This window comes from Anguilla anguilla, chromosome 3 (assembly GCF_013347855.1).
Source record: "Anguilla anguilla isolate fAngAng1 chromosome 3, fAngAng1.pri, whole genome shotgun sequence".
Lineage (NCBI taxonomy): Eukaryota > Metazoa > Chordata > Actinopteri > Anguilliformes > Anguillidae > Anguilla > Anguilla anguilla.
The window spans coordinates 70,125,718-70,194,747 of NC_049203.1; the positions used below are offsets into that span (position 1 = coordinate 70,125,718).

At 48.3% G+C, this 69,030-nt stretch overlaps 6 protein-coding genes across 18 annotated transcripts in view; 4 read left to right on the forward strand and 2 right to left on the reverse strand.

The window, feature by feature from the left end:
* The window catches only part of LOC118222195 (NF-kappa-B inhibitor zeta-like), an 8,179-nt gene extending 5,017 nt beyond the window's left edge, over nt 1-3,162 (forward strand). Inside the window, exons 9-12 of the mRNA XM_035407580.1 lie at nt 1-87; nt 199-309; nt 468-635; nt 1,879-3,162. The exon at nt 1-87 is cut by the window's left edge and continues 80 nt beyond it. Coding sequence (XP_035263471.1) covers nt 1-87; nt 199-309; nt 468-635; nt 1,879-1,932 — 420 coding nt within the window. The 3' untranslated portion in view covers nt 1,933-3,162. The remainder of the gene's footprint in view (nt 88-198; nt 310-467; nt 636-1,878) is intronic.
* A 9,018-nt stretch (nt 3,163-12,180) lies between these two features.
* hikeshi (heat shock protein nuclear import factor hikeshi) lies at nt 12,181-16,663 on the forward strand. Of its 2 annotated transcripts, none has more exons than XM_035407862.1 (5): nt 12,181-12,416; nt 12,980-13,217; nt 14,794-14,942; nt 15,171-15,289; nt 15,580-16,663. In XM_035407862.1, the coding sequence occupies exons 1-5, from the start codon at nt 12,387-12,389 to the stop codon at nt 15,632-15,634; spliced, it is 591 nt and encodes a 196-aa protein (XP_035263753.1). In that variant the 5' UTR covers nt 12,181-12,386; the 3' UTR covers nt 15,635-16,663. The 2 variants fall into 2 exon arrangements, with proteins under 2 accessions (XP_035263753.1, XP_035263754.1); XM_035407863.1 differs by lacking the exon at nt 12,181-12,416 and adding an exon at nt 12,430-12,842.
* Nucleotides 16,664-18,159: 1,496 nt separating this feature from the next.
* On the reverse strand, nt 18,160-24,811 carry LOC118222882 (lipolysis-stimulated lipoprotein receptor-like). Its single transcript, XM_035408793.1, has 9 exons — nt 24,680-24,811; nt 22,560-22,892; nt 22,350-22,469; nt 21,901-21,957; nt 21,438-21,584; nt 21,210-21,329; nt 20,531-20,708; nt 19,670-20,153; nt 18,160-19,095 (listed from the first exon to the last, which is right to left on the reverse strand). The coding sequence occupies exons 1-9, from the start codon at nt 24,690-24,692 to the stop codon at nt 19,060-19,062; spliced, it is 1,488 nt and encodes a 495-aa protein (XP_035264684.1). The 5' UTR covers nt 24,693-24,811; the 3' UTR covers nt 18,160-19,059.
* A 2,043-nt stretch (nt 24,812-26,854) lies between these two features.
* On the reverse strand, nt 26,855-38,597 carry gpa33a (glycoprotein A33 (transmembrane), paralog a). Of its 3 annotated transcripts, none has more exons than XM_035411713.1 (7): nt 38,570-38,597; nt 35,955-36,121; nt 35,211-35,430; nt 32,147-32,311; nt 31,485-31,601; nt 30,273-30,402; nt 26,855-29,872 (listed from the first exon to the last, which is right to left on the reverse strand). In XM_035411713.1, exons 1-7 carry the CDS (start codon nt 38,580-38,582, stop codon nt 29,407-29,409), a joined length of 1,278 nt encoding a protein of 425 aa, XP_035267604.1. In that variant the 5' UTR covers nt 38,583-38,597; the 3' UTR covers nt 26,855-29,406. The 3 variants fall into 3 exon arrangements, with proteins under 3 accessions (XP_035267604.1, XP_035267605.1, XP_035267603.1); XM_035411714.1 differs by lacking the exon at nt 38,570-38,597 and adding an exon at nt 38,073-38,304; XM_035411712.1 differs by lacking the exon at nt 38,570-38,597 and adding an exon at nt 37,926-38,065.
* A 1,927-nt stretch (nt 38,598-40,524) lies between these two features.
* On the forward strand, nt 40,525-49,182 carry dusp27 (dual specificity phosphatase 27). The gene is made up of 6 exons (XM_035408532.1): nt 40,525-40,602; nt 42,469-42,610; nt 42,946-43,040; nt 43,760-43,967; nt 44,875-45,092; nt 45,953-49,182. Exons 2-6 carry the CDS (start codon nt 42,498-42,500, stop codon nt 48,679-48,681), a joined length of 3,363 nt encoding a protein of 1,120 aa, XP_035264423.1. The 5' UTR covers nt 40,525-40,602; nt 42,469-42,497; the 3' UTR covers nt 48,682-49,182.
* A 2,117-nt stretch (nt 49,183-51,299) lies between these two features.
* On the forward strand, nt 51,300-64,447 carry LOC118223530 (POU domain, class 2, transcription factor 1-like). Of its 10 annotated transcripts, none has more exons than XM_035410187.1 (14): nt 51,300-51,607; nt 56,135-56,200; nt 56,883-56,974; nt 57,511-57,711; nt 58,037-58,157; nt 58,271-58,362; nt 58,718-58,891; nt 59,022-59,163; nt 59,980-60,119; nt 61,130-61,294; nt 62,121-62,226; nt 62,339-62,588; nt 62,896-62,984; nt 63,268-64,447. In XM_035410187.1, exons 1-14 carry the CDS (start codon nt 51,562-51,564, stop codon nt 63,552-63,554), a joined length of 1,971 nt encoding a protein of 656 aa, XP_035266078.1. In that variant the 5' UTR covers nt 51,300-51,561; the 3' UTR covers nt 63,555-64,447. The 10 variants fall into 10 exon arrangements, with proteins under 10 accessions (XP_035266078.1, XP_035266084.1, XP_035266075.1 ...); XM_035410193.1 differs by having other exon boundaries at nt 63,271-64,447; XM_035410184.1 differs by having other exon boundaries at nt 51,301-51,607; nt 61,127-61,294.
* Nucleotides 64,448-69,030: the final 4,583 nt, after the last annotated feature.

The following is a 69,030-nucleotide window of genomic DNA, read 5'->3' on the forward strand; positions in this document are numbered from 1 at the left end:
CAGACACAGGCCCTGTTGCAGAGGAGGAAAGCGCTGGGGGAGTGTGTGAGCACGCTCCTGCTCATGGGCGCCTCCTACAGGACCAAGGTGAGCCTGCGGGGGATTGTTATGGCACCAAGTACGTATTACGAAGTACACAAATACACTGCCCTGAACGTGAATCTCACTATGGAGGGATTGTTTCCTTGTTTCCCTTAGGACCATAAAAGCGGTCGCACCGCGCTGCACATGGCTGCAGAGGAAGCTAACGTGGAGCTCTTACGTCTCTTCTTGGACCAGCCCGATTCGCTGGCCGCTGTGAACGCCAAGGTAAGCCACCCTGGTCGCCATGACCCGTGATGCTCTCTGTGAAATTTGTTTTTAAAATGCTGTTCTGCCTTGGAATGTGCCCCAGGTGAGAACAGGAAAGGGCACTGCTGTTTTACCGCCCTGCATTAAACCCCCCTGCCCCCCCCCCCCCCCCACAGGCGTACAGCGGGAACACGGCCTTGCACCTGGTCAGCGCTCTGCAGGGGCGTGTCACGCAGGTGGACGCTGTGAAACTGCTCATGAGACGGGGGGCCGACCCCAGCATCAAGAACCTGGAGAACGAGCAGCCGGCACAGCTGGTGCCCGAGGGACCTGCCGGGGACCAGGTGAGTCTCGCCCTGCTCGGCCCATAACCTGCTCTACGCCCAACATTACCCAGACCCATGACCTGCTCTACGCCCAACATTACCCAGGTCCATGACCTGCTCTACGCCCAACATTACCCAGGCCCATGACCTGCTCTACGCCCAAAATTACCCAGGCCCATAACCTGCTCTACGCCCAACATTACCCAGGTCCATGACCTGCTCTACGCCAAACATTACCCAGGTCCATGACCTGCTCTATGCCCAACATTACCCAGGTCCATGACCTGCTCTATGCCCAACATTACCCAGGTCCATGACCTGCTCTACGCCCAAAATTACCCAGGCCCATAACCTGCTCTACGCCCAACATTACCCAGGTCCATGACCTGCTCTACGCCAAACATTACCCAGGTCCATGACCTGCTCTATGCCCAACATTACCCAGGTCCATGACCTGCTCTATGCCCAACATTACCCAGGTCCATGACCTGCTCTACGCCCAACATTACCCAGGTCCATGACCTGCTCTATGCCCAACATTACCCAGGTCCATGACCTGCTCTACACCCAACATTACCCAGGTCCATGACCTGCTCTACGCCCAACATTACCCAGGTCCATGACCTGCTCTACGCCCAACATTACCCAGGTCCATGACCTGCTCTACGCCCAACATTACCCAGGTCCATGACCTGCTCTACGCCCAACATTACCCAGGTCCATGACCTGCTCTACGCCCAACATTACCCAGGTCCATGACCTGCTCTACGCCCAACATTACCCAGGTCCATGACCTGCTCTACGCCCAACATTACCCAGGAGAAATGCTGGGAATGCGGGAAAGTGGCATGTCTCTTGTGTTTCTGTCGCTCACTCAGTGTAACTGTCTGTGACTCACATGCTATAGGTTTATATGACTCACTTGATGTAACTCTCTGTGACTCACTTTCTGTAACTCTATGACTCACTTGCTGTTACTCTGTTACTCACTTGATATAACTCTCTGTGACTCACTTGCGGTAACTCTGTTAGTCACTTGGTGTAACTGTGACTCACTTGATATAGCTCTCTGTGACTCACTTGCTGTAACTCTGTTACTCACTTGGTATAACTGTGACTCACTTAATGTAACTCTCTGTGACTCACTCGCTGTAACTCTCTGAGACTCATTCGGTGTAACTCTCTGTGACTCACTTGCTGTAACTCTCTGTGACTCACTTGCTGTAACTCTGTGACTCACTGGACTTGTCTGTGGCTGCAGGTGCGGCGGATCCTGAAGGGAAGAGGAGGGCCGGCCCGCTCCAGCCTGTTTTAAGACCCGTCCTTTTAGAACCACTGCCAGTTAGGCAGTCAGACATGTTGTAAATGCTTGTTTGCTGGTATAAAGCAAATGTCCGTTGTTTCTATGAAACAGAATATCAACGTTCACTACAGAGTAGTGGAACTTATGGGGGGGGGGGGGTTGCCAGGGTTATGTTAGGACATTATTTTCACATGATTCACTGATCGATACCTTTGGTTTAATGATTGTAAAATATTAACTCACTTCTGTAAAATAATTAACCGATGAGTTTTACTGCTACATTCACATTCAGCCTAGACTTTGACCATTGAGGCTTGTTTGAGCTGTGCTTCTGGAGCTGATTCAGCCACGGTCAGAGGTAATTGTACAGGTGGCTGTATCATATTTGGTAAAGCAGTTAATAGGTATTTGTGATGAGCATCTAGTAAGTATCAATATGAAAACTTAAGTTGTTTGCATGTGTTTAGACGTCTGTGGAACTCTGCAGAACAGGAACCGTGGAACTCTGTGCAAACATAGATTGTGGCGTCATTGTTGTTGGAAAGTTAATCCAGCTGTGACCTTGCCCTGCAGATAAAGACTTTTTCAGCCAATCACAGTGCAGTTTCCCCGCCAAACCCAGCTCACACTGCTTGTTGCTCGGAGCTGTCACAGCGTTCAGGTTTTTGATTAACCGCGGATGAGGAAGTAAAATGTGTTGTTCTGAAAAGGGTGGTTTGGAGAATGTATTGTGGGCACTGGTAAGGTTGGGGGAGGAGGTGCTGAAGAGCCATGTCTCTAACCTGTAGAAGCACTTCAGCTTCAAGGACAGGTATTAGGAAGGCATGTTATCACGAAGACCTTTCTCTTGTCATGATAGCACCAAGAAAGTACTAGAAGAAATTAATTTCATACTGTTTATATAATGTGTACTCATATTTTGCTCTTTAAGCTTCATTGCAGTTGTGAATTTGTTTGGATCTGTTTAGCTATAGCCATGTACAGTATGTCAGGTAAAGTGTGGGGAGAGTTTGTTTTGCTTGGGCAGTAGGAAGCAACATTGGCCTCGCTGAGAATGTGCTGCTCAGTGGAAACTCTGCAGACCGACGATTCTCTGCCCTCTCTAGATGGAGGTCGTAGCTATAAAGGCTGGGATTGGTTTTATCTTCACTTATAGCAGTTAATTGTATGATTATGATTTTGAAATGTGTGCTTACTTCTTGTGAAACAAAATTAAATAAATAAAACAAAGCTATGTGGGAAGTTGTGTGTGTTTCTCATGTCTGTTTCTGTTTATGGCTGTCTCCAGCTGTTTGGTTTACTCTGAAAAGGACTCACCGATTCACATGGCAGTTCTGTAAAGGTTGAGTCTCTCCTGTGCTGTGATTCTACAAACTGGGGTGTGACCCTACACACTGGGGTGTGACCCTATGCACACTGGGTGTGACCCAACCACACACACTGGGATGTGACCCTATGCACCAAGGCCGTAGCCATGGAGTCAACATTGGGGGGGACCAAATCGGTCGGGGGGTCGGGGGGTCTGGGGGTCCCGCCCCCCCCCCCCCAGAAAAAATTCAAAATTTGAAAACTAATTTCCTGCCATTCTAAAATATTTAAAAATTCACTAACACATGGGATGAACTTTTTATTTATTTACAATAATGTCTAATAGTGTATTATAGTATAGTATTACATTGCTCTGTTTTTTCTTTTTTTACCTTTTCTTGTTTCATTGTATGTAATGGCAGAGATTAGGGATTAATAAAGTACAAGCATAACCATAATCATATAAACAGAAATCTATGCATTGTTATATGAAGACAAGTCCAGATGTTGTGGCCAAGGTTAGCAAATTGTTGTTTTCATTTACATATTTGCAAGTAAACTTGGGTGGGCAGCGGGCGTTTGCTGTGCTCTGCTCTCCTCTCATTTTCTCCTCTCGTCCTATCTTCTCCTCTCCAGCCCTCTCTCCTCCTCTCCTCTGGTCCTATATTCTCCTCTCCTCTCCAGTCATGTATTTTTTATACAACGACTGGACTGAATACTCGATTCTGATTGGTCCAAGGGTGGGCATTATTTCTCAGTAAAGGTACACCTCGGCCTTTTAACAGTTCTAAAATGAATGACCAACAAAATCCAGCATTCTAAAGCAGTTAAAACAGCAACATCATTCTTTCGCTTTTGAATTGTTGTTAAAATGTCCAATTTCAAAGTTGAATTTAGGGTTGCCAACCATCCTGCAAAATACAAAATCGTCCCTTATTTGAACAATAGAATAGGCGTTCTGTATTTAACTCATGGCTACGGGACGCATTTTCTTCTGTATCTTTGTTAACGATTGCGTTTATAGTAACCGCTATTTTGAATATAATTCATTAGTTAGCTAGCTAGCTAGCTAGACGTTATGTTTACGTTATGTCTACACTGCATGACCGCACCAGTTTAAAAAGCAAGACAGAGCTAGGGAGATTAATTTGATTGAGTTATGGTTTCATTCAATTTTCTTAAATAATGTAATGACAAAAAATGGTGCTAATTGGATGGTATAAAATGAGAAGGGACTATTTTTTCTTGATAGAATCATTGTTTTCATAGAATTAATGACCAGAGGTTTTTGCGTAACAACGATGCAAATAGAACTACAAACCAGAGTTTTTGCGTAACAACGGTCCAAATAGAACTACCAACCAGAGTTTTGCTTGACAATGGTAAAGTAATAAGCAAAACGGCCACGAAAGAATATTTCAATTTCAGGTGATTAAGTCAATAAAAATCAATAAATATTAAAGTAACCATATAGTAATTGTTGGTAACCCGTTGTATAAATGGAATAAACCATGACGGACTGTCCCGTTATTGGAAAATAATGTACGACGGGATTAACGGACGGGATTAAACATTAACAGATCCTAACTTTACGCAAAGCTAGCGAGTGGGATATAGGCTACTCAGAATGTATGGGCTGTTTGCTAGCTAATGTATGGAATCCATGCTAGCTAGCTAACGTTCTCACAGGAATTTAGCATAACATTGCGAGACGATAACCATTGATAAAATTATCATGTTCATAACACTTTACAAAAACTATCACAATCGACAGTGATATAGCCTACGTAACACTCATATTACATTCTAGTTTTCCACTTTTTAATACATTTGAAAGTAATGAAATAGAGAGACAGCACAGTGTTTGACATCAATGTACCTACCCACAGCAGTCGAGCAACGGCTTCTGCTTGGGTACGGCAACACCACTTGGACAAACCACACGCAGAACTGCAGTACACCATAATACTAGAATCGGTAGTAATAACAATGGCAATTTAAGTTTAGTTATGATTCCCGGGTAGGACGCTGCTATTGTACCGTTGAGCAAAGGTACTTAACCTGCATTGCTTCAGTATATATCCAGCTGTGTAAATGGATGCAGTGTAAATGCTGTGTAAAATGTTGTGTAAGTCGCTCTGGATAAGAGTGTCTGTGAAATGCCTGTAGTGTAATGTAATGTCTCTCGGGATTCTCACGTAACCCTGGGAATCCCACACTGCCGAGCCTCTCTGGGGAGGAAGTGATGATGAAACAGACTGAGAGGCTCCAGGCCTTTTTTTGAAACAAAGAGAGGGAAGTTCTGCGCCGGAGACTTCTGCTTTCTCTCTCGGCCTTCAGTGACGCGACCCTTTTTCACTGCGCTACGTCAGCGGCGGTGTGAAAATTCAGATAAGCCCAGAGGAACTCCGTCAAACCCGGACAGACCCAAACAGACCCGGACAAACCCAGACGAACCCAGGCGAACCCGGACAAACCCAGACGAACCCAGGCGAACCCAGACAGACCCAGGCGAACCCAGACAGACCCAGGCGAACCCAGGCGAAGCCAGACAGACCCAGGCGAACCCAGACAGACCCAGGCGAACCCAGGCAAAGCCAGACAGACCCAGGCGAACCCAGACAGACCCAGGCGAACCCAGGCGAAGCCAGACAGACCCAGGCGAAGCCCGCTTCTCAGGCCAGCCCTCTTAAGAGCCGTGGGATCTGGTCTCTGAAATGAAAGCATGAATTTGTTTGAGAAGTGAGACTGTGGGTGAGAGTGTCACGCCTGAATTCATTGCGTGTTTCTGTGACGCCCCCCCCTCCCCCCCCCCCCCCCCCCCCGTTCACACACCCTCAGCCTCCCCCGAAACCAAGCAGGACTTTTCGATATTTTTAAGTGACATATTTAGAAGAGATTTGCTGACATACTCTAAAGCACTTAGTGTGCTTTGTCATTGCAATCTCATTTTTTGCTGTATTTTATTTGCTCTCTGTTACCAATGTGATAAAACAAGCAACTGTACATTCATTTCATATTTATCATTGTGATGAATGTTTACTTTTTGGCATAGTGACATTTTTTAAATCAGGGATTAAAACTGTCAAAATAGTACATTCTCAACAGTGTTTTTACAGTTATGCAGTTTTCTCAGTTCTTTCAACAAAAATGATCAGCATACATACAAATGTATGCAAATGGTTTCAATAGTACATCTACTGTGTATTGTCGTCTGAGTTATTTGCATGAAAAGATTTCAAATCTGTGTATTTGGGAACATATGCAAGCTACACCCACAGCTGTAGTTCTGTTAGTTCAACAAACAGTTTTTCAATGACTGAATACATTGTCTAAATTAAATAGCTATTTTGAATTTAATGTCAAACAAATATACGCAGCATTCATTATGTGCATCTACATGAATGTGTCTGTGTGTCATAACATAAACATATTTATATTATGTGGGCTGTGTGGCTGTTGAAGGAAATTCAGGGGAAAATTCCTTCCTTAAGCCAGTGGGGTCTTTTGTGCTTTAGTTTCTGCTCACGTCCCAAAACTCATATCCCCCGAGCTTGAGTCACCTCCGCAACATGACTCATACGCTGAAAATTAAACAGCATGCATGGAACAGGAGTTACTATGAAAAGAGAAGAACAGCACGGACATAGCTGAGAGAGAGACAGAGAGAGAGAGAGACAGAGAGAGATAAATAAAATGCTACACAGCTAATCTCACACCTTACACCATGGTGTTAAACCACTCTGTACTCTACACAGCTAATCTCATGCCTTACTCCTTGGTGTTAAACCTCTCTGTACTCTACACAGCTAATCTCATGCCTTACTCCATGGTGTTAAACCTCTCTGTGCTCTACACAGCTAATCTCACCCCTTACTCCATGGTGTTAAACCTCTCTGTACTCTACACAGTTAATTTCACCCCTTACTCCATGGTACACATTATTCTGTACCATTCCCAGCACTCCACACTGCACCCCACCCAGAACCCACACTGCCTGACCACCATGCTGTGGGCTGCTGCTGAGCACATTCTGTTAAAGATTTCAGTTCCACAAAATGGAGAGGTCTGGTGCACAAATTCACAGGAGGTCAGGGGCATGAGGGCAGCGATGAAGTCACAAAGGGGAAACCTCCACTTCCTCCAGAACTGAGCCACTTCCTCTCACACATAAATCATCTCAGTGGGGGGAGGGGGGCTCTGTTCTCACGCGCGCGCACACACACACACACACACACACACTCACATGCACACAAACACACACACACACACACACACACAGACACACACATACTATCTCTCTCTCTCTCTCTCTCACACACACACACACAGAAGCACAGACACACACAGACACACTCACACACACAGACGCAGTCTCATACTCACACACACACTCACGCACACACATGCATACAGGTACACGTATGCTCACTCACTCACTCTCTCACTCACTCACATACTCATCCGCAGACAAATACGTAATCAGATAAACCAGTGTTTCAGTGCCGCTGCATAATATTATGTTTTTTTTTTTTTTTTTAAACCATTTTTTTTTTTTGAAGAGCAGGGAGGCAAACTACTCCCACCCCCCTGGCCAATGCATCCCGATTGTCCCCAATACTCTCCACTTACCATACGAATAAGGATGGAGTAGTACAGTAAACAGTAATAATACAAACAGAAGGAAACAAAACAATGGCTGTAAAATACCGGAATAGCAGGGGGGTATGTCATCAAATGACAAGTAAGAACGAGAGAGAAAAACAACGTAGTGTAAGTGCGTAGTGCTGTCTTCCTTTGTCTGCGTCTGTTCTTTATGAGAATGGGACACAGGGAGCTGGTGACAAAGGCACCTTTTCCAGTAAGAAAGGAAGGCGACTCCCTGCCTGGAGTTCAGAGATACAGGAGAATCAGGCCATAGCAGGGCCTGGAGACAGAATCAGAGTCCAGAGACAGAATCAGGCCTGGAGGTCAGAGACAGAATCAGAGCGTGGCTGAGCCTGGAGGTCAGAGACAGAATCAGAGCATGGCTGAGCCTGGAGGTCAGAGACAGAATCAGAGCGTGGCTGGGCCTGGAGGTCAGAGACAGAATCAGAGCATGGCCGGGCCTGGAGGTCAGAGACAGAATCAGAGCGTGGCTGGGCCTGGAGGTCAGAGACAGAATCAGAGCGTGGCTGGGCCTGGAGGTCAGAGACAGAATCAGAGGTCAGAGACAGAATCACAGTTCAGAGAGAGAATCAGAGCATGGCTGGGCCTGGAGGTCAGAGACAGAATCAGAGCATGGCCGGGCCTGGAGGTCAGAGACAGAATCAGAGCGTGGCTGGGCCTGGAGGTCAGAGACAGAATCAGAGGTCAGAGACAGAATCAGAGCATGGCCGGGCCTGGAGGTCAGAGACAGAATCACAGTTCAGAGAGAGAATCAGAGCATGGCTGGGCCTGGAGGTCAGAGACAGAATCAGAGCATGGCCGGGCCTGGAGGTCAGAGACAGAATCAGAGCATGGCCGGGCCTGGAGGTCAGAGACAGAATCAGAGCATGGCCAGGCAGGGCTCGTTCTGCACAGAGGTCCTCTCCTGTGTGAGTCCCCACCTGGCGGCTGACTCCAGGGGTCATACCAAGGACACGTGGAGACGCTGCAGGTGGGGCAGAGACCTGGGCAGGCCTCAGGAGCTCGGCACAGCCCCTGTGCTCACCTGGACAGGAGAACGGCCACATCAAGCGGTAGGGCTCCTGCGTTTATGATCCTAAGGATTAAAGCTATTTTAGCCACAAACACACTCCACTCTATGAACCTCTGCCTCTCCAACGATATCAATCAAGTGACAAATCAACGGTCGCAATCTGTTAAGACTGCCAAAAATCACATCCGTAGGATTTTGATTAATTGGGAATTTTAAAGAAAGATTTGGGATAGACATTTGCAGACAACCCCTTACGCTGCTACCTCATCCTGCCAAACCTGTTTCCTCTACAGGTGAGTGAATAGCCACGTACCTTCACCCTGGCACACACCCCGCCACCTCCAGCACGCAGTTCTCGAGAATCTCTGGGGAACTAAGGGGCCTAGCCCAAATCATGAAGAACAGCCACAGACCATTATCCCTCCTCCACCAAACTTTACAGTTGGCGCTATTCGGGCCAGGACAGTTGGCACTATGCATTCCGCCAAACCCAGATTCGTCTGTCAGACTGCCAGGTAGTGAAGCGTGATTCATCACTCCAGAGAACACGTTTCCACTGCTGCAGAGTCTAATGGTGGTGTGCTTTACACCACTCCAGCTGATGTTTGGCATTGCGCATGGTGATCTTAGGCTTATGTACAGTTTCTCGGCCATGGAAACCCATTTCATGAAGCTCTAGGCAAACATTTCTTGTGCTGTCATTCTGCCCAGAGATAGTTTGTAACTGTAGTTTGTAATGAGTGTTGCAACCAAGGACAGATTATTTTTTACACGCTACACACTTAAATATGTGGCAGCCCCGTTCTGTGGGCTTGTGTGGCCTTGTGTGGCCGCTTAGCGGCTGAGCTGTTGTTGCTCCTGGACGTTTCCACTTCACAATAACAACATTACATTACATTACATTTACATTACATTACAGGCATTTGGCAGACGCTCTTATCCAGAGCGACGTACAACAAAGTGTATAACCATAACCAGGAACAAGTATGACGAAACCCCTAGAGAGAAGTACCGGTCCAAGTACAGGGAACAACCGCATAGTTCAACCTGGACCCTGGTGGTTAAACTGATTAACACTAACAACGAGAACGGCAACAACGCAATCTATGGAAAAATAAAAATAAATAAAAATACAAGTAGTTGTTAAGACTGGCGCATCAACTAAGTCACCTATTAAACAGCTGCCTAGTTACAACCCTAAGTTTAGTCATTTACAGGGGGGGAAGGGAGGGATGGGGAGAGGTGCAGCCTGAAGAGGTGGGTCTTCAGTCGTCGTTTGAAATGGGTCACAGTCTCAGCTGTTCTGACCTCCACAGGGAGGTCATTCCACCATCGTGGGGCCAGAACAGACAGGAGACGTGTTCTGGAAGTGCAGGTGCGAAGAGGGGGAGGTGCTAGGCGTCCTGAGGTAGCAGAACGGAGGGATCTGGCTGGCATGTAGGGTTTGAACAACACTTACAGTTGACTGGGGCAGCTCTAGCAGGGCATACATTTGACAAACTGACTTGTTGGAAAGGTGTCATCCCATGACAGTGCCACATTGAAAGTCACTGAACTCTTCAGAACGACCCATTCTACTGCTAATGTTTGTCATGGAGATTGCATGCCTGTATGCTTGATTTCATGCACCTGTTAGCAATGGGTGTGGCTGAAATAGTCAAAAACCACTGATTAGAAGGGGTGTCCACATACACTACATTTCAAAAAGTATCTCAACAAAACAATCTCTGATATATATTATGCATTAATATGCTGAATTAGTATTGGGATTATCCAAAAATGTCGTTTAGAAATGTCGTCCATCGTATGCCCGGAATGCATAGAACCTCTTCAGTCTCAGGTGACGTCTAAACTCAAGAAACACTCTACTGCCATCTGCCGGACGCTAAATGTGGCAAACCCTTTTTGTGTTGTGCATATTCACTGCACATGCACAGCACAAAGTGAAAAGGGTGAATGAATTCACTTTGCGAACATAAATATTTTCAACGTAGATATACATGTTATTCACATAAACAAAATATGGCTTCTCTATAAATCTGTAAAAAAAAACAAAAAAAAAAACATAAAAAACAACACAATACCAAATTCTGTCTGTACACAGATGTATGGAGAGTATATACTTTGTAAATGGGAGTAGGTTTTCATGTCGAAATCAATTGTATAGAGATAATATACGCAGCAGTCGACAGCACAGAAAAATGACTCGATTGTTTTGTTTCCGATGTCAAGAAAATGTACGTTCACTGACTTCCTGTCAAGTGAGCGCTAGGGAATTTAAAGACCAGAAGTCTGACAACTGCTTAAAAAACACGACAAAGTAAAAGCCCCATTTTTGGAAATGAACCTGTAAGTATAAAATCATACATACATAGCTATTTATTGCCTTGGTCTATTTGATTGTAATTTAAAGCATTGAGAATCAAAACAAATGACAAGTAGTCAATACATATTTATCAAGTAAACACATGTATTCATAGCTACAGTCCACCTATGTTTCAGTGCCCATATGTTCCAGCTGATTTCCCTAACACGGTGTGCATATTTGTGTTTTGTTGAACATTGCTACAAATGCATTTATTTATTGGTGGTCTTCAATCCCCTGTTTTTTTATTTATTTTTTAAACAAGACACAAAAGAAATATCATGACCAAGCTTTACAAATATAAACATAATTTAAAGCCTAAATCAAATGGACCAAGAGAGATATCAAACACTGAAATTAACCGAAAGTACTAACAAGTTCTTCTAATGTGAAAAAAATCATTAAATATGAATGTGAAAAATACTTACGTCTGTAAAATAAGATTTGAAATAAATGATATGTAGGACTATTTCCATTATCAGTAAAATGACATATTCTTTAACATTTTCTTTAACACTTTTTATAAGTGTTAATGAAATGCTGAGAGGACACATCATGGGCTACATAGTAATACAAAAAAAAGTCATTTATTCTTAAAAACATATATATGTCTATTTCCTCTTGGATGCAAGAAGTGAAAAATATAGGTACTATGGTTTTCTCACACCGAAAGACATGCACATCAGGTAAGGTATACTCCTGCCATTACGTTACAAGCATTACAGGCCATTTCCCTGAGTTTACTGACCAATTCCTGTGGCGAACAGCGCCAGACTGTTTCAACAAAACTTCTCTACCGCAAAAAATCTTGAGCCATTTTCTGGACTCGCAGTGTTCTATAGTATGGTCTTTTATTTTGAAAGTGTTGCTCATGGGTCACACAGGAAGTTGTACAATAAATGTCGCTAGACCCATACTGTAATGTCTATGGTTCTCTGGAAGTTTCTGAGAACTGTTCGTTAGGTTACAAGGAGGGGAATATGGGAATACCACAATAATATTTAAACGGAATAACAGCGCAAGACTTAATATCTGCTCAATACTGTGAAATGCCGAAATATTTAAATTGAATGCACTTCTGTCATTTAAAGAAAGCTTCCCGATAATTCAGAAATGTTCGGATGTTTAGTAGCTGGTAGATTGGTGAGTTCAGTTTTTAAAAAAGAATATCGAGTTTGATTCGCTCGTTTGAAACGTTAGTAAGGCATTGCTTTAATAATATATTTACCGTTACCATCAGTCAGTAGTTTGACTCTGAGCATTGTAGTTGTAACGCTGTCAAAACCAGACTAGGATGTAGTAGCTGCTAGCGGAGAAGCGCTTTTGGGCTGCTTTCTGCTGCTGTTCAGTTCACAGTATTATAGTAATAATAATAATCAATAATATGGCTTTAAATAGCACTTTTTCTCACGCTCGCACTCAAAGCGCTTTACAGTGAAACTCATCCACCACCACCAATGTGTGTCACCCACCTGGGTGATGCACGGCAGACATTCTGGGCTGGAACGCTCTCTTTTCTCCCTCTTCGCCTCAGCTGATGTGAACAGTTTGTAAGCAAATGAAACTCTGGTAACCCCATTATTTATTTAGCCATTATTGGCTAAATTCGCTTAGCACAGCTGTGCATTCAGAAAACGCCACGACGCTGGCTAGCTAGCCAAACATACTGCGAACGGACCGGTCCTGACGCTCGCTGCCTGTTTCAGGTGCAGACGGACGCGCAGCAAGTGGCCAGCGACAAGTTTGTCTTCAACCTGCCCGACTATGAGAATGTTAACCACGTGGTGGTGTTCATGCTCGGCACCGTGCCGTTCCCCGCCGGAATGGGGGGCGCCGTGTACTTCTCCTTCCCAGACGCCTCTGCGGGACAGGTGTGGCAGCTGCTCGGGTTCATTACCAACGAGAAGCCCAGCGCGATCTTCAAGATCTCGGGACTGAAAGCCGGTGAGAGTTTACGGGGGTGTAATCTAAGAGTGTTTGTGTTTCTAAAAGTGTACACACTAGTCCTCTAGGACTGGAGTTGTTCACCCCTTGGGTTTTTTGGTGTGAGGCCAGTGGTGACTGGCCTGTGGTGGTGTATGGTGAGTGCTCATTGGTGGGTGGGCAGTGTGAGGTGAGTGCTCATTGGCAGGTGCAGTGTGTGGTGAGTGCTCATTGGCGGGTGGGCAGTGTGAGGTGAGTGCTCATTGGCAGGTGCACAGTGTGTGGTGAGTGCTCATTGGCGGGTGGGCAGTGTGAGGTGAGTGCTCATTGGCAGGTGCACAGTGTGTGGTGAGTGCTCATTGGCGGGTGGGCAGTGTGAGGTGAGTGCTCATTGGCAGGTGCACAGTGTGTGGTGAGTGCTCATTGGCAGGTGCACAGTGTGTGGTGAGTGCTCATTGGCGGGTGGGCAGTGTGAGGTGAGTGCTCATTGGCAGGTGCAGTGTGTGGTGAGTGCTCATTGGCGGGTGGGCAGTGTGTGGTGAGTGCTCATTGGCGGGTGGGCAGTGTGAGGTGAGTGCTCATTGGCAGGTGCACAGTGTGTGGTGAGTGCTCATTGGCGGGTGGGCAGTGTGAGGTGAGTGCTCATTGGTGGGTGGGCAGTGTGTGGTGAGTGCTCATTGGCCGGTGCACAGTGTGTGGTGAGTGCTCATTGGCAGGTGCACAGTGTGTGGTGAGTGCTCATTGGCGGGTGGGCAGTGTGAGGTGAGTGCTCATTGGCAGGTGCACAGTGTGTGGTGAGTGCTCATTGGTGGGTGGGCAGTGTGAGGTGAGTGCTCATAGGCGGGTGGGCAGTGTGTGGTGAGTGCTCATTGGCGGGTGGGCAGTGTGAGGCGAGTGCTCATAGGCGGGTGCACAGTGTGAGGTGAGTGCTCATTGGCCGGTGCACAGTGTGTGGTGAGTGCTCATTGGTGGGTGGGCAGTGTGAGGTGAGTGCTCATTGGCGGGTGGGCAGTGTGAGGTGAGTGCTCATTGGCAGGTGCACAGTGTGTGGTGAGTGCTCATTGGCAGGTGCACAGTGTGTGGTGAGTGCTCATTGGCGGGTGGGCAGTGTGAGGTGAGTGCTCATTGGCGGGTGGGCAGTGTGAGGTGAGTGCTCATTGGCAGGTGCACAGTGTGTGGTGAGTGCTCATTGGCGGGTGGGCAGTGTGAGGTGAGTGCTCATTGGTGGGTGGGCAGTGTGTGGTGAGTGCTCATTGGCCGGTGCACAGTGTGTGGTGAGTGCTCATTGGCAGGTGCACAGTGTGTGGTGAGTGCTCATTGGCGGGTGGGCAGTGTGAGGTGAGTGCTCATTGGCAGGTGCACAGTGTGTGGTGAGTGCTCATTGGTGGGTGGGCAGTGTGAGGTGAGTGCTCATAGGCGGGTGGGCAGTGTGTGGTGAGTGCTCATTGGCGGGTGGGCAGTGTGAGGCGAGTGCTCATAGGCGGGTGCACAGTGTGAGGTGAGTGCTCATTGGCCGGTGCACAGTGTGTGGTGAGTGCTCATTGGTGGGTGGGCAGTGTGAGGTGAGTGCTCATTGGCTGGTTTTGATGATGGACAGGTGTTGGCGGGGAGCACCCGTTTGGGATGATGGTGCCCCAGGCGGCCTTGATGGCACAAGTGGGCGTGTCCATCGAGGCTCTGGACCAGCTGGCACAGCAGATGCCCGTGTGCAATGCCAACGTGTCCACCGTCGATTCCTTCACACAGGTAACTCTCACCTGGCCAGCACTATCGTCCCTCCCCCGCTCCCTCCTCTCCGTCTGTCTCTACTTTAAACCATTTATTGGGATTCAAGCACAGGATGTTTACGGTCCAATAAATGTTTAAAATAAAAATACTGGGAATAACACGGTTATTGTGCATAATAGCTGTATTAATAATGATGGTTCTTCCACAGTGAAGTGCAGTGTAGTAATAACCCTGTCTGCTCTGCAGTTCACTCAGAAGATGCTGGACAGCCTGTATAATTACTCCTCATCCTACGCTGTGACGCAGGCACAGATGAGCCCCAACCCCACAGAGACCTTCATCCCAGCCAGCTCCATCCTACGCTGGTAGCCATGACAACCCATATCACATTTACACTCCATATTTCACATATTAAATCGTTTTATACATACTCACCTCTTTATACCACATTAACACCCCATATCACTATTTACACCCCAAATGCACTCCTTATGTTACATTTACACCCCTATGTGGCCCCTCATCCTACCCCCTACCCCCCCACCCCCACCCTTCACATGATAATGGAACACTCCCCACACACCTACAGCACCCTTACCTGATAATCCAGGTGTCCGTGAAATGGATTCATTAATATGCCCCGCCCCCTTTACAGGTATGAGAATTTCCAGAGGAGGATGGCACAGAACCCTGGGTTCTGGAAGACGTGAACCTGCAGCTTTTAGAACCGGAGACTGAAGTACGGCCTCCTCCTGCCAAAGGGTGCCACTGCTGTGGAACCAACCGCCTGTCGACCTGCCGGAAGAGCCCAGTGCTCTACCCTCTGCCCCAAAAACTTTCACACTGAAGAGCCCAGTGCTCTACCCTCTGCCCCAAAAACTTTCACACTGCAGAGCCCAGTGCTCTACCCTCTGCCCCAAAAACTTTCACACTGCAGAGCCCAGTGCTCTACCCTCTGCCCCACAAACTTTCACACTGAAGAGCCAAGTCCTCTACCCTCTGCCCCACAAACTTTCACACTGAAGAGTCAAGTTCTCTACCCTCTGCACCATAAATTTTCACACTGAAGAGTCAAGTTCTCTACCCTCTGCACCAAAAACTTTCACACTAAAAAGACAAGTTCTCTACCCTCTGCCCCACAAACTTTCACACTGAAGAGTCAAGTTCTCTACCCTCTGCACCATAAATTTTCACACTGCAGAGCCCAGTGCTCTACCCTCTGCCCCAAAAACTTTCACACTGAAGAGCCAAGTCCTCTACCCTCTGCCCCACAAACTTTCACACTGAAGAGTCAAGTTCTCTACCCTCTGCACCATAAATTTTCACACTGAAGAGTCAAGTTCTCTACCCTCTGCCCCACAAACTTTCACACTGAAGAGTCAAGTTCTCTACCCTCTGCACCATAAATTTTCACACTGCAGAGCCCAGTGCTCTACCCTCTGCCCCAAAAACTTTCACACTGAAGAGCCAAGTCCTCTACCCTCTGCCCCACAAACTTTCACACTGAAGAGTCAAGTTCTCTACCCTCTGCCCCACAAACTTTCACACTGAAGAGTCAAGTTCTCTACCCTCTGCACCATAAATTTTCACACTGCAGAGCCCAGTGCTCTACCCTCTGCCCCACAAACTTTCACACTGAAGAGCCCAGTGCACCACCCTCTGCACCACAGACCTTCACACCAAAACTGCCAAGGAAATTCAGCTTGCACGCAGCTCAAATAAACTGGAGTAAAATGCTGGCTCTTTTCCTTTCCCTTCCTTTCATTTTGCCTTTCAGTGCGTCTGAGGAACGCTCTTAAGTGCTTTGGCAGGGTCTGTTTTTTTTGTGGAATCCTCTGAAATAAATTTAAAAACCAGAACAGAAAGGTAATGAGTACACCGCGCAAACTGAAGGGTTGGGGTCTTTGTCAGAGTGTGGACGGTTATACGCTATGTTTCGCCTCAGTGTTTGTGAGGTAAAGTGTGAATGAAGTCCCAAGCAGTGTCGCAGACCAGCTTTGTGTTTGACCTTTGACCTCTTACTGCCTCCCCTTGGTCTCTCATTCCTGGTGCAAAAGCATCGACTCCCAACACACAGCGCAGCAGCCCCTAAGCCCTGTATCTCAGCTGCAAGTGGATCTGAGACAATAATGACATCATAACTGCGTGAATGCATGCGTGTGTGTGTGTGTGTGTGTGTGTGTGTGTGTGTGCGCGTGAGTGATTGAGTGCTCTTGGGAGAAGGGCTCTCTGTGAGATGACAATAGACACTGTGTTCATGCTCGTACTCAGAAACACTGTCCCAGTGCGGGAGCCAATCAGCCAATCTACCACAAGAACCGTAACTCACTACAAATCTACTGCCAACAGACAACCAAACATTTACCAACCTTGAACCATGAACTGACGACCACACATGACCATAAACAAATGACAGATGTGTCGCACAGAACCATGGGACTAGCTGGAGTAAAACTTGCCATTAGGGTGTCCGGGTGTTAGCACGTTTGCATAGCTGCACTGCTAGTTTCCAACCTAGGCCCTCACTGCCTATAAGACTAGCGATACAATTACATTGCTTTGCAAAACACCAAGGTCCCCAGTCGAGGGAAATAATTAGGCCCATAATTAAGTTCCCGGCGTCTTCAATAGCTGACCTATATACCCACTCAACTTCTGAACACTCCTATGTGTAAAATGCCTGTGTGTAGAATGTGTATTTGGTTACTGTGTGTGTGTGTGCGCATCTGTGTGTGCATGTAGTTTATTCTGAGACAAAGAGAAGCAAATAGGTTTGTACGGCACACTCATAATTATTCAGACACAGCAGATGTTCACATTCGGCAAACCGCAATCATGGACTGTAAGAGAACAAGTTACAAAACAGCAATTGGCCACAAAGATCTGCTTTCTGAAGTAGGAGGTCTAATCAAAGTTTTCATTTCATGGAAGAAATACAGACCTCATGTTCCCAGTGCAGACCTGGCTCAGATTTCCTGAGAGTAAATCATTAGAGTAAATTACACTGTTATCACTGACAGTCAAAGACACAGACAGGTCCTTAGCAGCATAAACATGGACAGAAAAACATTATTTAGAGACATTACATTACATTACATTACAGGCATTTAGCAGACGCTCTTATCCAGAGCGACGTACAACAAGTGCATTAGTTCAAGGTGCAAAAGAAACACACTAGAGTGAAGTAAAGATCGTAGTGCCAGAAGTGACCACATAGATCAGGACTCCAACCCTGTAGGGTAACCTGTTCAGCAAACAAACAAACAATCCTGCCAAGTACAAACTAGCACTGAAATCACATTTGCCTAATCAGAATCAGACAAAAACGATGCAGCATTGCACAGTTAAAGCAACAAAACAGAACCAGCACATGAAGGTATGTTCATATTGGGCAAGCCAGCAATGAGTGTTTAACTTGTTTCCTTGGTCAACATCTACTGTAAAACAATGAGACAACACTGTTAGAATAAACCACAAAGTGTCTTGTTATGTGTACAGCATTTCATTTTCAAACATTTCAAATTAGACATAAAGTGACATGAAATGAGACTTTCAAATGGACTGCATTCATGGCACACTAGTAAGTTATACCTGACAGTTTTTAAATCACCTCAGTTATGATAGAGGCGATGATGAACTCTGAGTTGCTTGATCGATACACAGGCAGCCCCGCCTGTCATCGAGCTTCTGAATCACGGTGATAAATGAGCGGAGCGAACAGAGGGGTTTGCCCACGCGGGTCCTGGACTGTGAAAGAGGGCCAGACTGACCCGTCTTTTGTGTGTGACACAAGTGAACACTGTGCCAGAGCCAGGCGGAGAGAGACTGAGTCAGAACCGTGTCCAAACATTACAATGACATCACTGCCCCACACTGAGTGTGTGTGTGTGTGTGTGTGTAAGAGAGTGTGTGTGAGTGTGTGCGTGTTTGTGTGTGTAAGAGAGTGTGTGTGAGTGTGTGCGTGTTTGTGTGTGTGAGAGAGTGCGTATGTCTGTGTGTGTGAGTGTGAGTGTTGGTGTGCAAGTGTGTGTGTGCGTGTGTACCTGTGTGCGCGTGTGTGTACGTGTTTGTTAGTAGATCATCGCGGGATGCTGTTTCCGTCACACCAGTTACAGTGTCCTTCTCTTCCAGGCGTTCACACGACAAGAGAGTCTCTTTTGAGACAAGTGTTCTGTAAAAATACACCAAGAGCCCCACGTTAGTCAGCTGCTCCATGGCAACCTGTCAATGCTGCAACTTCTGCTATTATTCAGATCTGAAGGACGGAGTGTAGCACAGTGGGTAGGGAACTGGGCTTGTAACCGAAAGGTCGCAGGTTCGATTCCCAGGTAAGGACACTGCCGTTGTACCCTTGAGCAAGGTACTTAACCGGAATTGCTTCAGTATATATCCAGCTGTATAAATGGATACAATGTAAAATGCTATGTAAAAAGTTGTGTAAGTCGCTCTGGATAAGAGCGTCTGCTAAATGCCTGTAATGTAATGTAATCTGCGAGAGAGGGATCACACACTGGCCTAACCTTCAGGAAACCTGTGCACAAAACACTGCAAAATCCCTGCCCCCTACTGTCCTGTGGGTACCTTCGCCTACATACAGGTAACTCACACAGGTAACAAACCTGGTCACAAGTCACACAGGTGATTTACCTAGTTACCCTGCTGCAGAAATAGCTGAGCAGGTCAGTTCTCCCACAGGTGCAGAAGCTCCTCTGCTCTGACACGGATGACGGTGACGTGCTACTCACGGTTTTTTGGTGGCTGCCGTGTTCTCCTCTGTGCGGCTTTGGGGTGCGTGGGGTGCGTGGGGTGCGTGTGGGGTCCTGGGGAGGGCGTGTGTTGCAGTAGGGTTGCAGGGGGACCCCCTGTTTGGGCTGGTTGCTAGGCGATAAGCTGAGGTAGCAGTCGCTGCTCTTCCCAGAGCTGGTCTTGGAGGGCGTGTCCCCCTCTCCCCGGCCGTCGCCCTGGCCCCGCCCCCGGGAGGCATCCGGTGGGGGGGCGCCGCCGTGTCTCTTTTTGGGGGGGTGTGGGGCGCCCCCCGCCTCCCTCTGCTCACGCAACTCCAGCTGAATGCCACCCCGCCCCCTGGCCTCCCCCCGTCGCCCCCGCTGGCTGTAGGACAGGGCGAACTCTTCCAGCTCGTCCAGGGAGCCGGCCCGCCCGCCCCGCCCCTTGCCCCGCCCACTCCCGGGGAACGCCTTCCTCTGCAGGTGCTCCGAGCGTGGATTCCACCTGCAGTCACATGACCACAGACCAGCACTGTTCAACACTGACAGACACACACAGGTTACAGTGCTGATACTGTGAAGCCCTGACACACACACACACACACACACACACACACAGGTTACAGTGCTGATACTGTGAAGCCCTCTCTCTCTCTCTCTCTCACACACACACACACACACACAGGTTACAGTGCTGATTCTGTGAAGCCCTCTCTCTCTCTCTCTCACACACACACACACACACACACTCACACACACACACACACACACACTCACACACACACACACACACACACACACACACACACACACACACACACACACACTCACACACACACATATGTTACAGTGCTGATAATGTGAAGGATCTGGTGCTGGTACCTGATGTGCTCCTCTGCTTGGTCTCTCTGAGGAGGGGGGGTCTGGGAGCACTGCTCCTGAGAGGACAGCGCCACCCACAGGTCAGAGGCAGGAGGCGCTGCTTTCTTCTCGACCAGCTGACAGGACTGAGTGCTGGAGTCTGTGTCAGGGAAGCAACTTAGCTCCGATAGGCTGCTGGCTGTGGAGGCGGGAAAATGTCATGAGGATCGAGTGTACTGCCACAGGTTTCAAAGTGACATCACCATGGAGATCGAGTGTACTGCCACAGGTTTCAAAGTGACATCGCCATGGGGATCGAGTGTACTGCCACAGGTATCAAAGTGACATCCCCATGGAGATTGAGTGTACTGCCACAGGTATCAAAGTGACATTGCCATGGAGATTGAGTGTACTGCCACAGGTACCAAAGTAACATCGCCATGGCAATCAAGTGTACTGCCACAGGTATCAGTGACATCACCATTCAGCCACTCAGGCATTGAAGAAAAGGTCAGCATGGTGCAGTTTTCACAGGGCTGCTGGGTACAGTATGTCAGTGTTCTAGCATTTCTGAAACTCAGTGTCCACTCTCAGACAAACTATGCTCAGGGGCTTCACTCTGAACCACTACAGAAGGTGCTCATTCTCAAACACACGCTCTGTGGATATAGGGAGGGGGGGGTTGCAGAGCACAGCTCACCTCCTGTAACATTCTTCTCCATTTGGGGCTGGAACAGGGAGGGGGGCACGATGGGCAACATGGTGGGGACCCCAGAAATGAAGAAGGGCTCTGGTCCAGCCACCTTCCCTGCCTCATACACTGCAGAGCAAAACACATAGCTGTATTCATAAAGCAACACTGCAGACCACAACACAGCTGTATTCACAAAGCATTAACACCACTGAGCACATTGTGTTGAGTACTCACGGTGCTGAGGGCAGCAGCATCGCTGTCTGCAGCAGCAGCAGGGCAGGTAACAGCAGCAGGAGTGGGGGCAGCACTGGCACCAGCAGATTCCCACCAGCAGGAGGCAGCAGCAACCGCCCAGGATAACCAAGGCCACAAACACCCAGTCTGCAGGAGAGAGCGGAGTGAACAGGCCTCTGTTATTGCTGCCTGCCAAAATGCACTGGCTCCATTACTAATGTCTGACTCTGCGGTACAGTCACCTCATAGCAGGAGTAGGTGTGACTGGATATTGGGTCAAGTGACCACATAGCAAGAGAAGATGTGATTGGATATTGGATACAGTGACCTCATGGCAGGAGGATAGGATTAGATACTGGGCACAGTGACTTCATAGCAGGAGGAGATGTGATTGGAGAGTGGGAGCAACGGGAAAAGCTAGAACAGTGAAAGCCAGGGGAAAGGCTCTGGAGACAGACCGTACCCGGCATGAAGTCCAAGTCAAACCCAGGCAGGAAGTCATCCAGCGCCCCAACCTTACCTGTGGAAAGCACAGGACCCGACACAGGTTCAGGTTATTGCTCAGTGGGGAGAGTGAAGGGGAATTAGTGGACTGGTTGCACAGACTGACCATACTGCATCCAGACAAATCAAAGACTGTGCCCTGGGCCTTCACTTCCTGTGTGGACTCACCCAGCACCAGGAGCTCAACCTGGGCCTTCACTTCCTGTGTGGACTCACCCAGCACCAGGAGCTCAACCTGGGCCTTCACTTCCTGTGTGGACTCACCCAGCACCAGGAGCTCAACCTGGGCCTTCACTTCCTGTGTGGACTCACCCAGCACCCAGAGCTCAACCTGGGCCTTCACTTCCTGTGTGGACTCACCCAGCACCAGGAGCTCAACCTGGGCCTTCACTTCCTGTGTGGACTCACCCAGCACCAGCAGCTCCACCTGGGCCTCGTTCGTGCCCTCCGGATCGTCTGAGATGACCACCTTGCACTGGTACACCCCGCTGTCCCCCCACTGCAGCCGCCCAATCCGGAGGTCCATCTCTGCTCAGGGTGAGGGCACATGGTCAAAGGTCATCTCAGGGTCATATTAATACGCTTTTAATAAGATAATAACAATAATAATAATAATACCGTTGATGATGCTGATGTCCTCCCGGTCTCTGTAGTGCTCGGCGAGCGTTGCGGTGGAGTCTCGTATGGACGCGATGATGCGTACGGTGCGGGCGGCGTCCGAGCAGTCCAGGTGGGAGGAGCCAGCCGGCTCGGCGCGGCGGAACAGCAGCGACTGGGGAAAGCCGAAGGCGTCGGCCGTGCGGCCGCGGCAGTAGGACTTGTACCACCACTGCACCACCGGCGTCTGGGACGAGCGGCTGGAGTACCTGCAGCGGAGCACCACCTCCTCAAACAGCGGGGCGAACATCCTCTCCTCCCCCACCGTTACCTCCACACCCCCACACCTGGAGACTGGGGGGGTGGGGGGGTGAGGGGGGGCACAGAGCAGGGGGGGGGGGGTGGTGATTATATGCCAGAGTTCTGGAGTGGCCCGAAGTCTTACGTAGCAAAGAAATGAACTTCCTTCTGGCAGGTCTCCAGCGGAACACAGGCTCCAACAGGATCCGGCTCCACGAGAGCAAACCGGCGTGCCAATCTGCACAAGACAGCGGCTGCCTTTCCAGGAACAATCAGATCTCAGGGAGCCAAACGTCACCTCTCTCCATAAGGCCCTTTGGAAGCGATTAGCTACGCTTATGTTAGCATGTCAGGTAACTTCAAAATGGTTACAACTGCATTAAAAAACACGTGGCCCTATAAATAGATAAATTCACAATGATCTCATTTTAAGTAGTTTTAGCGTTTTAGTTGTGTTTTATCAAACAATCAATCGATAAATCAAGAAATCAAATTGTATCTATATGGTGAAATTCACAACAAATTTGTCACATAGCAGCTATTTAAAATTAAATTATTTCCAAGTTTTCTCATTTTTCCTTTTCTTTTTGGTCTGTAAATCTTCCAGCTGTACATTCAAGCACCCTTTTGTAATGTGTGCTTTGAATGAGGTAGATGATGTACACTGGAAACACAAATGTTTCTTTGTACTGACAATGAAGCCACTTGAACTGAATTGCTGTGGGGGAGGGAGAGAGAGACGCAGAGACAGATAGAGAGAGGGCGAGGACAGGAAGAGTGGGACCAAAAAAAAAATATATAGAGAAATTGGATAGAGAACAAAAATGCATTGCTGTCTTAAATGCATTGCTGTATAAAAGTTCAGACCCCCACAAGGTTCTCCTAATAACCACGTGTTCCTCATTGTGACAGTCAATGCAACTCGCTCATTGGACCCAAATGCTCTGCACTGCAACACCAGAGTAGCTGCTCACATTGGACTCAAACATTTTGCACGAAAACACCGAACACTGGACCCACAGACTTTACAGAGCAACACCACAGAGCATAACTGCTCACACACTGCACTGGACACACTTTTTGCACTTCAACAGCAGAATAACCTGCCTTTAGGACTCATGCACTCCCCACCATAACGTTGAAAATCACGATGCATGTCCTCACACGTCTATACGACCGTAACACCAGCATACTGTTTGTGAACAGACACACAGGTGTATACACGCACACACGTGTCTCAGGGATGTGTGTGCGTGCGCGCGTCCGTCCGCGTGCACGCGTGTGCACATGCTGACGGAGGACCGAATTTGTGTGCGCCTCAGGCATCGCAAGTACAGCTCAGAAGACGAAGGCGTCCTGCACCGGGCAGTACAAAGTGCCGCACGTTGAGCAAACAAACGCAGATTAAATGACCATCATGCTCAGCGAAAGGAAACGCAGGTGACCACACTGTTAAACCACAGTGTTAAATCAACTCAGAGCACATGCTGAATGCTCATACTCTGGGCCATATGTACACTGTAAGAGTTGATTTGACACCGGGCATTTTACTGTGCAGAAAGTACACAGAGCAACACATCAATGTCCAGAGCAGACCTCAAAACAGAGAGCAGATAAGAAAAAACATACTTTTCTAATTATATTCAGCCTGTGTATTGTTTGATTTTCATTTTTTATTTTACAAGTTTTGAGTGTAAGCTCTACTCTGATATACTTTATTATACTTTTGCTATAACAGTATTACAGGCCATACGCTCACTTTTAGACTCACATAAACTCTGCTAGAGCTGATTTAACACTGACATCTCATTACAGATCAAATCAAGCGCCATTTAACGTACCTGCAAGCCACATTAAAGCTATGAGCCACATCATCAGCCAAGACGTTCCGGATTAATGGCGTTTGCGTCTACAAACGACTGATCCCCCTCCTCCACTCTCCTCACATCACCTCAGTCTGCAGTCCGGTGTCGCCAGCAGGGAATATCTAAGGACTGAGACGCTCCGGAGAGAGAGGGGGTGGGGGGGGGGGGGGTGTACCACTACGGCCACGGGACGGGTCAGCCTCTGAGATAGAAGGAGCCGTAACTGTTGGCTTTGCCTGTGACAAAACGCGTTACAGCTTTAACAGAGTGCGAGTAGGCATAAAATGTGGCAAAAATATAACCCTATGAATTTAGTGGTGGCTGTCCGCATGTAAAGTACACTGAACAGGGGGGGGAATTTGAACTTGGAAAGATTCACGTGTTCACCCCAAGATTGTTATATGTAATGTAATGTGGAAAAAATAGTGGTTTTTTACACACACACACACACACACACACACAAATAGGCATATAGTGCCTAAACTAAAATGTTTGTGATGCAATAATGATGGTCAAACAAAAACATTCATTCTCCTTTATTTATTTTTTCTTTCCCAATCTCTGTACACCTTTTATTTGGATACTGCTTATCCTGGAAATATTTATTATTTAGTTTGACATTTTCATTATGACAATTAATTTTCTTTTTACTTTTTTGGAATAATTATTAATTAGGCCTACACTGCCTACCTGTCTCGTATTTTGAGCTAATACATATGAAAACTTACTTGCCTACTATTGAGTATATAAGTTGTATACAACCCGTAGTCTGCTCAATAATAGTCAGTTCGGCTGACTCGGACACGGCCGTAGTTAGTAGAGAGTTGGAATCGGTGGTTGGGGTGGATTTTCTGTCAACGAGAACTGAAAAACGATGCAAAACAAGCAGCATTCCGGTTTGAATGGTAATCATTAGGGTTCCACAAGTGAGCTATTTTGAATACTTATGTAAATGTAGGCTAAAAGACGTGTTTTCACATTATTTTTTTTTAGAAAACATTCTGGCACAGGTGCATGCTCGTGCCTATTTATCACAGAAATGTCGTTATTTATGAGCCAGGAGTCATTCGTTTAGGAATTTATTTTACTGGATAAACTTGTTCTCGTGAGCGCTGTTTTGTGTAATGCTCGTGTTGTTTTAATATTCACGTAAACAGCAGTAAGTCTGTTCTGCCTCGATCCATGTCCAGCAGACCCAAATTAAATTCCCCGACGGATTAAAACCTGATTGACGCTTGCGGACAGTTGTTCTACTTTGACTTGCATTATAATACGTCGATCATTTAATTTTGCCCACCATCTGTTATGTCTATTATGTCGGGAGGAGGTTGTGGTATTCTTGTCGTAATGTGTCGCCCTCTAGTGCCAGAGTCAAGAACGCCATCTCAGTACAGATGGGTAAGCCTCCGGAGGACTCTCCGGCATTGTGGAGCTGAACGAGGCATGGGGAAAGACTGGCTTTGCAGAGATCAGAGAGGAGGGCGAGTGTTTGAATTCTATAGCCCACTCAGAAAGCAAACGGCTTGGTTTTCGTTCTCATATTTCAGTGTCGGTATTTGACACCGTAATGACGCCTTACGGCAAGCGCAAAACCGCGAAGCAAACCGGTCTGCCCAGTCTCGACTCGCCCGAGGCACAGGTGGAAAGCCGCGACACTGGGCTCATAAACAGAATTTTCTTTATAATGTGATTCATAATCAGGTCTAAACAAGCACTGGTTTCTTAAACAGAATTTTCATTATAATGTGCTTCTCAGAATGTAATCAGGTTTAAGCAAACACTGTCTAAAGTATTTTGCACCCTCAAAAAGGAAATCTGTTATGACTGAGGAAAATAATTGATATAAAATGAAATGTATACATACAATTTGTTTTAACAATCGAAAACTTGATTAACCAGCCTGTTTTTTTCACCATATACAACGCGCACAAAACGGATAATGCTGGTTTACATGATGTAAAATATCCGCTCCCGATATCAGTTTAGCACAGTTGGACTGAACCTGGATCCGTTTTCGAGAGGTTGGCTCAGTTTATCGGTTCATAATTGCTGCTTCAAACCTAAAAAGTACAAGAAAGGCTTTACAACGCTTAACAAAGGGCCATGTGGTTTTAAATATGACACACATACATTAATGCATGAGGCACAAGCTTTAAATGACAAATTCAGATTTTTATTTAAGTTCTTTAAAATGATGTGCTTCTTTGAGCATTCCAAAGCACAGAACTCCACTTTTGAGAAAAGAAGCTCCAAAGTTCCAAAAAGAAATACTACCAAAAATATCAGTTGCACATATTAATACTCAAGTGTGCTTTAAAAATTCATTTACATTAAAGAGGTCTTCATAAATGTTTCAATATTCGATTCAATATTCAAACAAAAACAATGTACTTATACAGTAAAAAAAAAAAAAAAAAAAAAAAGTATGTGATTTACTTGATACAGAAATGTAGTTATGCTAAATCTGGCTACAGATTAAATTTTTTCCTCCCAAAGCTATATTCACTGCCGCACCTTAAAAATGGCCCCATACATAACTTCCTAAAACACACCTGTGATGCAAGAATCCTCACAGTACCAACATACAAATTAAAAACATAAAACCCTTTTCAAATACTCAAAATAATTTGGGCTCTCGGTCCCATCTATGCCCATCTATTCACTCACTCGAGTAACACTACAGTTTCCACAGTGCATGCAGGGAACCCAGGTCAGCCAATCAGGACAGCTGATGAATACCCATGTGGGGAAAGTAGTACATTTCAGCGTACCTGCACAGCGCAATTTAATTTGATATAATTCAAGACGTTAAAGTATGGAATAGTATACGTTAGAATACTATTTTGACTCCACATGGGTAATCAGGACAATCCAAATCCACCAATCAGAACAAAATAAAAATACAACTACCCCAGCAATTCAAAACATTATAGAAATGCAAAATAATTCTGTTGGTAAACAGGCACGCACACACACACACACACACACACTCATTACTTCATTTAGGCACCACGCACAGACGATACTGACACTCGGAAAGCCACAGGAATATGAATGATGTAAATGTGTGTGCTCACAGTCGCCCATGCAAACGGTTCATATGTCCAGCTCTGAAAAGCCGCCATTTGTATTTCTAGGTATAATGCACCATGATGCCAGGTTACGGGATTGAGTATTCAGCCATGAGGGGTGGGGTGCAATCAAAACATTTCTGGCCAGACTGTAAAAGTTAAGCTTTCTTTTGGCTGTAGCTTGAATTAAACTGCGTATGCAAGGCGCCTAATTTACCAGAGCAGGTCAGCTAATCTTCCACACGTTTCATCATAAGCACAGGTAAAGGTAAAGAAGCACAGGTCGAGGTAAAGAAACGATTGCACACCATTACATGCCTGTCAACCACAGACATACTGGCTCTCTGCATCAGGAATTACACAAATGTGTACAAATATGTTTGGTTAATTTATTAAATTCATTAAAAATGTATCAATATGTAAAACAACAAATATTTACATTGCAATTTAAAACAGGATTCATGCACCAACAGAAAACCCACAATGAAACAACCTGCAACCAAAGAAGGGTCACAGGAGATAAAAGGATTGTGCAGCAGATTAAATAATTCAGTTAGTTTTCCCTGATTATTGATTCCCAAACAGGTCTCACCAACACGCAGACCGTTTCCTGTTGCCGTTATAGAACAAGCTGACACTAATGCCATCGCACAGACCAGCACAGAGCGGCTGGTGGCTCCAGAATGGACAGTGCATTAGACACACAGTCACAAAACAAAAACAAAAAAAAAGCACAACAAAATAGGCCCTGACAGCACAGGAACGTCGGCGTTCTGTCGCCCCCTGTCTGTGGGAGGTAGCCACAGCTTAGCGTAGAGGTAGTTTTCCTGTTGGGAGGATGTTGCCACTACGTCGCCTACTGCGGTATCGGATGTGTCGAAATCATCAAGCGAAACGTTCCGTGAGAACAAAGACATATTGCGAAAAAAAAGGTTTTGATTTCAAGAGTTAGCCTTAAGACGTCTGAGTTTGGAACAGAAAGGAAAAAGATTGCAATTTTATTCTATGCCTGTGCAAACCTCTGTCGTTTGATACAGTGGACTCAAATCTGATTGAGTAGCAGTGGTCAGCATCATTCGCAGCAGGTGACCTAATGCCACGCTACGCCACGACTACCTCCCACCGACAGGGGGCGACAGAGCGACCCCATGTGGCTTTCCCTCAGTGTGCTGCCAGGGAAACGAGCCGAAAGCAGATTTACACAGCTGGGCTGAGCCTGATATAGACAGTGCTGTGTAATTCCACACACCACACCCTTGCCTGGTCTGGGGTGTATCTACCAAATTGCCCCCGTCCCAGGGGAGGGTGGGGGCGGGGGGGGTGGCTGTCCATTTGGTGTCTTTGGGGTTAGCATTTGCCTTCGGACCTTTTCATTTCATTAACCTGATCATCACAGTGGTCATCGTATGTGTCATCATCGGTCTAATTCACCTGTCGTCCTCATATGTCTAGTGGCAGTCATCATCATAATCTAGGCGGTCACTGGATTTCTTGGCAATAGTCAAAGTAACAAGGGGCCCTCAATTAGTCACAGCAGTCATCCTTGGGGTCATGGTACAATTATCATAATCATTCTTACAAGTCATACGTCATGTGACATCTGACGGTATTTATCCGAGCTGAAAGCATCCATCAATCATCCCTGCGGTCGCTCTCTCTATCGCGAGGGTCGGGCTCTCTATCCCGACGGTCAGGCTCTCTATCGCGACGGTCGGCATATCTATCGCGACGGTCATCGTAGTCATCCCTGCGGTCATCGTATCTCTCCCGACGGTCGGGATCTCTATCCCGACGATCGGGATCTCTATCACGACGGTCGTATCTGTCGCGACGGTCATCGTAGTCATCCCTGCGGTCATCGCGTCTATCGCGACGGTCGTCGTCCCGTGGGTCGTATTTCTCGCGACGGTCGTCGTAGTCGTTGCGCCGGTCGTAGCTCCTCTCGCTGCGCACCTCGGACCGATCGTCAGGCACGATTCCCCCGCGGGGAGAACGGTCACCGCCCATCGAATCACCGGGACTTTTCGGTCTGTCGTCCTGGTTACCGCCCTCACTTTTCAGCAGCTCGCCTTCATGGTACGCCGCCTCCTCCGCAGTCCTGGGCCAAGAACAGGGGGAATAAACAACAAAATCTAAATGGCAAAACTCAAACTCCACCCCCTCCCCCTCCAAGATGAGGGGGGATATGCAGGTTTAGGAGCAGGGTGGTGTGCAGGGATCTGTGCCAGGGGGCTAGGGCAGCGGTCCCCAAACCCACTCCCGGGGGACCCCTGTGTGTGCTGGTTTCTGTGACAACCACAACTGCAATCCCAGAACTCTTAATCTCTAAACATGAAACACACCCAACTAAAATAAATTACAGGCTGGCAATGGAAAGCAGCATACGCAGGGGTGCCCCGACACAGGGGTGGGGGGCCACTGGACTGGGGTGCGTGTGGGGGGGTGCATGTGAGGGCTGTGTGAGGGCTATTTGCAGGCGTCTGTGCTGGGCGGCGTACCCCATGGGATACTCCTTGTCCTCGTTTTTTTTCTTCCTGCAGCAGCAGCAGTAGACGATGATGGCGAGCAGTAGCAGAGCAGCCACACAGCCGCCAATGATCCCCGCCGTGGAGCCGATGTTCATGGAGGCTGCGGACCCAAAGAAGAGTTCACTTCTAACCAGCAACCCAGGACCCAAGACACTGCCACTGAGCAAGAGTCCTACAGAGGGACTGTGGCCCTACAGTACAGATAATGGCCCCTTCCACAGTTTGACTGTGGCCCCCGCGGCGTGACTGTGGCCCCAGGGTGTGACTGTGGCCCCCGCGGCGTGACTGTGGCCCCCGCGGCGTGACTGTGGCCCCTGCGGGGTGACTGTGGCCCTGCGGTGTGACTGTGGCCCCCGCGGCGTGACTGTGGCCCCCGCGGCGTGACTGTGGCCCCCGCGGCGTGACTGTGGCCCCCGCGGCGTGACTGTGGCCCCCGCGGCGTGACTGTGGCCCCCGCGGCGTGACTGTGGCCCCCGCGGCGTGACTGTGGCCCCCGCGGCGTGACTGTGGCCCCCGCGGCGTGACTGTGGCCCCAGGGTGTGACTGTGGCCCCCGCGGTGTGACTGTGGCCCCCGCGGCGTGACTGTGGCCCCCGCGGCGTGACTGTGGCCCCCGCGGCGTGACTGTGGCCCCCGCGGCGTGACTGTGGCCCCCGCGGCGTGACTGTGGCCCCCGCGGCGTGACTGTGGCCCCTGCGGCGTGACTGTGGCCCCTGCGGTGTGACTGTGGCCCCTGCGGTGTGACTGTGGCCCCCGCGGCGTGACTGTGGCCCCCGCGGCGTGACTGTGGCCCCCGCGGCGTGACTGTGGCCCCCGCGGCGTGACTGTGGCCCTGCGGCGTGACTGTGGCCCCTGCGGCGTGACTGTGGCCCCTGCGGCGTGACTGTGGCCCCTGCGGTGTGACTGTGGCCCCAGGGTGTGACTGTGGCCCCAGGGTGTGACTGTGGCCCCAGGGTGTGACTGTGACCCCTGCGGTGTGACTGTGGCCCCCGCGGCGTGACTGTGGCCCATGCTGTGTGACTGTGGCCCATGCAGTGTGACTGTGGCCCCAGGGTGTGACTGTGGCCCTGCGGCGTGACTGTGGCCCCTGCGGCGTGACTGTGGCCCTGCGGCGTGACTGTGGCCCCTGCGGCGTGACTGTGGCCCCCGGGTAACAGAAAGGCCAAGCGGACGGAGCACTCACGAGGCAGGACAGAGAGAGTCATGTTGCAGCTTGCCGATCGGATCTTGTTAGCCGAGGTGCAGACGTAAAATCCAGACGTCTCCATGGACACGTTGAAGAGGGACAAAAGGCCTTTTGCTGCAAAGTGAAATGTATGGAACAGGAGGTCAGAAAGGAGGCTTCTCAGAGGCCTGTTCATCTCGTAATGTTTGCGGTTAAGAGCTAGATCCTACTCAGCTTTATTCCCCTAATCAGTCTTTCCCCATTTAAATTTCCAATGATATTTATTGAACCTTATTGATGACATAAAAATGTAATCTATGGATTGTGCAAAATTATACAAAGCTTACATTTTATTTATTTATTTTTTAAACAACAGTTCCCACAAATCCATCAATCATTCACATGGAGTTATAAATCTAACACATGACATTGACAGAGCTACAGACACAGCTGTACAGACATACAGAGAGACGGTGATGTACTAACACATACAGACAGTTACAGACAGGGACATACAGACAGGGATGTACAGACAGTTACAGACGGTGATGTCCTGACACACATACAGACAGTGTTGTACACATGGGGACGTACAGACAGTTACAGATGGGGACGTACAGACAGTTACAGACAGGGAGGTACAGACGGGGACATACAGACAGTTACAGACGGGGACATACCCTCAGTAGCTTTGGGGGGGAAGGGCGCAGGCTGGTTCTGTACGCTGAATCTCTTCCAGGTGTAGGTGGGGACGGGGGACCCCTCCTTAGACATGCAGGACAGGGTGATGTCCTGGCCATATTCGGTTTTCCCTTCCACCTTACAGATGGGCTTGGAGGGAGCCACTGCCCGGGGGAGACACACAGATCACCACAACGTTACCTTCCACCGTACAGATGGGCCACTGCCCGAAGGAAACACACAGATCACCGCAACGTTACCCCAACGCTCGACTGGAGGAACACCCCTCACCCCCGTTACTTTACTCCAGCTCTTCGGATGTTTAGGCCACAACGGTTCAACTTCATTCCAAGAAATGCAATTGCATGCAAAATGTGAAACTAAACTAGAAGCTAGAAAACCTAGAAAACAGGAAGTGATGTACTATCAGTTAACACGAACAGCTGCGTCTGGTTAAACTTCAGCACACCTGCAATCAGAAGCAGACGTACAGCTCTAAGCCCTCTTTAAATGCATTTCAGGCCTCTTACAGTCATTACATAATACAACGGTACATTTTTACCTTAATTATCTATATAGGTGCCAAATTAAAGGTTTGGGTGTAATAGTTGGTCCAATTTGGCCCAATGTGTCAATTTTGACATAGAAACTGTCTCCTGAGGCCAAGAGGATGCTGGGATACATCGCCAGCAAAGCAAAAAGTTTGGAGTATAAATTAAAGGTCGTATTAATGTTGTACAATGGCTCTGTCGGACCACATTTGGAGTATCGTGTCCCATTCTGGCAACACTGCATTTTGAGTCAACTGGAGATGTGCCATTGCCGTTTCACCAGAAGGGAAGGATCGGGTTGAGGCTCTACATATTTTCAGCACATCCACTCCATTCTGAGTGCTTTCAGCAAACAATGGGCCAAGGTAGAAATCAAGAAGGATTGTTATTTATCCTTTACACAGGTGATCTTGCCTGGAATGTAGAGGAATGTACCCTTAGGACAGGGATCTCAAATCCTGGAGAGCCACTGTGTCTGCAGGTTTAAGACGTGCTTCTGCTCTTAAGTGCTAAATTGGCTAAGGAGTGCGCACGCCTTGTTCCCATGGTCTAAACTGGCTACTGATTTAAAGGACAAAAACACAAAAATGGCACATGAACCAGCAGAGCGTGTGGTCCACCAGGACTTGAGTTTCAGAGCCGTGCCTTTGAGTGCTGAAGACCAGGCATGTCACACAGCTGGACACCAGAGATTGAGAACCCCAGTCCTAGAGGGCTGTGTACCACTTCTGGTGTTTGCTCTGTCCATGAACCCAAATGAGATAACTACCTGTTCCCCCCGCAATTAACTTATAGTTTAGACCACAGCAAAGCAAAGCCCGTAATACACGAACACAAGCACATTCTTCAGCTGTCATTAATGCGCTTGCAGGCGGCTGCAATATCGGATCAGATTTCGGACTCATTAAATATTTATGAGCAAAAGCTGGCATGAAATCCAAAAACGGACCAGCCCTTGGGGAAGGGGGTTTACCCATCGGGGAGCTCTGTCCCAGAATGCAAGTAATGAGTCTGGAAGTTGCATCTCTGTGTCGACTCTACAGACAGATGACTGTCACACTTTGCTTATGAGAATTCCTCTGGGCATTTTTTACTTGCTCATTTGCATAAATGGAAATTAAGTGATGGGTGTTCCCCCCCCCAAAAAGGTGTTCCAACTCACCCTCAAACAGGGCGTGTATGAAAAGGCAAAGGTTTTGAGGTAGAATAATCTTCTAGAATCTGACATCAACAGCACTAACCACACTACTGCAAACAGGAATAATAATTCCCAGAATTCCAAGAAATATTCCCCCAAGTTTCCACAAGACATTACACCCAGAGGCCTCTGTTGTATGCCACTCCAAAGCAGCCTGATCATTTCCCGCCTCACAGTTCTGGAAGTGTGCTTCCAGCACTCCTCATGGGGGTGTTCCTTAATATCATTTCCTGAAAGATCAACAGGAAATTCGCAAAACAAAAAATTGTCATACGTCTGCAATTCGGCAAATTCCCGTTGAGGAAGGCAACGACTGGCAAAATGTCCCATTTAAATTTAAATGCAACAGTTCAACTGAAATAGAATGTTGAACAGCTTGTGTATTAATATTCATAGGCATGTAACATACATTTTCCCTGAACAGGTAATAGGAAAATGATCCTATAATAAGTCCTCAGCCCTGGCTCCAGTGTCTTCCTTTTTAAAAGAGGTATTGACCGTTGTTTGTATCTAGGGGCGTGGTTTTCATGAAGCCATGATTGGCATTCGACTGCGTTCAGCAGGAATACGCGCCAGGGGAATACGGGGCTTTTATTCTTCATGGCATACACAGCTACCTCTAACACAGAGGGGCTTAAGAGGGTATATAATCCCACTAGACATGGAAAACACCAAACTAAGAAAATTTAACAACCAAAAAAAATTCTGGAATTGAAATCGTGGTTGGAATGAGAACAAGCACACGCAGGGGTACTCCAGGACCAAGGTTGGGACCCCGGCCTTAGCACAGGGGTGTCCAATACTATCCGAAAAGGGCCGGTGTGAGTGCAGGTTTTTGTTTTAGCCCAGCACTAAGACACCCAATTCTACTTGTCAACATCTTGATTGAACACCATGGTTACTTATTTCACTGAATCAGGGGATACAGTGCTGTGCTAAAACAAAGTCCTGCACCCACCCCAGCCCTTCTGGAGGCTCCTGTCTCAGCTTCAGTTCAAATCAGTGACCATTGAAATCACACCTCTGGATAAAAATAACAACTGCCCCTTTGAAGACCAGAGAACTTCAATCCCATGGTGCACTCCTCTGTTATTGTACAAAATTACAATAATGGAGCAGTGCGTTTTTGAAACAGGAACCAAATGAGAGGTATTCATGCTGGACCACTCTCCACATTCTAATTCATGTTCCCTTTTAAGCGTGTGTGGCAGCACATGGTGGACAGAGAGACTCAGGGCTTGGACGAGAAGAACGGGACGCTAAAAAAGAGAGTGACGGAGATCGTGCGCATTGTAAGACGTCAGGCCATCTTACCGAGCACCACGAGCTGGGTGGTGGCAGCCAGGACCCCGGTGTCGTCCCCTGGGATTTTCACATCGCACTCGAACACCTTGTTCTCCAGCATGGTCACGCCTGTGATCACCAGTTCCGAGGTTTTGGAGACGAGGTTCGTCCTCATGGAGATCCTGTTCTCAAATTCAGGCGTGATGTCCACCGTCTCTTCAGGCAAGCTGAAATACGTCGCAACGGGGGACTAAAGGGGAGAAAATTAAACAGGTGCACTAAGAACTACAGTACCCACAATCCCCTTCTCTTTGCTTAAATATCACTCAGCATTGCTCTTGCAATAGCATACTCTCCTCCAGTTCACTGTAATTGAAAACTGGGGAATTCAATGAGGGGGAAAACAATAGCCTGAGACTTACTGATGCACGTGAGCTTTAGTCAACTAGAACTTTATTTGTCCCCAGTGGGGCAATTGGTTTACACCCGTGTGCAGAATGGTTTGGCATTGGTTATAATGTGCAGTGCGAGTAGACATTTATACATTTAAACCATTTAACAGCCTTTCAACCCAGCGTGGACCGTCGTAGGTTTATGTTAGACCTGACAAAGATCCACATCGGATCAAAACAGCAGTTGAACAACCCTCCAAGACACCCCAATAGTACAGTAATGGCACAGTTATGGTGCAGTTATAGTTTCATTTGATTCCAAAGTCAACCGCCTGGATGGAACACTGATGCAAGGAGGAAGGGGAAAAAAAAAGCGACTTACGGTCTTCTCCCCAACTGTCTCAGGGAGGATGGACCAGGACACCATGACGAAGGGGTTCTGGTCTTTAGCTGGTTTGAAATTGCACACGAGTGTGACATTGTCGCCCCTAGCAACCTCATACAGGGGCTTTGGAGTGGTCACTTGTAGTCCTGCAGCGGCTGACACAACTACATCAATGGGAAACACAGACAGACAAGCAGTCAGTCAGTCAGACAGACAGACAGACAGACAGACGAACACGCCAATTAAACAAATGACCATGAAGTCAATTTACTGCAAACGACCCAAAGATTGTAAACCTCAGTTCTGACATCTAGGACACCCCTGTCAATCAGCGCACCTCCGCTGTGTGCCAGATGTGTAGCAGGTGCGGCTAGGTTAGTCCGCTAGCGTAGCACAGTGAGGTGCAGTAAAACGTAGGCCTCGTGGCAGTTTACCGTGACAACACTGGCACGGCAACCCTCAGGTTTACAATAACGATGTCGCCCTTAGCTTAGATTATTTTATCTATCGATTATTTAAACTTAGATTTCGCCTTTGGCTGACTGGTAACCTGGCTGTTCGTCGTGTGGAGAGAGAGGCCCGTGTTAGAATCTCCCCTCGGCAAATCTGTAACTCTGCATAACACGTTGCGCATTTCTGTTAAAACATACGGCTTTCTGCAGTGACTGAGAGACTCAAACGGGCCGCATGCACGTGTGCAGCCCATGGCCTGCGTCTGTCCCCGTAGAGCACTGAGACACCCCTGGTTCTGCCGAGCCACAGGCATTTCTATTTTCTTGTTCCATAAAAGCACCCAACGACATAATTGGTTTAATTTATATAAATAGACATCCACCGGGGGTACTAGTATTTCACCATTCACATCGAATGTTCACGTTAAATTCCATGGTAAACCATGTCTTCATATGTGAACATCATGGTAATCGGCCATAAATATCTGTGTAGCGCCGCGTTAGCTACTCTCTCAGAAGAAAGGGTTCGAAAAGGTTTCGCCGTGTCTCAACAGAGGGACCCCATCTAGTTAAAGAGTTCTTTGTCGGGCAAAATGGTTCAATCTGGAAGCTGTCACATTGTTCGCACCTACCATAGAGTGTTTCCTAAAGTACTAGAAAGGGTTTTCTTATGGACATAAGACAAATAACCCTTTTTTAGACCGAACTTCATTGCATTAGCCGTAGAATATGCTGTAATCCACAGTGGCTAATGAAGTTAAGAACATGTGCTTCTACAAAGTACTCAGTAGTAAACGCACTACAGAGAAGGATAACGGACACACCCTGTCATTAATGGTATTACAGCTGTTGGTACGAACAAACAATACATGAGGCAACGCTTAATATAACCAAACAGCGTTACGAAGCCATGACCCACGACTATAATCATCGAGCAGTTATCGGAGCAGACCACGCTATTTCAGGCATAGAGAGACAATGCAGATTATTTTGGTAGGCTTACTGGAACCTAAATCCATAAACTGCAATTACCTCTCAAAAGTTGGCTACGACACCTCGAATATCTACAATGATCATTCCTGTATATCAACAACAATGCGCAGATGTTTGAGGTTGCTACGGATGTGGATTTTTTTTACAATATGGATTATATCGATTAGATTAGTATACATAAGAACGCCTATAATTGTTTAAATAACACAAAGGGCATAACTTCTCATCTGAAGAACCTTATCAGGGGCTATCACATATAAGAGATTCTGAACCGAAAGAGCGCAGAACATTGATTCAGAGTTCATTCTTACATCCATGCTTGATTCTAAAAAATAATTTTTTACAAGGGGTTTGAAAAGCCTATAAGCCCAGAACATAGCCTACTCGGAAACCGTCTAAATAAATAAGCCTGTACAAACGACGACCTTAGAACTGGGTGTGGTTCCTGTAAGCTATATGGAAAACATCCATTTCTGTCAAGACAAAATAAATAAAAAAAGAAAAATTTAATTAAAAGACTTACGTGCCAATATGAGACAGCCACCAAACATCCCCCTTTTTATGTTTTCTTTGAGTAGTGTGAATTATAAACAGTATCAGGTGTTTAAGCACCTTAGTTACTACTGCGCCCAACCGAAACTTCTCACTTGAAGACCAAACCGGTTTGTACCTGAGAGGAAGACAAGTATGATTGGCCAACCAGATTATACGACTTCCGCGCCCTGCTCGTCAAGTCCACACCTGCCCTTCCGTGTTTGTTTGTTCGTTTCAGGGTTCCTGTGGGTGCTTTTCCATCTTCCCGCCTGGCTTGCATACCTCGACTTGATTGTGCATTCGGCTTTTCCACGGTCTTTTTCGGGCCAATGGGGTGCGAAGAGCGTGGCCGCATTCCCAAGCCCGTCTGTGGCACCAATGACTTGCCATTGACGCGTATTGGATCTGATACCACCTCTGAATTCAGAAGAGCGAGTGCCGTTGAAGCGCTTTCCATTTACGCATTCTGCACCGGGCCAAAACAGTGTGCGTTTAATGGTTGACAGTTTCACAAAATGCGAATACATTTCCAAATGTATACCTTTGAGTTAAAAATTGGGCATTTTTTTAATTTAAAAACGTGCCTTTAGGTTATTGCAAAACGTGAATTAACGCCATCAGAAAACACGTCACCTCTTTGGGCCATTGCTCACGAGTTCCTTTACCACTGGAGAGCCAGGAGCACGGTCAAAGTCCCTCTGCCGGTCCTGCCACGCGCATGTGCATCACAGCTGATAAGAAACAGTATATGGGTGATTATATCGACTAGGGCTCATCGCCCAATCACAAACTATTTTTGTTAAAATTTTAAGCAAAAGTGTTACTGCTGCTATACTGAAGTGCATGTGCGCATAGGAAAAACGTGAAAATAAGGAAGCCAAAACAGCGTAGCCTACTAAGGAAGCCAAAACAGCGTAGCCTACTCACGACAATTATGGCATTGCAGCAGACATTTGATGCTTAGTGGGCAAAGTGTCCCTCTATCTGGGGCAAGACACCTCCTGAGGGAAATTCTATTGATTCACCTCAGTTTTCGATCAGTCAAAAAACGTGTTACCTCTTTCCATGTAATTGTTTGCAATATAGCAAAAAAGCGTGTGAATATTATAATTTTATTTTCCATGTATATTTATTTCTGACATTATTTGGCTAGAGAGGGTAAATAATCCCTGTAAACACAGGAAGCACCTAATTATGAAAGATTCTGGGGTTGCGATCATGGTGACAATGAAAACCATCATCTACAGGAGGGGACCCTGGACCCAACTTGAAAACCACCGTTCTACACCAAGCCTTAATTTGAGTCCCATGGCAGTGGATGCATAGACCGACACTGCCCCCTGCTGCCCATACCATTACTGCAAGATCGGCCATCTTGGTTTGATTTTGCGCATCAGTGCTTTGTGTGAGATTTTGCCGACGTGTACCCAACAAATTCAACACCAGCCCGGCACAAATACGACATAAGCTGGCCTGAGCCCAGGACTCAATTGTGGAAGGGAGAAAAAAAAATCATAAAACAGAAAAGTTTCATAAAAAAGGAAGTTAATGGGATTGAACCTTCTGTGTTGTTCTATTGTAGTCTGTTATAGGACAAAGAAACGTGTTTATGCCTTAATCTATGTGGAACTGTTCTGAACTGAACTGAGTCTGTATCTACCGTGCGGTGTACGGGCAGTGCTGTTTAAATAAGCTCACCTCCCCATTTTCTGCACTGTGATACTATGCTCTGACTTTGACCTGGACAACTCATGAAGTAAATAAATCCAGTTGATGAGCATCTGCCTCTTGCTTCATTAAGGCATACTTTGTGCATGTGCGTTTCTGGGGTTTGTGTTGATGTGTATGTCAGTGTGTGGGTAATGGCGGTGTGTGTGTGAGTGGATGATGGTGGTGTGAGTGTGTGTGTGTGAGTGAGTGAGTTTGTGGGTGTGATGGCAGTGTGAATGCGTGTGAGTGTGTGTGTGTGTGTGAGTGAGTTTTTGTGTGTGTGCGTGGTGGTGGTGTGTGTGTGTGTGTACGTGTGTGCGTGCATGAGTGTGCGTGATGGTGGTGTGTGTGTGTGTGAGAGTGTGTGTGCGTGTGCGTGTGTGTGTGTGAGTGAGTATGTGTGTGTGTGTGCGTATGTGTGTGTGAGTGAGTGTGTGTGTGTGTGTGTGGGTGTGTGTGTGAGTGAGTGTGAGTGTGTGTGTGTGTGTGAGTGAGTGTGAGTGTGTGTGTGTGTGTGAGTGAGTGTGAGTGTGTGTGTGTGTGTGCGAGTGAGTGTGAGTGTGTGTGTGTGTGAGTGAGTGTGCGTGTGCGTGATGGTGGTGTGTGTGTGTGCGCGTGTGTGTATGTGAGTGTGTGTGCGTGCGTGATGGCATTGTGAGTGAGTGTGTGTGTGTGTGTGTGTGTGCGCGTGCGTGAGTGTGTGTGTGTGTGAGTGAGTGAGTGTGTGTGTGTGTGTGTGAGTGAGTGTGTGTGTGTGTGTGTGTGTGTGTGAGTGAGTGTGTGTGTGTGTGAGGGTAACAGGCATCGGGTGTCGGGGGCGGAGCCAGGGCCTCAGAGCTGTGAGGCTCTAAATTTAGCGCATGCTCCAGACCCCCTCACCCCGGCCCTCACCCTCCACACGGTCAGTCTCAGCCCCGCCAGCCAGCCGCCAACAGGACCCCCACCACCACGCTCAGGTAAGCTCAGGTGGAGCCGCTCTCTTCCGTGCTGCGCTGGGGGCGTTGGGTGGGGTGGGGGTAATACCTGTAGCGTTAAGGAGGTTTGGGCTTTGGGGTGGGGGGGCAGGATTCTGATCCAGGGGACTCGACTGCCCTGATTTTCTCACCGTCACTGTGGGCCTGGCTCTCTACCCAGCCTGGGGCTGAGCAGCTGTCCCTGCTGCTATTAATACACACAGATAAGCACACACACACAGTCACACACACACACACGCACACACACACACTCACAAACACACGCACAGACACAGATACATACATACTGGACCATATGGGTACACTGACAAAAATGCTAATATACAGAGGTTGAAGAAAACAATGAAAGAGTACATGAACATCAGGCAACTGATAAGGAGCAGGGACACCATTCACCTTCAGAACAGTCCTTCTTGAAATGATCCCAGGCAAGTTCTGATCTGTGTGTAGTGGGACATTGGCCTATTCTTCAAGAAGGAACGACTCCATTTCTTAGAGGGAAGAAAGAGATGGAACTCTACTTTGTGTTCTGCATTCCAGAACCTCCCACAAAAGTGATTGTAGAGTCCATAGACACGCTCAATTTGTTTAGCAGTGTGTTGAGTTTGTTAGGTAGTGGGACACCATGAGGGAACAGTGTTTGCACAATATGGCGCAACTTGTTTAGTAAAATGGCTTCATATTCTCTGGTTGTTACACAGCCATGCAGAGCAGTCATCAAAACTAATGACTCTCATGAAATGGCCGCTTGTACCATTACAGATCTACCACCACGTTTAACTATGAGCACAGACATTGTGGGTTTGATGGTTTCCTTTGGGTTTCACCAAACGTAAACCTGAGTAGGAAAGAGCACAAGACCATATTACCTTTTTCCCATTACTTAGGAGTTTAGGTTTGTGTTCTTTACGCTAGTTTATTAGTCTTTGTGCATTAGCCTTGGACACAAGGGGGTTCCAAAGGGTGAACCTGCCATTAATACCAGCTCTGCGATGCTAACAACATACAGGTTTTATTAAGACTGGGTCACAGGCCATTTTTGTAGCTTTAGTTTTGGGTTGTGCAGTGATTATCCTGTGATGTGTCCATCGATGTGTCCCCTTCCTATGACAAATAATCTGTATCAGTTTTATTACTGATGCACCTCCAATTCAGGCACTAGCTATTTGGCCTCTACGAAGCTTTGTTGGTTGAGTCATGCTGCTTTGGATATTTGCATGACTAAGTGCTGACTGTCAGACCTCTTTCCTGTCTGACACATATTGCTCGGTTACCATTCAAGTTAATATGACTGACCTGAGTAGCTGCATTCGTAATTGTGATTCAGGTACTTCAAAGCTGAAGGCGTTTGCTTTTCCGTCACGTGGTGCTTCCATTATTTTGTCAAAGAAAGACAAGCCAGATAATTCGCTAGCTATATTTTAAAGTTCAGTTGAACTTTTGGAATCTAATCCATTGGGAATGGGGGAGGTTCAGAACTCAGAAATGTCTATTTTCTTGTCAGGCTCTTACTTTGTAGCTATAAATCTTTTAGGTTAATCATCAATCATCACACTAAGAGGGATCCCATTACAAACTATTGACAATGAAAAGCCGTAGACAGAAGCAATGCCTACATGGTCCGCACTGCATGTTGAAAGAAAGCGAGGAATGATGTGTTACAGCTTTAGCCTCAACTCTGCACATTGTGATGCTCCATAGAGATGTTTCTGTATGTGAATTCCTACAGTACATGTGTGTGCATTCTTACGCGTGTGTGTGTGTGTACTCCTACATGTATGTGCATTCCTACGTGTGTGTGTACTCCTACGTGTATGCGCATTCCTCCATGTATATATGGTTCTGCAGTAGCCTACAGTCAGAGAGGTGGTGTTGCCATGGCCACTCACAGTGATCAGGAGAATGAGGCGGATCACGTGGTTCCGGACGATGACATCATCAGCGTCAACTCAACCTCGTCCAATCACCTGCGCTGCTCCTCCCCCAGCAGGTTAGAGTGCCCTCGTTTCAGATTCTTGTCCTAACGTTCACATTTTCACACGTGCTTATGAATCATATTTCATGGCGCATGTCACAGTTTACTTTATTTTATAGCGTGGATAATCTAGGGGGGTAATTTGCAAAACTACACTGTGTATCTCCCTTGGATGTGCCAGTAATACTTTAAATATTTTAAATGTCAAACTGTTTAACAGATTAGCAGATGCTCAGTCTGAGGACTTGTGTATCTTTTATTTCTCATACCAATGTGTTCAGTGATATCTTTACTGGTCCATTGAAAGTAAAGTAGCTGATGCATCGCTGCCTGGCAACACTCCCCAATAGGTTCTCAGTCATCTCGGGGGCGGACACGGAGAGCATCTTCATGGACCCCCTGAATCTGTCCTCCTTGCTGCCCACCAAACGGAATGATGATATGGGTGAGGAACCGATCACTGCTCAGTTACCAACTAAACGCTTATCTGTAAATCAGTCACCTCTCAATCACATGCCGAACACCAGAGTATCACTCTGAGAGTATCTTTCTGTTTCATATCTCAGTCAGTCAGTCAGCCAGTCACTCGTTCGGTCAGTCAGTCAGCCAGTCACTCGTTCAGCCAGTCAGTCAGCCAGTCACTCGTTCGGTCAGTCAGTCAGTCAGCCAGTCACTCGTTCGGTCAGTCAGTCAGTCAGCCAGTCACTCGTTCGGTCAGTCAGTCAGCCAGTCACTCGTTCGGTCAGTCAGTCAGTCAGCCAGTCACTCGTTCGGTCAGTCAGTCAGCCAGTCACTTGTTCGGTCAGTCAGTCAGTCAGCCAGTCACTCGTTCGGTCAGTCAGTCAGCCAGTCACTTGTTCGGTCAGTCAGTCAGTCAGTCAGTCATTCGTTTGGTCAATGTGTGTTACTTCCAGTGGTTCCCTCTCACCTCCCTGCTGTCTCAGTGACCTGGTCTCTGTCGCTCAGTCTCAGTGGTTCCCTCTCACCTCCCTGCTGTCTCAGTGACCTGGTCTCGGTCGCTCAGTCTCAGTGGTTCCCTCTCACCTCCCTGCTGTCTCAGTGACCTGGTCTCTGTCGCTCAGTCTCAGTGGTTCCCTCTCACCTCTCTGCTGTCTCAGTGACCTGGTCTCTGTCGCTCAGTCTCAGTCTTTTGTCCGTGTTCAGATCTGCAGGAGGAGGACTCAGAGGTGGACCCGGCGGAGCAGATGATGGTGGAGGATCTGTATAACTGTGTGAGGGACATGGTGGATGAAAGCAGCCCCTACAACACGCCCTGTGTGCTGGACATCCAGAGGGCCCTGGTGCAGGACCGCCTGGAGGCCCCCCTCAACGCTGTCGACGAGGTGTGGCCCAACATCTTCATCGCAGAGAAGTGAGTCACCATGACGACCCCCGTTCACCCAGTGTGTGTCCGTAACAACCCCCATTAATCCAGCGTGTGTCACCATGATGGCCCCCATTCTCCCAGTGTGTCACCGTGACAACGCCTATTCACCCAGTGTATGTCACCGTGACAACCCGCATTCACTCAGCGTGTGTCACCGTGACAACGGCCATTCACTCAGTGCGTGTCCGTGTGGTTTAGGACAGCTGTGTTGAACTCTGATTGGCTTTGGACTATGACTGGCTGTGTGTTTCAGAGCCGTTGTCTTAAATTTGAATTGGCTGTATTCATGTTGGTATCTGATTCGCTGTGAGTGGTGTAGAGCATTCGTGCTGATTTCTGTTTGGCAGTGCAAGTGTGTTTAACTTTGTATTTGCACATCAAAGTTATGATGAATTCTGGTTTGAAGTAGGTGCATTGAACTCTACTGGCTGTGCAATGTTTAGATTTGTGTTGAATTTGTTTTGTCATGAATTGTGATTGGTTGTGTGCATATTGAACTTTGTGTGTTGTACATCGTAGTTGCCTTGGATTCTGATTGGTTGTGTGTTGTAGAAATTTGTGCTGATCTCTGCTTTTGCTGTGTGTTGTAGAGGTTTGTGCTGATCTCTGATTGGCTGTGTGTTACACAGATTTGTGCTGATCTCTGATTGGCTGTGGGTTGTACAGATTTGTCCTGATCTCTGATTGGCTGTGTGTTGTACAGATTTGTGCTGATCTCTAATTGGCTGTGTGTTGTACAGATTTGTGCTGATCTCTGATTGGCTGTGTTGTACAGATTTGTTCTGATCTCTGGTTGGCTGTGTGTTGTAGAGGATGTTCATGCTGATCTCTGATTGGCTCTGTGTTGTAGAGGATGTTCATGGTGATCTCTGATTGGCTGTGCGTGCTGCAGGATGGTGGCGGTGAATAAGTCGCGTCTGAAGCGCATGGGCATCACCCACGTCCTGAACGCGGCCCACGGCACCGGCGTGTACACGGGCACGGACTTCTACGCCGGCATGAACATCCAGTACCACGGCATCGAGGTGGACGACTTCCCCAGCGCAGACATCTCGCCCTTCCTGCGTTCAGCCGCCGAGTTCCTGGACGAGGCACTGCTGACACACAAGGGTGAGGCCCAGGGGCAGATAGGGCAGGAGGCTGGGGGGTGGGGGGCAGGAGGGCAGATAGGGCAGGAGGCTGGGGGGCAGGTAGGGCAGGAGGCTGGGGTGTGGGGGGCAGGAGGGCAGATAGGGCAGGAGGCTGGGGGGCAGACTTACACAACTTTTTACAGAGCATTTACATTGTATCCAGTCATACAGCTGGATATATACTGAAGCAATGCAGGTTAAGTACCTTGCTCAAGGGTACAATGGCAGTATACCGGGGAATCGTACCTGTGACCTTTAGGTCACAAAACCAACTTCTTAACCATTATATAACACTGTCACCCATTATTACACCAATTGCCAATTTTTCCAAGCTGACTGGAAATAATAGGATGTAGAGTAAGATTAGCCTGATAAAAACATGCTCATATTGGAGAAAACAGATCAAATTGAGCTTTTTAAAAATACAGTCCATTTACATGGCCTGAAGTTTAGCAAAAGCTGCTCAATTTCCATACTTCCCTCAAATGCCTCATGGCAGAGGGGATGTGGAGCTGAAAACAGCAGAACAGGCCCAGTTCCCAACCAAACCGCAACGCCCCTCAGAGGACAAGCGTCAGCGAGAGCGTATTCAGCGCTGAGTACGAGCAGCTTTGGCCCTGAGTAACAAGCGAGCAGTCTGCTAATGCTACGTGCTGAACTGAGGCAGTAAGAGTGTACGGGATGTGTGGTATTTGTATGATTCTAAAATTGGTCTGCGATGCTCATACGTTTCTGTACTTCATATGAGTATCACTCACGTTTCTGTTATTGACCTGTGATGTTCATGACCTGTGATGTTCCAGCAGGCTGATGGCTCTGTCTCTCTATCGCCCCCTGCAGGGAAGGTGCTGGTGGACTCGGTGATGGGTGTCAGCCGCTCGGCGGTGCTGGTGGCGGCGTACCTGATGATCTTCCACCACATGACCATCCTGGAGGCGCTGCTGGCGCTGCGCAGGAAGCGGCCCGTGTGCCCGAACGAGGGCTTCCTGAAGCAGCTGCGGGACCTGAACGAGGCGCTGCTGGAGGAGCGGGACGAGGACGAGCGCAGCGACACGCTCAGCCAGAGCTCCGTGGTGGACGCGCTGGCGCGCCGCCAGCCAGAGAGCATCATGGGAGCGCAGGTGCACTCCATCCTGGCGGAGGAGCAGGACGGCGCCAGCGTGGCCAGCACCTGCCTGACGAGCCGGGACGGGCGCGTCCCCTCGCTCCCCGCGGAGAGGCGCGAGGAAGAGGAGGCAGAGGAGGACGTGGGACGCCTGGTTAAGGAGTGGCAGCAGCGGAACGAGAGGTACCAGGACGAGGGCTGGTGGCAGGCGCAGCTGCTGAGCGACGACGAGGACGAGGAGTCGGTGGCGGGAGGAAGAAGGCGGCGGCCCTTGCCGGAGGACCTGGAGAGCGTGACGAGCGCAGACGTGCGCGCCGTTACCGAGGGGATTCGCCGCACGCACGCCGAGTCCGTCTCGTCCGTCGCCACGGACACCAGCAGCTACGCCGACATGTGGAAGCAGCGGCTGAAGGAGATCGAGGAGCAGGCCGCCGCCCGCTACAAGGGGCGGGGCCAGGACGACGACAGCGAGAGCGGGGGCGGGGTCGGGGATGAGGAGGTGGAGAGCGTGCTGTCGGAGCCCGGCTCGCTCTACAACTTCTGCAAGAAGAACAAAGACACGCTCACGCCCCTGGAGAGGTGGCGGGTGAAGAGGATCCAGTTTGGGTGGAATAAGAAGGACGCCGAGGCGGAGCAGGGGGCGGGGGGGGAAGGCGGGGCCGGGGAGGGAGAGGCCCAGGAGGCCAAGGCGCCCGCGCTGGAGGACGTGAACCTGACAGCCTATCAGACCTGGAAGATGCGGCAGCAGAAGAAGCTGGGCGAGGTGGACAAAGACGCCATCGTGGAGCTGAGCCGGGCGCAGGACTCGGCGCTGGCCAGGAGGAGGCAGCGGCGGGAGGAGGTGCTGGAGCGCTCGCGGCGCACGCTGGAGGAGAGCCAGTCCTCGTGCGGCTGGGAGACGGAGAGCACGCTGAGCGGGAGCACCATCCCGCTCTCCGCCTTCTGGCAGCTGGCCTCCGCCCGCAGCCCCGCCCCCGACGACTCCGCCTCCGTGCTGAGTGGCCGCTCCTCTGCTTCCCGCGCCCGCAGCGCCCGCAGCTCCGCCACGGCGCCGCCCCAGGCCCCGCCCACTCCCATGGTGCCTCTGCCCAACCTGCAGGGGCAGGGGAACGAGGCCGTGGACCTGCTGAGCATCCAGAACTGGATCGCCAACGTGGTGACGGAGACGCTGATGCAGAAGCAGGGGGAGATGCTGATGGGCGGGGGCAGCCTGCCCCCGTCCCGCGCCGGGTCCGTGCTCAGCCTGGGGGCACACTCCGGGCGGCCCGTGGATGACGACAAGGCCTCCATGCTGAGCGGAGCATCGTACACCAGTGGGCTGTCCCGGGGTGGGGGAGAGTCCATGCTGTCCGGCGGGGGCACGTCCAGCTACTCGGGGTACGGGTCCGGTCGGACAAAGATCACTAAAACCAGCGTGCCCCTGTACAGCCTGTTCCAGGACCAGGTGGACCTGCGCAAGCTGGACTCCATGGACAAGGAGATGAAGTCTGAGATGAGGGGCAAGATGGACTCCTACGAACTGCAGAAGATCGCCTCCGACAACAAGCGCAGCACCCTGTTCAAGAAGAAGAAGAAGAAGGAGGAGAGCGATGAGGAGGCCGAGGACGACAGCGAAGGGACGCCTAAGGTCACGAGCAAATACAGCCCTGACCCCACCCACGTCTCCGCCCGTGACCCCACCCGCATCTCTGCTCGTGACCTCACCCGTGACCTCACCCGTGTCCCTGCTCGCGACCCCACCCGTGACCTCACCCGTATCTCTGCTCGTGACCCCACCCGTGACCTCACCCGTATCTCTGCTCGTGACGGGCCCTCGGCAGGGACTGCTGGGAGGTTCGGTAACTCTGCGGCAGAGAGGGACAAGACCAGCAGCATCGACAAGTGGCTGGATGACATCAGAGCCCCGTCGCGGTACCCGCGGCCGGACAGAGCGGCGCCCGGAGAGCCGGCAGCCGAGCCCGACTGCGCCTACTCCAGCCGGAGGAGGGCCTCAGAGAGCTCCTTCCAGAGCGAGGAGGAGGAGTGCGCCTCCTCCACAGCTGCAGAAGAGGACTTCTCCTCCTGCAGTTTCCATGGCAGCAATGACGCCGATCCCACTACAGAGATGCCATACCACTCCAGGAGGTTTCCCCCGGCAACGGACCCCTTGTCCAACGGTCTAAAGGCATCCCAGAGCTACAGAGTGCAGAGGGCCTACACCTCTGAGGAAGAGGAGGAAGAGGAGGGGAGGGCGTATGGGGCAAGGCAGACATTCTCCCGCTACCGGGACGACCGTGCAGAGCCGAGGAGAGGAGGCCAGGAGGAAGAGGGGGAGGAAGAGGAAGAGGTGTCCTCCTTCATCAGTCGGTGTCGCCAGCGGTCCAGGGTGCAGGCGGAGGAGGAGCTGGATGAGGATGATGTCATCGGGGCGTGGAGAAGACAGCAGGAGGCAAAGCGACGCGCGTACAAAGACAGCGACTCTTAGGACTTCCTGTCTCTACGGAGCACGCTCCCACCACCCCGGTTTGGGACTCCTCTCGTCAAGTACAAGACGGTTTTTCTGCTCATTCTTTGGCTTCCATGCGCTTGGAGGGAACTGCTATACCACAATCCACAAGTTTCACTGCCAAAACTTTATTTAGAGCTTTACTGCAAACTTGTATGTAAATTATTTTGCCCAGCACTGGACAAGAAGAAAGTGAGTAGGGGCTGTTTATTCATTTCACATGTAGAAAAGACTTCAGTTTAGCTAAATTTCACCACATGATTGTCACCAAGTTCTGAAGATACAAGTGTAAGGTTTGAAGAAAATAGGTAAATGCCTCCTAATGGTCTATATATTTTATATATACTTTACAGACTAACCAGAAATATCAAACCCTAATGTGAGGCAAATCCATGTCACTGACTTTCACACTCTCTACGTCAGAGGGGCAAAACAAACACATCTCTTGAAATTTGTTTTAAAAATAAAATCTAAAGATAATGATCTGTGAAATTGCTTTTTGTAACTTACATTTTGAAACATACCTCCTCAAATGAAGACTGACCATTACTTTTAACGGTTTCGGGCAGTTTGTGCAACAGAAAACTCTCAGCCTGTTTCAGAAGTACACAACCTTCCAGAAAAAGTAGCGTAACGACTGATGATCGGGCAAGGCTTGAACCCGGGCTCTCCGGGGTCAGAGAGCTCTGCTAAAGCTGCACACAAAGTGTCCTCCTCCGACTCGGGTCTGTGCGAGCGTGGCGTGTTGGACCACGCGATTCCGAGATGAACCCTCAACACTCCACCGAACTGGCTGCCTACATCATCACATGAGCGCAGCTGTCATCAGCGAACTGGACATGCCAAATTACAGAGAGAATTGGACATGCCGAGACTGTCAGCCAGATGCTAAGAACGCAGTGAACAGGAAGTGCCTTTGTAATGAAGGCAGGTAGGCGCAGTGATGTCACAGCACAAATGCACTTCCTTTCAGCAGGCCTCCCACCGTCCAGCCACAGTGATGCGTCTCCTAACCCAATCACAGTCCCCATTAATGTACAATAAACAGCATCATGTGAACTGGGTACCTGATCTGGGCTTGCTCGTGCCGATCTGTATGACAGAGGTAAAAGAGAAATTCAAATCCTGAAGTGAGGATGCTTTGGATCTCAGAGTGCAGAGCCTCGGCACAACAAAACATAGAGTATATTTCCCAGTTCATCTCTGTGGTACATCAGAGATGAATTCAACAGCTACAATGTGAACATACAGGTGCTGATGGGAGATGAAGTCCAGATCTAATAAAAAAATAATAAGAAAAACAACAAATTTAACTTCATCTCCCAGCAGCACCCTCAGAAAGCACTGGAATACCTTATGGTTAAACATTTGGGCTGGGGATTCAATCAACATTTGCCCCTTAACTTTAACAAAGAATTAAAAGCAAGGATTATTATTTATTATTATTATATTATATATTATATTTTTCTTCACAATCACATTTTGGCAAGTTCACTTCAATCACTCTAAACTAACTCAGCAAACTGGGTCTGTAAAAAAAAAAAAAGGTACCTGAATTTACATTTACGTCAAAATGAATGACAAATGTTGATTGAATACAGACCTGTCTTTTTTTATTTACATGCTCACTCCCAGTTATGTTTGTGCATGACCAAACATTAACAGCAAATGGTGTCAGAAATCACAGAGCCTGAGAATTTGCCTGAACTACATTCAGTCAATGGAACCCAGAAAAACACTTCCCAAGCTTGCCAATGCTGTTTTGTGAAAATATTCAGGACATCATCCATCTAAGAAAAGAAAAATCCATTTAAGAAGTGGATCTGGGCATGATTCGTACAATTTTTCGAAGCGAGAGTGCTCCAGGATAAGGTTTCCCGTCCCATGTCCATTATGGGGTAAAAGGCGAAACTGATGCTGGATCAGCACTTGTGATCTTCAGATGATTAATGAATATGGGCCCTGATGGGGACATCACTTCATTTTTGTTGTAATACAGGAGTTGCACAATGCTGTCCATCATGCTCAGGCAACAAAGGTCTGCTCCATGTTAAGTGTTGCACTTTGGATTTAAATTAACTGGATTGTAATGAAGTAGTGCAGTTTCACTGTTCACGACACTGGTCCACTTGACCACTTTTTCCTTCCCTTAACTTAAAACACATTTTAAACCAATATTTTTTTCACAAATTCCTTAGTCTAAAGTAAAATTGTTTTACTTGTTTTTCCTTTTTTCCCTCTGTTCGTACGGTTTCGACAGACGAGGCTGTTATGAAGAAGTGCTTTTTTTTTTGCCATGTCTTCATTTGTCAGCAGCATTCACGGGCAAGCACAGGGTGATCGGTGCAAACAAAGTGCAGACTTTTAACCCAAGAAATCAGTCAATTTTGTCCTCCGTGAAAAATGTAAAAATCCCATTACATCAATCAAAATGTGCTTAAATAATTTCCAAAGAGCTGTTTTATTTGTCCCTTTGTGTTTAACAATACGTTTAATTAAACGGGAATACGTTTACCCGTACAATTATTCAAAACTTCGCACCAATGAAAAAACGCTGGAACGGAAAGCCATCCTAATAAGGCAGACATTTAGCGTCATGTCTATAGTTCACGTTCCATTTTTCACGTTCTCAGATTAGTCACTTTTCTCCAGCTATTAATTCAAACAGTCTGCGTATCCGATGGTTCATTTGTTTCGTTTTTTTTATTGAGTTAAATTGAATGTGTACCCAATATGCCAGAAACCAAATGGGTTTATTTATAAAGGAGATGTTTTGCATTTTAAAACTGAAACTAGTGTAGTGCTTCGCGGTGTGTAGTTCTCAATCGCAGGGCTGGGAATTCGGGTTAAATATTCAAAATGGCTGACGGAGGAGCAGCAAGTCAAGATGAGAGTTCAGAACCAGGTAATCATTATAGCATTTTACATATTCATATTAATATTCAAAGACTCTTTATTTCAACTTGGATCAGGATGGAAGAGGAAATACAAGCTATTTAACATTAGAATAATAAATTACTACTCCGCACCAATGATCAGAATTAATGCATTTAAAACTATCTTGCTAACGCTCTATTTCTGAAACTGCAATGGCAAACTGCTTAACGTTAACGTTACAGTCCAGTGGAAAATGTACAGTAAATCACGTTGGTTTTGCACAGCAACAACACACCAGGCATGTTGTCCATATTTATAGCGCGTAACCACGATTTAGCATATTTTATTAGTAATTAAACTACGGTTACCCAAATGGGTTGAGATTCTCCGTGAAAGTTGATGTTATCTGCTACCTATCAGTGGATTTTGAACATCTTCAAAAGCTGGCTAGGGTGTATGTTAATTGGGTAGCTAGCTATGTTGTTGATATTGCAAGGTGCTAGACTGTTAGTTTCGTGCTAGTAAGCTATGCTAACGTTAGACTGGTGTGTATATATTAATTGACTCACCAGCACCAAGTATATTTACAATGCAAATTACTTAAAGTGAAAAGGGGAGAGTTTTGTGTATCATAGCGGCTTTAGTTTTACGTCAACTTTACGATTTCCCTCATTCTTTGTGTCCTTGCCGAGTGGTAGCAAACCTTGAGACTGTTGCTGGGTTATTCATGAGTCCCTCTCTGAAGATCTCATAGTTCTGTGCGGTTTAGCTATCGATGACTAGTTTTCCCTTAAATAACCAGTGCTGCTATCTGATTGTCAGTTTACGTTAGACTAGTCGTGTAACCATAGCGATAACTAGCTGAAGTTGATGTGATCTTTGCAAAGGTCAACTCTGAAATGGCTTGACTGTGTAACTCTAAGTAGCTAACTAAATGAAAGTTAACGTTACTTCAAGTCCTTAAACTGTAGGTAGCCTAGCTAGCTAGCTCCCTAGCAACACTTACGTTCGGGTGGTTTTATAATTATATAGTCGGCAGTAATTATTTCGGAAGATAATTTATTGGTTTGCTAGCTGGCGAGCATACCTGCGTTCTCTTATTAGAGGTGTTAATATGTGTTTAGTTAACTATGTATGTGACGTTTGAGTGCTAACTTCACGCCTGATGAAATGTGAGAATACGACGATTAAACTGATTCGTGTCAAATTATATTGTAGTCTAATATTAGCTAACTTCTTTAGCCACCTGCAGTCTTAAAATAGTTTTAGAACAACGGTAATTGAATGTAGTTGGTTTTGTGCACTGTGGTGCTAACACCTCACAACCCAGATTTAATGCAAATTTTAACCCTGGGTAACAGGTAAAACTGCGTAGAAAGATCTGTCAGTGTAGCCTAAGTGTACTTCTGACTGTACGCGATTCTACCTCACTAAATCCAGTGTAGTTTATAACAAGTCAGCTAACTTTGGTCTTGACACGACTGATTGATTTGGGATTTTTTATTTTTATTTTGCCGAAAAAGACCCCAATAAACCATCTTGCTAAATTGATACGATGGGGAGCAAGTAACAATTTGGCGGTGATTTAGCTCGTTAACATTAATAGGAGTTAATTGGCTGGTTAAATGGACTGAATCTCGAATTGGGAAATAGATTTTTTACTTGGCGGATCTGTCTCCGCCTCTCGTGTTTAGTCATTTTCATATTTACCCACATGTCCCATGTCGTAACATTACGAGCGACAGTTTGTGCTGATTTATCCAATTGTATCGTCGCTGTTCTCACCGTGTAAAGATTTACTTACCATATACGACCCGTTGAGCAGCGAGGCTGTTAGGCAAGACCCCGGCTTTTACATGAAAGCAGGCCGCGGTGTATTTAAGGGGGAGAAGTATGTAGCTAGTTAAGTGTGCGTCCATGCAACTTTCTTACATACACTTGCCGTTTAATATATTGTCATCATTATTTTCCTAGCTAGCTTTAACGACTTTTCATTTCGTAGCGAGTGTGTGATTAAAAAAAATCTCATTCAGGGTATTAATTATAAGAACAAGGGACAATTCTATCTTGTAAATATCTTGTAAAGTACGTTTTCTGTTTGTTTAGTATGGTGTGCCGGGATATATCGATTAGAAAAGTATTCTGGGTTCTGAACATAAGTTTAGTAGACAAAAAGAAAAAGCGGGCTATCCTATTGGCTACTGGTGTTTATTATTAAAAGATAAAAAGATAGATCACTTGCATGCTACACGGTGTTCTGAAGTCTGTCATTGCCCTCAGGCAGTGTGTGTCAGACAGGTTTTTATCCGGTGAACCACTGTACCTGGGATGGCGGCCGTTGGGTCTGCTCTAGTGTAATGTAGTGATCACGCTTCCCCGCTAGGCTGGTGTCACTATGAGGAATATTGCATTAGAATGGCCTGTTGCTAAGAGACTGCCCTTACGACCATGGCAGAATGTTTATATATTTGTGGGGTTGTAGACGAGCGTTCCCTTACCAGCCAGGTTAGCTTCACCTTCTTAAGCCCCCGACAGTACAGCACAACCTTCAACATAAAGACCATACAGATACAACAGCACAGGCAGCACAGCACAAACATTATAGCGGAGCCTGTAACATAGACTCTACAGCACAGGCATTACAGCACCGCCTGCAACATAGACTCTACAGCACAAACATTAGCCTACAGCACAGCCTGTAACATAGACTGTACAGCATGTAACAGACAGTAGAGCATGTCTGCAACTCATAATCTACTACATATTCTGCATAGCATGGTATATTAGCAGAATGGCTATGTAAAAATGTTGGTATGCACAAGCCTCTTGAACGGTATTACTGTGTTAATACCTGGACATGTCTCTACACAGCATTCAGTTGTGTGTGTGTGTGTGTGTGTGAGAGAGAGAGAGACGTCCAATCAGCCCATGCTGCGTAGCTATGCACTATGAGCGCATAGCTCACACATAGCCTGTGTAATTATAGTGCAATGTAGGAATGTGGCTTGTTTCTCTCAGGCCTGATACCGGTACTCGATCCGCTTGGTGTTCAGTCAGGGTGACAATAAAGGCGGTGGAAAGTTATTTTAATGACACCATTTACATAATTTATTTAGGAGTAATTAGGCTTTTGGAATCATATCAGCAGCAGAATCACCCTTCTCACAAAAGGAATCATCTGCTGCTCACAAGTTTTAAAAAAAAATAATAATTTGGGGAGTGCTGTAGTCATGGCAACAGCAGTGTTAAGAGGGAGAGAAAGTGGTGGTTTGTAGTTCGGTTCTCATTTTTCTTATTTTTTTGTCCCCCCCCTTTTTCAATGTTTTAGTCATTATGCGTAGTCACTGCTCCACAGTACTGCTCTGACCACCGGTATGAGTGCGTGCTTGAGCGTGCGCGAGACTGAGCCAGTGGGGGCGTTTATTTTTGTGTGGGTGTGTTTGCACGTGTGTGCTGTTGTATGTGTGAATAAGTCACTGTGGTATGTGTGAGTCAGTGTGTGTGTGTGTGTGTGAGAGAGAGAGAGAGAGTTTGTGTGTGTGGGTGTATTTAGGTTCTGAAGGTTCTGCTGGTGCAGGAGTTCTTTTTATACAGTGATCCAATTACTATGCTAATGAGTTGATAAATATTCATGTGGGGTTTAAATTATGCATACAGCTTTCTGTGCTGGGTGCAGAATGAATTGCTCCCAGGACTTGAAGGCTCGCTGTGCTGCCTTAATGAGCTGAGCTCATTTGCATACAACTCTAATCGGCTGCATTCCGATTAGGCCACATTACAGCCACTGCCAGCTGGAGTCTCATTCCAGGAAAAAGGGCTGTCATGACCATCGCAGTGAGGGAGGGAGGGAGCGAGGGATGGGAAGGAGAGAGAGAGAGCAGGAGGAAGACAGGAAGAGTGTGGCTGGGATCTTTTCGTTGGGAATCTGGAGCTCTTCCTCCTGTCCTGGGCTACTGTTTAGGGTGGGTCTGTGACTGTGCTCCAGGGGAGTCCGGTTAGAGCTGTGCTGCCACTGTGCTGGTGCTGTGTTGGTGCTGTGCTGCGACTGTGCTGCCACTGTGTTGGGGCTGTGCTGGTGCTGTGTTGGGGCTGTTCTGGCAGTTTCTTCATGACCCCTTGCTTCAGGGGGCCAAACAAGTAGGCCCAGATTATCTCCCCTTGCCCCACCCATACACCACTTATACTCCACCCTTACCCCCAGCCTGGGGTCCTAGGGCATGCAGCTGAGACACTAACTGAAGATGAAGTGAATATATGGGTATGCAGCGCACACACTGGAAGACTCAGCCAGCACAGTCTTAGCACAGTCTCAGCACATTCTCAGCACAGTCCACTCGCTGGATTGAGATGAATATGTAAGGATGCACAGTGTTCAGTTATGGCAGATAATGACTGTGTGATGTAATTAGGTGAAGGTGAGGTAGTTAATTGTATAGATATTAATTAGAATTAGATCAAATGGATTTTTGTGCCCAGATACTGGAACTGGAGAACAAACGGAACGTCCGTCTGAGAGTTATACAAATGAGAGCTAATCCCTGTGTGTCTGTTTCAGAATCTAACATGAGAAACCAGTCAGAAAGCAGTAAAGAAGCGAAGGACTCTGGGACAGGAAATACTGGTCAGTTCACCCAAATCTACCAAACTGCACCCAACTCTACCACACTTCACCCAACTCTACTCAACTCCACCCAAATCTACCAAACTGCACCCAACTCTACCACACTTCACCCAACTCTACTCAACTCCACCCAAATCTACCAAACTGCACCCAACTCTACCACACTTCACCCAACTCTACCCAACTCCACCCAACTCCACCACACTGCACCCAACTCTACTGCACTGATCCTAAACTCTATCCAACTCGACCACACTGCACCCAAATATACTACATCACACCCAACTATACCCTACTCTACCCAACTCTAACCCACTCTACTGTACTGCATTTAACTCTACCCCTACTGCGCTGCACCCAACTGGGGCGACATAGCTCAGGAGGTAAGACCGATTGTCTGGCAATCGGAGGGTTGCTGGTTCAAACCCCGCCCTGGGCATGTTGAAGTGTCCTTGAGCAAGACACCTAACCCCTAACTGCTCTGGCGAATGAGAGGCATCAATTGTAAAGCGCTTTGGATAAAAGCGCTATATAAATGCAGTCCATTTACCATTTACCATTACCTTCTCTACCCAACTTTAACGCACCCTACCACAGTGCTCCCAACTCTACCCCACTCTACCCAGTTCTGCTCCACTCTACTCTACTGTGTTACTGACCCACTGTATTACTCTCCCTACAGGTGCTCAGACTAATGGACTGGACCTTCAGAAACAAACTGTGCAGAATGCTAATGCAATGAACACTGTGCACACTCATGCCCTACTGCAGCAGGTAATGCACACACACACACACGCCCTACTGCAACAGGTAACGTTTACACACACACACGCCCTCTCAGCAGCAAGAGATGTCACCCCCCCACACACACACACAGGGGCTCTGTCTATCTGTCACTCTCTGCAGCTGACTCTGTATCTGTGACTCTGTCACTCTGTGCAGCTGAATCTGAGACTCTGTGACTCCCTGCAGCTGACTCTGACTCTTTGCAGCTGACCCTGACTCTCTGTGACTCTCTGCAGCTGACTCTGACTCTGTGACTCTCTGCAGCTGACTCTGACTCTGTGACTCTCTGCAGCTGACTCTGACTCTCTGTGACTCTCTAAAGCTGACTCTGACTCTCTGTGACTCTCTGCAGCTGACTCTGACTCTCTGTGACTCTTGCAGCTGACTCTGACTCTCTGTGACTCTTGGCAGCTGACTCTGACTCTCTGTGACTCTCTGCAGCTGACTGACTCTCTGTGACTCTCTGCAGCTGACTGACTCTCTGTGACTCTGCAGCTGACTCTGACTCTCTGTGACTCTTGCAGCTGAATCTGACTCTCTGTGACTCTTGGCAGCTGACTCTGACTCCAGCGCAGCAGCAGCTCTTCGCGCAGGCGCAGCTGCTAGCCGCAGCAGTGCAGCAGTCAGCCAGCCAGCAGAGCACCACGTCTGGAGCCGCCATCTCTGCGTCCGCGGCCACGCCCATCACCCAGTTCCCCCTGTCACAGCCCATCCACATCGCACATGTAAGACCCGTGCTGCACACCTGAGTGTGTTACCTGTGTGGCTGTTTATTACTGCAGTCCATCTACACTAGTGTGACTCATTGTATGTATAGCAGTAAATGCATTACAGGTGAGCAGTAATGATGTGTCTTGAGACACCTTTGTTACCTGTGTAACCTGTGTGTTTCCTGTTTCCACATACCTATGCGATAACTGTGTTGGCATACCTGTTACTTCTTCTAGCACACCTGTGTTAGTGTGCTTATGTGCTAGCTGTATTGGCATACCTGTGTGGCACCTGTGTACCTTTTGTAATGTGCCTCTGTCTCCCCTTGGTGGTGCGGAGGACCTACAGCAGCCGAATCTGAACCTGCAGCAGTTTGTGCTGGTGCAGCCGGGCCATCCAATTGCAACGCAGCTGCAGCCGGCACATTTCATCATCTCCCAGACTGCACAGGGTCAGCCTAGTACGTCCACCACCGCCGCTCGCCATGCCCCCTCCCCCTCCCGCCACGCCCCCTCCCCCTTGGCCCCGCCCATCTGCAGGACTGACACGCCCTCTGGTCTCTCTGTTCTGCAGGTTTCCTGCAGGCCTCAAACCTGCTAACGCAACTACCTCAGAGCCAGGCCAGCCTGCTGCAGGCCCAGCCCAGCATCACTCTCACCACACAGGTCCTGGACCGCAACTCCCAGCATCCCTCAGCTCACTAAATACATTTCCTATCAATACGCTGGGAAATTAGCTTTTTTTTTGCTGCAGCTTCTCGGGTCTGTTTTTTTTTTGGAGAAGATCCAAAAGTTTCTTTCTCAATGGAGTAAACTTCTTGTGTTTTTTCAATAATCAAGGGGAACATTTAGTAATCCACTGAAGGACGTCATTCATTCCCACCAGTTTCCTTAGCACTCATTGCATGTATGCTAACCAAGGTCTCACAGAAAGGGGACTACAATTCCCATCATGCCTGTGTTCACTCGGTGTGATGTAGGTCAGTGTGGTCATGGCAGAAGTGTGCTTTGTCCCCCACAGGCAGCGACGCCGACGCGCACGATAACGGCCACGCCGATCCAGCCCCTCACCCAGAGCCAGGCCACGCCCAAGCGCCTGGACACGCCCACTCTGGAGGAGCCGAGCGACCTGGAGGAGCTGGAGCAGTTTGCCAAAACCTTCAAACAGAGACGAATCAAGCTGGGCTTCACTCAGGTGAGGGAGGGTCTAGGGAGGGAAACTGTGTATTCACGATACAGCATGGCCTCGAGTGCCATATTGCGTAATCATAGCTCAGTGTCTCTCAGTGTCTCTCACTCACTCTCTCTCTCTCTCTCTCTCTCAGGGAGATGTAGGACTGGCCATGGGGAAACTGTATGGAAACGATTTCAGCCAAACCACCATCTCTCGCTTTGAGGCCCTGAATCTGAGCTTTAAAAACATGTGCAAGCTCAAGCCTTTGCTGGAGAAATGGCTGGGGGATGCAGGTTGGTCCCACCACCCCGGCGTACTGAGGAATTGTGGGTAACTGCACATTCTGCACACTGCATGTATGCATGTGTGGGTGAGAGCGTAGCCTTCTTGGGTATCTATAGGTGTGAGCTTCTGTGTGTACACTAAGGTGTGTGCGTTTGTGTGTGCGTGTGTACACTCAGGTGTGTGTGTGCGTGCTTGTGTGCGCGTGTGTGTGTACGTGTGCGTATGTATGTACACTCAGGTGTGTGTGTGTGTGTGTGTTGTGTGTACACTCAGGTGTATGTGTGAGTGTGCGTGCATGCGTGTGTGTGTGTGTGTGTGTGTACACTCAGGTGTGTGTGTGTGTATGTGTGAGTGTGCGTGCATGCGTGTGTGTGTGTGTGAGTGCGTGCATGGGTGTGTGTGTGTGTGCACTCAGGTGTGTGTGTGTGTGTGTGTGTGTGTACACTCAGGTGTGTGTGTGTGTGTGTGTGTACACGTGTGTGTGTGTGTGTGTGTGTGTGTACACGTGTGTGTGTGTGTGTGTGTGTGTGTGTGTACACTCAGGTGTGTGTGTGTGTGTGTGTGTGTGAGTGTGTGTGTACGCTCAGGCGTGTGTGTGTGTGTGTGTGCACTCAGGTGTGTGTGAGTGTGTGTGTACGCTCAGGCGTGTGTGTGTGTGTGTACACACTCAGGTGTGTGTGTGTGTGTGTGTACACTCAGGTGTGTGTGTGTGTATGTGTGTGTGTGTGTGTGTACACTCAGGTGTGTGTGTGTGTACACTCAGGTGTGTGTGTGTGTGTGTGTGTGTGTGTGTGTACACTCAGGTGTGTTACCTGTCTGTGCAGAGAACCTGACGCTGGACCACGCCCTGTCCAGCCCCAGCTCTCTGGGCTCGGCGGCCATGGAGGGGCTGAACCGCAGACGCAAGAGACGCACCAGCATCGAGACCAACATCCGTGTGGCCCTAGAGAAGAGCTTCCTGGAGGTGCGCTAGGCCCTGTTCCTGTCTGCAGCCCAGCACAGGTTCCTCTCTATAACCCAGCACATCTACAGCCCAGCACACATTCCTCTCTACAATCCAGCACATCTACAGCCCAGCACACATTCCTCTCTACAGCCCAGCACACATTCCTCTCTACAACCCAGCACACATTCCTCTCTATAACCCAGCACACATTCCTCTCTATAACCCAGCACACATTCCTCTCTATAACCCAGCACGGATTCCTCTCTATAACCCAGCACAGATTTCTCTCTATAACCCAGCACGGATTCCTCTCTATAACCCAGCACAGATTCCTCTCTACAACCCAGCACACATTCCTCTCTATAACCCAGCACGGATTCCTCTCTATAACCCAGCACAGATTTCTCTCTATAACCCAGCACACATTCCTCTCTATAACCCAGCACAGATTCCTCTCTATAACCAGCACACATTCCTCTCTACAACCCAGCACACATTCCTCTCTACAACCCAGCACACATTCCTCTCTATAACCCAGCATGGATTCCTCTCTATAACCCAGCACACATTCCTCTCTATAACCCAGCACAGATTTCTCTCCATAACCCAGCACACATTCCTCTCTATAACCCAGCACAGATTCCTCTCTACAACCCAGCACACATTCCTCATTCCTATCGACAGCCCAGCACATATTCCTCTCTATAACCCAGCACAAATTCCTATCTACAGCCCAGGACATCTGTAGCCCAGCACAGATCCTGTAAGCACACCAGATACTCAGCACCTCAGCACAGATTCTGTAAGCACACCAGATACTCAGCACCTCAGCACAGACCCTGCAAGCACACCAGATACTCACCTCCTCAGCACAGATCCTGTAAGCACACCAGATACTCCAGCGTGTTCTCAGCTGCCTGCAGGGTGGTGCCTGGGGTTGGAACCCATAACCCTGTGGGCTGCCGGGCTTGGAGCAGGACTGCACGTGCTGAAAGGGAAGCTCTGTTTCCTTCGCCCCTTTCAAGCAGAATCCCAAACCCTCATCGGAGGAGATCGCCATGATCGCAGAGCAGCTGAGCATGGAGAAGGAGGTGATCCGCGTCTGGTTCTGCAACCGCCGGCAGAAGGAGAAAAGAATCAACCCCCCCAGCAGCAGCGCCGGCAAGACCATCTACTCCCCCCCCACCCCCCTGGTACGGCCCACTCTCTGCACTGCACCCTGTTAGAACAATCCCCCCCACCCCCCCTGATACGGCCCACTCGCTGCACTGCACCCTGTTAGAACAATCCCCCTCTGCCTCGATGGTACGGTCCACACGCACTAAACTGCACCCTGTTAGAACAGTCCCCATCTGCCTCGATGGTACGGTCCACTCGCACTGCACTGCACCCTGTTAGAACAATCCCCCTCTGCCTTGATGGTACGGTCCACTCGCACTGCACCCTGTTAGAACAATCCCCCCTCTGCCTCGATGGTACGGTCCACTCGCACTGCACTGCACCCTGTTAGAACAATCCCCCCTCTGCCTCGATGGTACGGTCCACTCGCACTGCACTGCACCCTGTTAGAACAATCCCCCCTCTGCCTCGATGGTACGGTCCACTCGCACTGCACTGCACCCTGTTAGAACAATCCCCCCCTGCCCCGATGGCACGGCCCACTCGCACTGCACTTATAACTTAATTTTCTTAGAAGAGGGGTCTCTTCCTCACTTGGATCATTTTTGTCTATAACACTGTCTCCCTTCCATCTTTTCCTCCTCTCTTTCCCTCTCTCTCCTCCTCTCCCTCTCCCCCTCTCCCTCCCTCCCCCCCTCTCTCTCTCACTCCCTCTCACCCCCACCCCCTCCCCCTCTCTCTCTCTCTCTCCCTCTCTCTCCCCCTCTCTCTCTCCCCCCCTCCCCCTCCCTCTCCCCCCCTCTCACTCCCTCTCTCACCCCCTCCCTCCCCCCCTCTCTCTCACTCCCTCTCTCACCCCCTCTCCCTCCCCCCCCCCCCCCCCCTCTCTCTCTCTCCCAGGTGGGCAGTACGGCGGGCCTGGTGACCAGTAACCCCGCGCCCACGCTGACGGTGAACCCGGCCCCGCCCCTCACCAGCACGTCCGGCGCCACTCTGGCGTTCACAGGTGAGCTGCCCTCCTGAGCCCGGCTGCAGTACTCAGTCTGTCCTGCAGGGGGTGCTGCAGGCGGCCCCAGTGCAGCACCTCCTTCCCACACCACGCTTCTGCTTCGTTCCAGGCGCGAGTCTCGGCGCTTTGGCCAAGAGCACGCCGTTGGCCGTCTCCACGGCGACCAGCGCGGTGACCTCGTCCCCTCTCAGCCCCTCCTCCTCAAAGCCTCAGAGCGCAGGGGCGGAGCCAGCGGGGGCGCCAGAGGCGGGGCAGGTGGTGGTGGCCACGCCTGGTCTCTCCGGTGTCAGTTTAGCTGCCATGGCCGCGGCCGCCGGACTCAGCCCCGCCCTCATGACATCAGCGCAGTTCACCCCGGGGTGAGTCTAGCCACACCTACACTGTGGGCGGGGCATAGTCACCCGGGTCACCTGTGTGCTATAGGTACCTGTTATACCTGCACCTGGGTACCTGGTTAACCTTACCTGAGTAATGTTTATCTTCTGTATTGTATCTAAGTTACCACTATGTGAAATGTTTCCTATGTAAGATGTATTTACTTTTGTGTTACCTATGTGATAGTTATCTCTCCCTCCCTCTTTCTCCCCCATCTCCCTCCCTCTCTCTCCCTCTCTCTCTCACCCCCCTCCTCCTCCCCCCCCCCTTCTCAATTCCTCTCTCCCTCAGTGGCGGGTTGCTGAGTTGGGCCCCTGGGGGGCTCAGTAGTGCTTTGGGGCCCACTCTGATGAGCAACACCACTCTGGCCACAATCCAAGGTATGTGGAGACGCAGGCCTGGTTCCGCCAGGTCTGTCACAGCTGGCTCTCCTCTTCCTGTAACGCGTGTGTGCCCGTCCACCACAGCGCCCCCTGTCTGCCACATCGTGTCGCACTCTAGTCTGCAGAAAACTCATCACTTTGTGTCTTTCTTTGCTCCTCTTCTTCTTTCCTCTGTTCTTCTGTTATCTCCTCCTTCTCCCCCTCCTCCTCCTTTGCCTCCCCATCCCCTTTCCTCCCCTCCTCTTCCTCCCCCCCTCCTCCTCCTCCTCCTCCACTCCAGCAGCTCTGGCTTCCAGTGGCTCAGTCCCCATCACGTCTCTGGACAGCTGTGGGAATCTGCTGTTTGCCAACACCAGTTCGGGGGGCGTGGGGGGGACCCCCGGTCTGCTGCCCACACCCCTCTTCCTGAGCCCCCAAAACCTGTCGCTGCTGACCAGCAACCCCGTCAGCCTGGTGTCCACCGCCGGAACGGGCGGGGCTCTCAACCTGCAGACCAGCGCCGCCTCCCACGTGGTAACCACGACAACCCCCGCCACCGCCATCACCGCGGCCTCCAAGGCCCAGTGAGCTGGCAGCCACGCCCCCCCATCGCCTACGCCCTCCCTGTTCTCAGTATTTCATCATTTTAAATATGTTAATTTCCTCTGAGCAGGGCTGCGATTGGAGGCTTTTATTTTAGGGGGCAACATAATGAGAGAAGGGAGTCTCTCTCCATGGAGTTTGGTGACCATGGTTACCTGACTGACTGAGGCGGTGTGGTCCTGCTGTGCTTGTGGGGGAATTGTGGGAAATGTAGTCCTTCCTGTGGCTTTCCCATTCCTTCCTGTCCAGGACTGTGTCTGGAAAACTAACTGAAAATCTAACCAAAAAGACTTCTGAGAGATTTATATTATTATGTTAATAATGCTTATCACAGAGTGGGTTGGTGCTCTTGGGCCTCTGTGATTGGACGTTACTGACGGGTCTCTCGTAGAGGCCACCAATCACACTGTTTATGACTGAAGCACAGTGGCGTGGAGGTCAGCCTTCTCTCTGTGCCTCTGTGCCTCTGCTTCCTGCGTCTTCACTGCTGTATTTGGCACCTCCTATGTGTGTGTATGCGCCGTGTGTGTGTGTGTGTGTGTGTGCTGCCGTGTGAGTGTGTGTGTGTGTGTGTGCACTAGACAGAAGACTTTAACTTGTGTGGAAGCATGTTCTGCAGTTTCTCTATAGAGAAATACACGTGTGCAGTTTCTCTATAGAGGAGTACATATGTGCAGTCTCTCTATAGAGAAGTATGTGTGTGCAGTGTCTATAGAGGATTGCATATGTGCAGTCTCTCTATAGAGAAGTATGTGTGTGCAGTGTCTATAGAGGAGTGCATATGTGCAGTCTCTATAGAGAAGTAAGGGTGTGCAGTCTCTCTGTGTAGTGTGTGCAGTCTCTCTGTGTAGTGTGTGCAGTCTCTCTGTGTAGTGTGTGCAGTCTGAATGAAAGGAGGTGTTGCTCCTGGCTTTAGTGAACGCACCGAACGTGCCCTTGTTTCGGGGCCCCCCCAGGGTGTGTGTAGGGGGGGGGGGGGGTGGGAGGAGCACCCGGACCCCACTGCAGGCACCGGCACCTCTCACATATACCAAAAATTACTGTAGCAAACCTGCCCATGGGGCTGTCTGCAAGACGGGAGCTTAATCATATAATTAATAATAGTAATAACAATAACACTGCAATATGTCTGTCATCCAAAGAGAAGAATATAGCTGATTCACACTGGAGCTCAATGTGACTCTGCTTGCTCAGATGTGTGTGTGTGTGTGTGTGTAACCAGAGAGGGTGAGGAAGGGTTGGGTGTGTTTGGTGTTCAGCAGGGGACACTAGTTGGTTTTTATTTAAAACGTTTTAAGTGTTGAGTTCAAAACGGTGACCAATGAAAGGATGACAATTCTGATATAATTAAATCAATGTAAATTAAATTTGTGTTGGCAGATGTTGGGGTTCAGTGGGTTGGGTGGATATAGGGCTTTTAGGTATGGTTGGGTGTTGGGGTTCAGTGTGTGGGTGGATTTTGAGGTTCTGGGCATGAGTGGATATAGGGCTTTAGGTATGGTTGGGTGTTGGGGTTCAGTGTGTGGGTGGATGTTGGGGTTCTGGGCATGAGTGGATATAGGGCTTTAGGTATGGTTGGGTGTTGGGGTTCTGGGCATGAGTGGATATAGGGCTTTAGGTATGGTTGGGTGTTGGGGTTCAGTGTGGGTGGGTGTTGGGGTTCTGGGTGTGTCAGCCATAAATCAAAGCTCAAACCAAAGTAAGAGTTGTCAGTGGGACTCTTTCTACTTTTGTAATCTCCTCTCCTCTCACCTGCTCACACTGTCTTATATTCTGGGGGGGGGGGGTTATAGGGGCTGGGGGCAAGAGGGGGAATTAAACCCCCTTTTGATGGGTGGAGCCATCATACGCTGTCAAAGACTAGTTTGAACCAATCAGAAAGATTTTGCTTTTTGTTCCGTAACAGCTGGATTGGTTCAGATCAGCTGAGAACGAGAACCCTTCTGTAACTTGTAATTCAGTCCTCCGGTAGCAAGAGGGCGATGTAGCCTTGTCTTTTCCACTTTTGTACCTTAAGCATCTCAACTATTCACTCAGTTTCACTAATCATGTCCACCTGCATGTCAAGCAAGTGAGGTGACAGTGATGCTCTTGGCATTTACTTGTGTTATTAGCATTTACCAGTGACCTCTGTCCAATCAAGTGTACCAGTAAAAGCATATGGTGTGTCAGATGGTGATATTTGATTTTTTGGATTTATTCTTTTTCAAAACAAAGTACTGAATAAGAAATTCCATTAAAACTGTAACATTAGCTCTCTCATGTAAAAAGGCTGCAACAAAGGCTATTTCATATCACAGAACAGTTTGAATAAATAATTTTGTGTATTTTTTAAAACTATTTTGTACAAGTCTGCAGTTGAAAAACGTTTTTTTAAAGTAAAATACTGTCTGTCATCTCATTAATTCATTTTTGCTTTACTGTTATTTAATGTTTCTTTGTACTTCCTGTTAAATTGATGAAAATGTTTTGAAGCAAAGTGTCAGCATCACAAGGATGCCCTTGTGTCTCTGTAGTTTCAGTGTGTATTGGACTGTTTTCATCATCTTGTTCTTGACCGGGTCTTCTTTTACCGACTGTTCTGTTGTAAAAACTTGGCGCAGAATAGCTTCTGCCAGTGTGTTAATCGGTCCCTAGAATTGCACTCTCTCTCTTCACCTGGTAATTACTCTCATGACCGGTCACCGAAAGCGATGAGTCACAGGCCTCGGAGCTCCGCCCATTTTGGGCAGACTCCGCCCTCACTATCACCTGACTCCGCCCCCTGTACTGCATAATTGAGGGGCCACCCTTACAGCTACTGACTGCAGCAGCCTGTGCTGGTTAGAATCAGTCTGAACTGGTCTGAACCAGTCTGAACTGGTCTGAACTCAGCACGAGACGCTCTTGTCCCCGTAACTGTCCGTGTGAACCCCCGTTTGAGGGGATCCCCAAAATATCCTGCTCTGAGGGGCTACACCCGCTTGTGGCCGGGGGTACCTGTTATCTAGCCCTTACTTTCATAAAATACCTCAGCTGCAGTTTCTTGGCAACTGTCCTCTTTAAGCAAAACTAAACTGCATTGTCTTTTGTTCTATCAGCTGTTCTTCACTTGATTACTTTTTATTTTTAATTTATAGGAAAGTGCTACTGTTAAAAATACTACTAATACTGCAGTGCTGCTGCTCTTTGGGGTGACGGGTTCTGGTTCACAATGATCCTGCTTTGCCAAAGTGGGAGATGTGCACTGCCCCCTAGAGGGGAGGGGCGGGCAGGGCAGGGTGGGGCAGGGCACTGCTCTGTATGTGGTGAGATTGTCTCGCTCGACTCCCTGAAAGTTTCTCACACACTTATCTGGGGATGAGATTGGGATTTTACAGCATGTGAACCAAACAAATATCATCATTATTCACGACGTGATCCATTAGTGAATGTAGTGCCTATTTACTTTTTGCGAAAACAGTGCTGTACAAAGTTATGTACAGCTGTACAGTGGGTGTGGCCTGTGGGAGGAGCCTGTGGGTGGGAGGGGCCTGTGGGTGTGGTCTGTGGGTGGGAGGGGCCTGTGGTGCTCGAGGGAGGGCGGCTGCCTCATTATTATTAACTCCCAGACCACGATGTTCCTGCTTTTAGTCTTTCGGTTTCACTTTATTTATTGTGCATGAGTCACTTTCTAAATAAGTGCTTAACAATCATCGGAGTCGTTTTGCGTAATGATTTCTGCCTGCTGGATAGTGTGTGTCACAGCTGGGCCCTGGAGTTTCCTCCCATATCTGTGTGATCCCTGCATGCTGCGGTAACACACCGACTGTGTTTACGCTCGTGTGCGTAACTCTGCATATCGGATAACGTGATCTGTGCACTCCAGCGTGACTCTGCTGGCAGTTGTGAGTGTGTAAAGATGATGCTTTAGATTTGAGCTTTTAGGGGAGCCCCTGCTGGTTTTGGGGTTGGATCTCCGTTGTCTTGCGAGTCAGAACCCAGTAAGTAATGGTGCCTTTTAAATGACTCCCAAAAAAAAACATTTAGAAAGAAAAGAAAATGTACTCTCGGAAGGGAAAGACAGAGGAAGATGGTTTGCCTGCATGAATCTAAAAACTGCAGAAGTTGGGAAATGTTCATAGGCTGCTCAGACAATCTGGTTTGCGAAATTGATTAAGCAGCCTCTTATCTGGGCTGTTTTTCAACCATTCTGATGGTTGGGATGCCCAAACGGGAAGTAACATTCATTTATTTGGCAGACGCTCAGTAACTCTGAGAAGTGGGCATGGCCATGAGCAGAGCATAGGGGCATTAAGGCTGCTGATTGGCTCATAAATAAGTCCGTTGTGTTCTCTGTCTGATAGGTGGAGGTGTGGCTGTGGGCTGGGTCTCAGGTTTGAAGGGGAATAAAGTTGCATTAATCCTCTTAGAGAAAAAAATTCTGCCCTTAGGAGCAGCCCACAGGTGTTTAGTTTACCTGTGAGCTTTGGAACACACACATACACACACACAGCTTATACTCAGTCAGTCAGTCTTTCTCTCTCTCTCTCGGTCTCTCTGTCTCACACACACACACAGCCTATACCCAGTCTCTCTCTCTCTCACACACACAGCCTATACTCCGTCTGTCTTTCTCTCTCTCTCTCTCTCTCTCACACATACACACACACACACTCTTCTTTCTCTTCGTTCCCTGCTGTGGACTGTTTGACTATGCATCATATTTTTCAGCCCTGTACCAGCACTGTTACTCTTCATCTGTGAATGGGTCTCTTCATGTGTCATGTGTAGTGTGTGTGTTTTTTAATCTACGTGGGCCTTGTAGGTTCTAACAGCTTGATCCCAAAGCAGTAATCTGAATAACTAATGCTGATACCAAAGACTGCGCTCTAACCTGTACCTGGTCACCTGTGCACCACGTGACCAATCACAGCACTCTAACCTGGCCACCAGTGCACTGAGTGACCAATCACAGTGCTCTAACCTGGCCACATGCGCACCAAGTAACCAATCCCAGCACTGCTGGGAGTCCTAATCACAGTAATTCCAAAGTTTAGATGTTTATTTTCTTATATTTCTTGAATAGTTGAGGGAAACGTTTTGTTTTGTCCTTTTAAACTTCTAGTTTGGTGTATTTCTCTGTTCTGTAACAGCATGACTTAACATACAGAACTGTCTTACTCTTGATAGGTGGAAAAATAACAGTATTTTTGTATGTTTTGGGTATAATCCTTTCACTGACGATGTATCACAGTTTTAAACGCTGTACATATGACTTATGTTTTTGTTTTGGGGTAGATTAAGGGAGTTATCACTGTTGTCATGGTGATGCTGTATGGGGGGAGGGTACCAGCCCATACAGTTTCACTGTTGGCATCCTCTGTTGCTATGGAGACGCATTATCTACAATCTCCCACTATAGAGAGACTACGGTATGGTAGCTTAGATCTGAGAGACTGTCCACATGTCTGTGAATCGGTGTATGTAGTGGATTTCTGTA

Bases quoted from the DNA above. Each gene is read 5' to 3' on its own strand.
- LOC118222882 (XM_035408793.1), bottom strand. The intron at 21,585-21,900 runs GTACGGTCTGTC...TCTCTCCTGCAG, and splicing joins TGACTTGGACTTCATGCCGG to ACTGGGTGTTTGTGGCCTTG. The intron at 21,330-21,437 runs GTGAGTACTCAA...TTTGCTCTGCAG, and splicing joins ATGCTGCTGCCCTCAGCACC to TGTATGAGGCAGGGAAGGTG.
- LOC118223530 (XM_035410184.1), top strand. From the start codon at position 51,562: ATGGCTGACGGAGGAGCAGCAAGTCAAGATGAGAGTTCAGAACCAG. The intron at 58,363-58,717 runs GTCCTGGACCGC...TGTCCCCCACAG, and splicing joins GCATCACTCTCACCACACAG to GCAGCGACGCCGACGCGCAC. The intron at 60,120-61,126 runs GTGCGCTAGGCC...GCCCCTTTCAAG, and splicing joins TAGAGAAGAGCTTCCTGGAG to CAGAATCCCAAACCCTCATC.
- hikeshi (XM_035407862.1), top strand. From the start codon at position 12,387: ATGTTCGGATGTTTAGTAGCTGGTAGATTG. The intron at 14,943-15,170 runs GTAACTCTCACC...TCTGCTCTGCAG, and splicing joins CCGTCGATTCCTTCACACAG to TTCACTCAGAAGATGCTGGA. The intron at 15,290-15,579 runs GTAGCCATGACA...CCCCCTTTACAG, and splicing joins GCCAGCTCCATCCTACGCTG to GTATGAGAATTTCCAGAGGA.
- gpa33a (XM_035411712.1), bottom strand. From the start codon at position 37,953: ATGTTTGGTGGCTGTCTCATATTGGCAC. The intron at 35,431-35,954 runs GTAAGTCGCTTT...TCTCCCCTTTAG, and splicing joins AGACAGTTGGGGAGAAGACC to TCCCCCGTTGCGACGTATTT. The intron at 30,403-31,484 runs GTGAGTGCTCCG...TTGGGTCCGCAG, and splicing joins GACTCTCTCTGTCCTGCCTC to CCTCCATGAACATCGGCTCC.
- dusp27 (XM_035408532.1), top strand. From the start codon at position 42,498: ATGGCCACTCACAGTGATCAGGAGAATGAGGCGGATCACGTGGTTCCG. The intron at 42,611-42,945 runs GTTAGAGTGCCC...ACTCCCCAATAG, and splicing joins CGCTGCTCCTCCCCCAGCAG to GTTCTCAGTCATCTCGGGGG. The intron at 45,093-45,952 runs GTGAGGCCCAGG...CGCCCCCTGCAG, and splicing joins GGCACTGCTGACACACAAGG to GGAAGGTGCTGGTGGACTCG.